Source organism: Chanos chanos, chromosome 10 (genome assembly GCF_902362185.1).
Source record: "Chanos chanos chromosome 10, fChaCha1.1, whole genome shotgun sequence".
In the NCBI taxonomy this organism is placed as follows: Eukaryota; Metazoa; Chordata; class Actinopteri; order Gonorynchiformes; family Chanidae; genus Chanos; species Chanos chanos.
In genome coordinates, this window is record NC_044504.1 from 10,871,136 (window position 1) to 10,943,224 (window position 72,089).

General features: G+C 39.8%; 3 protein-coding genes across 3 annotated transcripts; 1 reads left to right on the forward strand and 2 right to left on the reverse strand.

Annotated features, from left to right (window-relative positions):
* Positions 1 to 6,662: 6,662 nt before the first annotated feature.
* On the reverse strand, positions 6,663 to 14,087 carry LOC115822353 (cytochrome P450 2B4). Its single transcript, XM_030786152.1, has 9 exons — positions 13,828 to 14,087; positions 13,065 to 13,224; positions 11,794 to 11,943; positions 11,312 to 11,472; positions 10,920 to 11,093; positions 9,925 to 10,066; positions 8,544 to 8,731; positions 8,133 to 8,274; positions 6,663 to 6,987 (listed from the first exon to the last, which is right to left on the reverse strand). The coding sequence occupies exons 1-9, from the start codon at positions 14,020 to 14,022 to the stop codon at positions 6,797 to 6,799; spliced, it is 1,503 nt and encodes a 500-aa protein (XP_030642012.1). The 5' UTR covers positions 14,023 to 14,087; the 3' UTR covers positions 6,663 to 6,796.
* Positions 14,088 to 16,659: 2,572 nt separating this feature from the next.
* Positions 16,660 to 39,931, reverse strand: tut4 (terminal uridylyl transferase 4). The gene is made up of 30 exons (XM_030785963.1): positions 39,771 to 39,931; positions 38,060 to 38,594; positions 37,603 to 37,763; positions 36,756 to 36,872; positions 35,236 to 35,413; positions 34,692 to 34,780; positions 33,441 to 33,492; positions 33,059 to 33,128; positions 32,557 to 32,683; positions 32,244 to 32,363; positions 27,801 to 27,980; positions 27,036 to 27,210; positions 26,167 to 26,765; positions 25,368 to 25,518; positions 24,981 to 25,067; positions 24,720 to 24,823; positions 24,399 to 24,456; positions 24,201 to 24,304; positions 23,924 to 24,013; positions 23,599 to 23,712; positions 23,321 to 23,398; positions 22,965 to 23,142; positions 22,624 to 22,671; positions 22,238 to 22,320; positions 21,959 to 22,074; positions 21,590 to 21,744; positions 19,822 to 19,925; positions 19,098 to 19,680; positions 17,803 to 17,973; positions 16,660 to 17,123 (listed from the first exon to the last, which is right to left on the reverse strand). Exons 2-30 carry the CDS (start codon positions 38,499 to 38,501, stop codon positions 17,041 to 17,043), a joined length of 4,617 nt encoding a protein of 1,538 aa, XP_030641823.1. The 5' UTR covers positions 38,502 to 38,594; positions 39,771 to 39,931; the 3' UTR covers positions 16,660 to 17,040.
* Positions 39,932 to 40,650: 719 nt separating this feature from the next.
* Positions 40,651 to 46,684, forward strand: gpx7 (glutathione peroxidase 7). The gene is made up of 3 exons (XM_030787135.1): positions 40,651 to 40,800; positions 45,345 to 45,606; positions 46,521 to 46,684. The coding sequence occupies exons 1-3, from the start codon at positions 40,669 to 40,671 to the stop codon at positions 46,682 to 46,684; spliced, it is 558 nt and encodes a 185-aa protein (XP_030642995.1). The 5' UTR covers positions 40,651 to 40,668.
* The last annotated feature ends 25,405 nt before the right edge of the window (positions 46,685 to 72,089 follow it).

A 72,089-nucleotide genomic window follows, 5' to 3' on the forward strand; every position in this document is an offset into this window, starting at 1 on the left:
TCCTGCTCAGAGACGTGTGTTTGACACTCTGCTATCAGACTTGCCTTTGCCAGATCCTTCCTCTCCTGGTTGTGCAACCAACATAGCCTGAACTTAGGTGGTGTCACAGCAACCAACAGAGCATCTTAACTTTCAAAAACACGTGCAAATCTTGTTTTGATCGCCTGAAATAAATGACACACAACAAGAGTGCAAAAAGCATTATTGCATTATACATTAGAAGCATAGTTGATATGTACACACATACATACATACATACATACACCTCTATACACTCATATGAGTGAAATATTAACAAAAATGCAACTGAGTGATTGAATGAGAGTTTCTTTTGCATTTAACAGCTCTTACCTGAACAATTGCATCTGGTAGACCAACAAGGAATGCAAGACCATCTTTCAGTTCAAGAGTCCAGGACATCAAGAGTCCTTGCACAACCTTGGTTGTGCAAGGTACACAGTGTGGGTAGGAGTGTGCTGTAAAAACGGTGGTCTTTTCCCTGCAGAATGTCCAGTGCCACAGTAAGTGGCTTCATAATAGCACAGTACTCTTTGAGAAACTGATGTTCCCGTTCACTGATACGTTTCAACTGTACTTTGGATGAGATTGTGTTCAACTCAACCATAGGTACCTCAGAAATTCGAGCCAGGGCATCGTAGAACGAGTTCCACCTGGTTGTGCAAGGTACTGGTAGCTTCTTGGCAATAACGTTGTTCACAATCTCCGAGGCCATTGTGGACCGACTTACCTTGTTCCACAGCCCTGCGCATTTTGTTGTAGCTCTTCTGTAAAACTGATTTCGTTTTAAGTTTTGACATCAGCCACTTATCCACATCAGTGCAGGAAATGAAGTTCAATGTATCTGATGCACATCTCTGATGTGGAGGTAAGGAAATCATGTCATCACCATCATTGGCGGCACTATTCAGCACATCCCCAATGTTAGTGAAAGTCGCCTCATCCTCCAACTCAGGTGGCTGGTACATTTGAAAGGCCTTCATGAAATCAGAGCCGATTGTCTGTGACAATTGCAGTGACTTTGAAGGAGAGGCCATAGGATGAGTGAATTATCTATCTCACTTGCAATACTGTCATATGTATGCCGACCCTTGATTCTTTTGCATGCCAGTGCTGCTTTCTGACGTTGCATGTGCAGTTATGCCTAGAAAACTTTTGTTATGCACAGTCCTAATGGTTGTTGTGGTAGAGACATGTTCTAATCCCTCAAATGTCTTTTTGAGCTTGGCCTCCATTTTAGCATATTCTTTGTCCAGGTAGCTTGAAAATGACGGCCCACCCTCTTTATTTGTCACTGGTATTTCGCTAATTAGTTCTCTGAATGCAACTGACTCAGCTGTTGACATATGTTGCATGTCTTTGACAACATACCTGGCAATCAGTCTGTTTAGTTCTGCCTGGCTTACAGACTGTGCAGACAAATTCTTTGGTTTAAAATCAAGCCTTGGCTGTTTGGATGGAGTGGCTCCTTGGTCAGTGGCGCTAGTGACTGGGGTCTTTCGCAATTAGCTTAGCGGTAGAAGCATGTTGTTTTAACAGGTGTTTTAGAAGATTAGAATTACTGTTCTTAGATGTGGATAATGTTCTCACACCTGCACATAAACTACAGCTCACCAATATATTTTTGCAATATATTTTTGATCTCACAGAGGGAAAAATAAAAATAAAGCTTGCATTGCCCGAACTGTCGGCTATTGTGTTGGATAATGCTGATTGATTGACTCACACTCATTCATCTTGCTACCGTAAAATTGGGTGACGTTAGATCATAAACAGGAAACTGGGGGAATAGGCTGCTACTTTGTAACGCGTTACTTCCAGCACTGGATTTAAGTAACCTCAGGCCTAACCTAAAGCCTGAAAAAAAAATCAGTATGTTCAGCTTTTTAGGATGGGCAAAACCATTAACACTGTGCTAATTAACTAATGTCATTTATTTTGTTTGTAGAAAAAATATGCAAATGATATTTGCAAATGTGTTACCTGTTTTTTGGGAGACATTTAGTACGGTCCAAGTGATGTCTACCCGGCTGTTTCAATCAGGAGGAAGTGATTTTATTGTTTATCTGGCTTCATGAGTAAAGAAAATATATGATCTCAAGGCTGCTTTCTGGATCAGTTTACAATGAACGTTCAATGGAGGTTAATCAGCCGTGAAAACATTAGACTTTGCTTCAGCAAGTTGTTTGTTACTCGTAGGTGCAGACAGTGAACTCACAAGTCAACTTCCTGTCTAGAGTGTGTAGATTCCTGATCTTTTCCTTACAAAATCATTCCTTTCAGTTCACTTCTGTCAGCAGCCTTTGATATCTTTCTTCTCAGGCTCATACTGAAACATCAGAGTGACCATATACTGTGTGTCCATAACTTAAAAATTTTATGTCATTAATAAATACACTAGACATTTATGTTGTGAAAGAATGAATGAACCACTTTAAATGAGTATTCAAATAATGCATTCTACATGCTACATACAATTTTTAGATGATTTCTCCCACACAAGTAGGCTCTGATGGGCCAAAAATAAGGGTTTTGACCTCAGAGGTCTCAAGTCTCTGTCACATAAGAGTTTATCCTTTAGGAAATCATACAAGACCCACGGATGGGGTAAGAAGACCCCTCTGATTTTTCCATGTGGTTCCTAAAATAAAGGTTTGGAAAAGTGAGATTATCTTTCACTAATTTTACTGGTTTTTTTGCACATCAGCAGTCAAGGCTATGGCTATTTTGCAAATGTTTATGAGGGAAAATACATCAGTTAAAACATTAGCTGACTGTGTTAAATTCTGTATCTTGATACAAATTTGACGACACAACACTCAGTATATCACTTTTGTTTGATGTCTGAAATAATCTTACCTTAATTAAAAAAAAAAATCTCTTAAATGGGAGGGGATTCCAGGGAGTAGACTTATGCAGTTGTACCTGGATTTGTAGGCTACAAGCCACATCATTTAGCAGCAGTTTAAGTGACTTTTTTTTTTAACCTGCTGTCTCAGTTCACAGTTCACGTCCGGAAAAGTCGGTCCTGTCTCGCTTTTCCATCTATTTATGCCTGGGACCAAACTCTTACTTTTCTGGTCTCTTCGTGCCAAGTTGTCAACAAAAAGTGTGGATCTGGCGGCTCACAAGTCTACTTAAGACAGGTGTATGTGGTAATTTTACTGTGCTTGGCACTGTTTGTTTGGTCTGTCTGTCGGCGAAGAAACTTTCAAATAACTGTCAGCAATGAATTCAGCTTGATTTGTAATATATTGATAAACAGTATGTGTTATCTTATCCTGTCTTCCGTGCTGCGCTGTCAAATTGTTTACAGTTTTAAAACGAAATGACAGCTATTTAACACTCCCAGTTCTGCTCTGTATTTCCATCAATACGTCATGCAGTTCCAGACTTATGAGCGAAGAAGTAAAATAAGCAGACACTCTTACTGACATAGACAAAGGGATGAATGCAGAGAAAGCAGTGACAAAGTCGCTAAAGAAGTGTTCACTCCCTTTCGAAAAAAACGAAACGATCGAATGAAGTTGATTTTTCACAGAACCGAAAGAGGAAGTGGCAGCTGTATCGTATGTTTTGGCTCGATACCGGGGATTACTTCATCCAGGCACGTATAAATATATTCCCATTTTTTTATGAGACCTCTATCAGTTTAAGCGTTGAATATAGAATGTTAGAATACACACTATTAAGAATTAGTAACACACTAACCTAATATTAGCCTTTCAATGCATTGTTGATTCAGCGCTCACAATAGACGGTCAGAAGTGTACATTGCACAAGCTCATGTCGGATTTCACACAGAGAGGAAATTCTACCCGTGTATTTCAGGGTTCTCTTTATTCTACTCTTCATTGTTAAAATGTTTTAGAAGTCTAAAGCAGGATGACAGGTGAGAAAATTCACAGCGGCCGTGATGGAAAGACTTTTAAAGATGCGGTGGCCACTAACCTTCCACCTCACTCAAACAGAGGTAAGTGACATCTATTTTAGTCTATATTAAACATCTTGTATAGAAGTTTAGAAACATAATATTTAATGAAAAGTAAAAGCAGCGGAGTAGGTCATTGTAATGCAGATGCAGTAGTTTTACTGTAGCGATGAACTGAGCTGCTGGGGCATTGCGACAGCAACAGGTTTTGGAATGTCACGGAGTTTTCGTCTCTGAACATTTTATCAAGAAAAGTCTAACCGTTCAGTATAGACCTGTTAACGTCCGGGTGGCCCAATGCATGGAGTTCCAAACACAGAAAAATTTATAGCATAAAGCATGCTTCTTTGTAAGTAAGGCTAAGACCTGTATTGGCGAGTGGTGGAGGTATAAAGAAGTAGGGGATAGTATGCTTCATGGTAACAAGTAAGAAGACTATTTTGATTTCTCTGGACTGAGCAGTAGGTGTCATTGTAGCACCGTTAACTGCAGGTATTGAGACAATGAAGAAGTTTCAATTTCAGAATATTTCCAAATATGATCAGGAACTAAGGGAAAAGGTTAGAGAAGATGGGATTATCGTCTAGAAAACTGATCGTGACAAACTTCAGTAAAACCACAGAGTATGTGCGAATTTGTTTGCATCTTGTAATATTTAAAAGACACCTCTCCTGAAAACTACTTAAGTAAGCATAAAAATCGTAGCTCATTTAGAAGTACTTTTGCATTTTTTAAACACTGTAATTTACATTAATGATACTTTCTATGGCTGTTCAGTCAGAAAGGAAGAGCAAACAAAATGAAATATCTGGACATGTGTCCAGGAGAGGTACTGTACTTAGGGCAGATTTTTGGAAGTAACACTTTCCAGTACTTCTACTTGTGCCCCTTCTAACTCTGTTAAGTAAAATTTGTTCCCTTAAAGCAAATCAGACCAGGCAGAAATACACAGTGAAAATGGTACATTTGGGCAAAACAGAGGGTAAATTCTAGTTGTTTGCATTCACTGACAGGATCAGATCAACAGAACAGAATGCTACTTAGGCTTAAAGAAAACCTGAGAGCCCTCATGGAGAAACACCCAGGTGGACTTTCACTGAGTCAGATACGGAAGTTGTGTCCCCTTCTCCAAGACCCAGAGGTTTTGAAAGAACATGCCTCTGTCAGGCAGCTCCTGGAATCCTTGTCTGATGTTGTGAGGCTGCAAGGGGTGGGGGTCCAGACTCAAATCTGTCCAGTCAATCACTGATTGAGCCAAAACATATTCCAGTAATAACCATTTGGATCAGCACCGAGAAGAACAGTACAGTCCATTTGGTTTTGTTATCCAAAGCTACTGTGATAATTAATGGTGCTGACTGAATTATATATAACATGTTACCAGAGATTCAACTTGGAAATTTTGGATAACTGAAAACATTGTCAGAATCACCATTATCAGCAGGAAGTGTAGAAAGCTGCCCAGAAGCTGAGGAATTTGAATTGACTTGCTGTATGTGAGCCAAGGTTGCATTGTTATCAAAGACTGTGCACAGAGAATGCAATTTATATGAGTATGTGCAAATAAGGGATTATATTTTGGAATTTTTTTACACATCAAACCAAACCTCAGAGACCCTTGTGCAGGTATACCATAGGTATTTTCTACTCAGGAATTCCTTCCTACACAAATCTCACAGAAATCCAGCAGATCATTGACATCAAAGCTGTAAAATGTGTTTTTGTAGTGACCTGTTGTATATCAATACCCAAAGATTACATTATTGTTTAATAGTTAAGGAATGACAAAAATATTATTGCTGTTTTCTCTTTGGTATTTATGTTTGATCTTTCACCCACTCACACAGAGAAGAAGAGCACCTCTCTCTCCCCTTTACACATCTCCTTTGAAAAACTACCATGTTGTGTGCTTTTTGCAATGTTATTTTACCACCCATTAGATGTTCAGAAACCAAGATACTGGATAGTGATTATGTAACTCATAAACACTCAAACAATGCTATATCTGTGCACACATAAGATCAACAAGGTAGCCTTAATTGGGCCTCACATTCCAATTATTGCCTTTATATCTCTGTAGCCTGGAGGCAGGTGTGACAGCAGCCAAGGGAAAGAACAGGAGAGAAGATGTTTTCTGTTTGTGAGGGTCCCTCGATGCTAATGCTAAATTTTATGTGTGTGTGTGTGTGTGTGTGTATGTGTGTGTGTGTGTGTTTTATAGTGATTACCGTAAGAAGTGATTTCTTGGTATAACGGTATGAGTTCATAGTTGATAAAGCACTGTTGACTAAATTAATCACTGGAATAAAGTAGTCAGGACTGCCATAGGTGGTGGACATATGAATGGATTTATTGAGAATTCTGAAAGTGTACAATGTTATGTTTATAACTTTGTAACCTTTGCTTATCTATGCATTCAAGTTGCTATCTGATTATTTGTCTTTGATAGTAAGCAATGTAAGTACATGTGGAAAGTACTGTTTAATGATTTTCTATATGGTTTCTGTAATTATTTTATAAACAATTAAAACTGTCAGCACATAGAATATAACTATTATGAATACTCAGAGATGTCTGTCTATGTCTAAAACTTAATGTTTTAGGGTCAGTGTAAAGATCACAGGATGGAAATGTTCTAAATGAAGATGAGAGCACCGTGTGAATGTATAGGCCCACATAGATGTATCAAAGAAAAAAAAATTTGATGAATGTATAAAAGTATTTAAAGACACACAATATGCTTATGGTCTGTTAATAAGACTTAACTCAAAATGAACCCCTCAGTAATAATATTTGCTTTTTGAAGGATGGGCAAATACTTTGAAAGGTATGGTGGTAAGGTGTTTCTCACAGTTTAACGTCCCTGCTATGGCACATGATTTTAAAAGGCCGAGGTCCACGGACAATGCCTGCAGTGCCTTCCATATCAGGTGGTGGGGATCCATCTGGCCAGGAGAAACGCACACGCTGGAGCAACGACGTAAAGAAAAGGAAGAGCTCCATCCTGGCAAGAGTCTCACCCAGACACACCCTCGGGCCTGAGACAGGACACAATGTGTGGTGTTAGATTAATCTTATACACGCTGGAATTTAATAAACCACTGCAGAAATGTTATGGTGACAGTGACATATTTGTCTGTCATTTTGAAGCTGAACAGTCAACAATATTCAGTCAAGATATTTTGAATTTTTCACAGCCGTCACTGAAGCGATGGTTTCTGACTGAACTTGATTTCAGTTTGACTCTGAACCATACTCAGATCATCCTGAGCCACCCTGTTATGATTAGGACATGCATGCGACAGACATGGTTGGTCCTCTTTTCCCTTTGTGGTTGACTCTTGTTTTTCTGGAGCCAAATCAGATTCTTTTCTCATATTATGGAGCCCTTTCTTGATGGTTTGTTCTTAGTGCCATGTCACCCTGGTTAATAGATATATTATCTTTTTAAAATGCTTACAGTAATGTTATCATTGGTAAATCATGAGAATGCAGACCTTCCCAGGCCCTCTGTGATGTGTCAGCTGGAGCAGGAGTTGGAATAAAGGTGAAATTTCCCTCAGAGAAAACTGTATGTCAGTTGTTCAGTTTGCATGGATGAGTATGCTAGTAGACAATAGGGAGATGCCTCTGTAGGTTCTATTCTCTGCCTTTTCTCACTTTTTGAAGACGGTTACTGTCAAAGGATCCCTAAGCATCCACTTCATCCTTATGTCAGATCCTCAGGAGCAGTGCATAAATGTGTTGCTAGAAGAATGTACACCCCTCCTTTTAGGGTTTTTAGATGCAGAATGGTAAGGACCAAATACTTTGCTTAATCTCAGGCTCTATATGATGTTCTAAATCTCCCTCTGACAAAGACGTTCCACAGATTCAGCTCTTGTAGATTTTTGAGGATCTAACGAATTCCTTAGAATCTTCCGAATCTTTTCCTTAGACGATATTAACTACTTCATGCATCTGTTTTCTGTCCGGCCTTAAAGTGTGGAGAGTTTAGCACAAATCTTCTGTGTGTGTGTACATGCACATGCGTACAAAATCGCGTACATGCACCAGTTGGCGCATACCAGACTAACATCTCACTTCATAACCAATCCTAAAGGAGTCATTAACCTTTGCATCTTTCATTTGCAGTGATGAATTGATAGCTATCAATCATTATTATACAGTGATGCAAACTTACCTAAGGAGAAGGGAAGGAAGGACTCCTGCTTGCAGAATTGTCCTTTCTCATCTAAAAAGTTCTCAGGGTTGAAAGTGTCTGGATACTTCCAGTGGTCTTTGTCAGTAAGAATTGCAGATAAATTGACATTGATCCATGTGCCCTGAGTGGAAAATATAAGACATTTCTACAAGGGTTAAACATTGTAAGTGAACGTAATTGAAATAACACAAGGAACAAATGCTGAAACCAGGTAATTGATTCTGTGCAGATTGCTTTTATGATAAAAGGGACAAAAATGTTTTTCTCTTGATTAAATCAGGTTAGCCAATTAGCAAACATTCTCCATGTATTCATGTGTTTGCACGACAATGAAATAATATTGTCTGTCCTCTTTATATCTGTCCAGCCTCCCATTCATCTATCCCTCACCTTTGGAATGTGATAGCCACGTAGTTGTGTTGGCTGAGTGGTTTCATGCACCACACCTAAAGGAGCAATGTTTCCACAGCGCTGGATTTCATGAATGGTGGCATAGGTGTATGGCAGGACTTCTCTGTCATCCATGGAGGGAGAGCGGTCATAACCCACCACACGCACAATCTCCTTATGACACCTCTCTGCCATTTTGTTTTTCAATACCAAACAGACCACAAAGAAAGAAAGACAGAAAGACAGAAAGAACTTCAGGCATGATTTAAGGACATTCGTAGAACTGGGAACCCTGTGCTGCAGCATACCTGATTTTATCAGTAAGCAATGTGTGCTTCAGGTGAGATAAGGTAAAATATAGAAAAACAGGTATAAAACAGGAAGGGCACAAGCACTAGATTGCAAAACATCTATGTCCGCAACTCTCAAACCACACCTTACCCTACACACACACATACATACTGTATGTATATATATATATATATATATATATATATATGCACACACACACACACATACATGTGTGTGTGTGTGTGGTGCATACGTGTGCTTTAATACAATACTAAAACAATAAAAAGTAACAAATTTCTCGTGTTTGAGACTTTACAACATATTTTTATTGTCAGCGGCCTCCCCTATGATGAAAAACTGAAGCATTTTGCTTTGGTACCCTGCTGCGTAATTATTTCAGGTAGTCTTGCGGCAAATTTTTCCAAGCTTTTGGCAGGTCATAACTCTGTGTCTGCTTTTCTTTTCACTGCTCAAGTGGTCCCACACAGCTTCAGTTATGCTAAGGTGAGAGCTTTGAGGTGGTGAATCTAATACTGTGAGTGTCCTATCTGCGGACCTCTGCTCCAAGCAGATCTTTGTCAAAGTGTGTTTGCTTGAAAATTTGGATTGGTGTGGTATTGCCTAGTTGTTATAAAACTGTGATTCTGTGTCTGTCGAAGTGTATTAGCTTAGCTATTTCCAAACCTCAAGGAACCATGCAGTATAACCATTTATTGTTAAGTTCCACCACTAGCAAACCTCAATCAAGTAAACAAGGTATCAGTTAGGTAAATTAGGTGAGCAAGCGCTGGAATTTAAAAAATACATGGAATGGCTGGAGAGCCTCGAGGAGAGGTTTGGTCACCAAGTTTTTCTAACCACCTCATATGATATCGATAAGTTTTAGTAATAAGTAATTCTTGTTACTTTTTAATTGTATTCATTTTATTTGTGGTTATTCTAAAACAATTGCTTTTATGAGAAAGTAAACACTTACTAGCTAAAAATGAAGTAAAGAATCATATTTTTAATCGAACTCTCCATGATCCTACCTGTTACAAATGAAAAAACAAAACTCAGCAGAATGCGTGTCAACAGGATGTGTGTTTACCCTGGATCTCTGGGTTCTCCATCATGTATATGATACCCCATCTGAGGGTGGTTGAAGTGGTATCTGTCCCAGCAAGGAAAAGGTCAGCTGTGGAAATCACCATATTCTCCTCAAAGAATGTAGAATCCTCTTTTGACTGTTGCTGTTCAACACAAAAAGAACGTTCTGTAAGTAGCAAGGGATGCACAGTATATCACCTGACATCAGTTTACTTAAACGCCTTCCCTGTTGTTGTATCTGTGGAGTATACAGGAGGATTCAAGTCTGGATACACCTCTTTTCACCCAGTGTTTGTCCATGAGAGGTACAATTCATAGGACGTACTTGAGTCGGCACACGTGTCAATTCACACGTGTGTTCTTTTGGATATTCACCTAATTCACAGCATGCTATTCCTTACACAAAACATTCATGCCCAGACTAACAGGCTTTTAGCATGCTTCATTTGTGAGCATTACCATAACCAGTTACACATCCCATTACTGTTGGAGCGCAACTACATGGCAACATGTCTAATGTATTTCATATGCAGAATCAGAAAGACCTAAGCTGCAACTGTAATGTTACTAGAATTTAAAAATGCTGCTTTGTCATTTAGGTTTGCATACTCAGTCAGATTGCACATTACTGAATGTAGATTTGTTCTAAATGTTGGCTGGTATATCTTCACTTGATACAACTTGGTAGCTGAATGCATACATTTGTAATTTTGTTTTGGTTTTGTTTGCCAAATGCATTTTGTTGGGCAAAATAGGCATTTTGGTCAAATTCGTGTGTGTGTGTGTGTGTGTGTGTGTGTATATATATCCACCCACACACCCAGCTGATGAAAAGGCTTGAAAAAGCTTTGATCTGGTGAACTGTGAGCCTATGTGTGTATTTATGACTCCATGCATCAACTACACAACTCACATTGACAGAACAATGTGGAAGGTCTAGTCAAAATTTCGATTATATATCCTTCATAACTAATTATGGCTTGTGTGGTATCTTACCCTTTCTATCTCAACCAGGTAAGCATCGATGAAATCTCGCAGGTGGTCAGGATCCAGAGTTTTCCTGTGCTTGTTGATTTCCTCTTGGATGAAACCTTTAAGCTGGTCTGCATTTTGTTTAATCTTTTGGTGTGGTCCAGGGAAATATTTTAAAAAAGGCATCATGTTGAAAATCTGTTGTGATTTTTGTTTAAAAAAAAAAAATTGAGTGAGCACCAAATTGCCATATAAAACTTATGTATGAGAGGTTCCCGATGTATTTACAACATGATCTGAGCTGACAAAGGACAACTTATTTCTCTGTAGTTTAATGAGGGATTGCAGTTACTGTATATGAAAGCACCTGTGCATATCTACATATGGAATAAGACAATACATAGTTTCATATTTACCTGTCCAAGATAGGATCCAGAGAGGATGATATTTTCATGTAGAATCTCCAAGAGGCAAGTGAAACGTTTGTTATTATACTCAAAGCGGTTTCCAAAGACAACAGAACAGATGATGTTTGAGACTGCATTATGAAGAGCAATTATGGGATCAAACGGCTTTCCTATTGAATCAAAATCATGTATAAATACAGGTATCAAGCTTCGAGAAATAACACCATTCAATTATGACAAATATGTCCCATTCTAGGCAATTACACCTTGACACTGGTAACATTTTGGATATCTGTAACCTATAGGCAGATAACGTTGTTATTGTTTCATGCTCAATTTCTTTTTTTATATTAGTGTGGGAATTTTGTGGATGAGAGGAGTTGTGTGCCAATAAATTTGTTATTTTTGCAGTTTTCCCCATATAAAAAAAAGGTTAACACCCCAGGCCTTGAGTCAATAGTTTTGGGGGCTTCTTTTAGTTTTTGACCTACCGAATTTGAGCATTTCCTCCGTGAGGTAGCGAGCTTCTTCAGCAATACGCTCCTCCACAGACTTCTTGCCCAGACCAAAGTTCCTCAGTGTGTGAAGGGCAAACCTCCGCTGTTGCCTCCAAGAGTGGCCAAATTTTGCCATTACTATCCCTGAGACCAACAGACAGAGAAAAGGAGAGAGGAATAAAGGGAGGGGGAACTTTAGATCAAATGAGCAAAATGACAGGACCTGAGGACTGAGGAAAGTCACTCATATACTCTGTGGGTAATAGCCATGGTATTTACAACTGTATAGTCTTTGTAAAGCAGAAATTCAGTAAAGCAGAAATGTAGTATTCACTATCCAAAACCCAAACAAAGAAATCAACAAAAGAATTCTATTACAGATATAAAAATTATAGACAGTCTATTATGATTATATGAATGCTATGAACAGATATGAATCAAATCCTGTGTCCATAAATAGTGGGTTTACATTGTCCTATTCTCCATTAGGGATTCTGGTTTTTTTTTTTTTAAGTAAATTTCAATACCAAAAAAAAGAAAAGAAAATTCCATTCTTAAGCCCTTTTTTTTTTTTTAGTCATCCTTATTTTTGTCTATTTCCAGCATGTGCCACATAACAATGTATACATACTTACAACAAGAATACCAAGCATAAATGAGAATGGCTTGTCACTCACAGAGGTCCCATCCTGTCATCCTAATGATCACATGTTTCTCATTACACTTTGACATGTGTACAGGCTAGAAGTGACAATGTGAAGAAAAGTGATCAGTAGAACATGTATGGCGTCCCTTTGTTTTTGCTTCTTAAAATGACTTCAGAACTCTTCTGTTGGCTAACACTGAGGAGGATGCTGGAAGCTGAGTAACAGCCTTTCCACATGAATATTATTTAAGGAAATGCTGCATTCTTTGCGAAAGCACTGTAAAAAAAATCTTGTAAATATACAGTGAAATTCTTATAGTCATCTACTGTATTCTTAAAAAAAACTGTAATTTTGTAATGTATTATACAAAATTGTAAATAACATGTTACTTGCAAAACTGTTGCTAGTAAATTACTGAAATTATACAGTACATTTTAGTTGCAGTGTAAATTGAGTTCCAATGGGTCAGTTCCTTGAGTCTATTGATGATTATGTGGGAAAGGAATTCTACAGTTCCCTATGTTAGAGAGAACCTTTTACCCTGAGTTACTTTTACCCTGAGAAAATAAGAAACCAATATTCACTGGAAAAAAAAAACACATTCATTAGGTCACTGACCAAGGCCGTCGGTAATCCAGTCAAGAACAGGTAGAGATGGTCTTCCAGAAAATGTGGCTGAATTCTGAACCAAAGCCTCCTTTGCGACCTTAAATTCATTCAATATTATTGATGGTTGCCTTCCTACATATATGGTACCAATCTCTCCATATTTTGGCATCTGTTTTGAGAAAAGAGATTAATGCTTAGGTGCATTTTCATTGAATGAAAGAAGCACATGACATCAAAATTTAGGAAACACCATTGTCTCAGCAAGACAATGGGCAATTACAACCTGTAGGAACAGCTTTAGTGCATCTTGCCATTTATCGCAGATCATCCTATGTACCAAAAAATTCATTTCATTGAATTTCCTGGTACACAGCTTGCTAATATAGGCGCAGTGCCAATGGTATAGTCAAGTTGCACTTGCTGGTTTACAATGAATAGTGAACAAAACGTCACCTAGCTGTAACAATCAGAATCCAGTAAGCATAGAGTTGATGTGAACAACTCCATAGCTCTGAGCACAGAACCTATAATATATACATATATATATATATATATATATATATATATATATATATATATATATATATATACCTGGATTTTTACTCTCTCATTTAGTAAAATACATAGCCCATCAAGCCATTTTTTCATTGTAACATTTATGTTGACACTGTCCTTTCCTTCTAAAATGATGACTCACTATAATTAATCAATTGCAGCTGCTAACACATTCAAACTGACAGAAAAATCAGTTATTTTTGCAAATGAAACTTACCCCCAAGATTGTCCTCATGGGTGCCCTAAGCAGCTGGGGCAGATTCCCCACAAATGGCCATGGCTTGGGACCAGGCGGGAACTTGTCTCTGAGAGAGGTGAGTCGCACAATCTCATAGAGAACCAGAGATAAAAAGCCTAGCAGAAGGGCCAGGCCAACAGAACTCCAGTTTAGCACCTTCAGAATAGTCTCCATTCTGCTAGAAAGTTTATGTGAGAGAACTAGCAAGGCACTGTTTAGCTCTGCTCTGTCTTAAGTATGCAAGCCAGGACCTGAGTGAGTGGCAGGCTGGGAAGGGGGAGGAGACAGACTAGGACAAAAAAATGAGAGAATGTGTTTGTGTGTGTATGTGTGTTAGAGAGACAGAGATTTCCTTTGGCCTAGATTTGCAAAGAGCAATGACTTTTTTGTGGGGTTAAGTTCACCAGAGGTAAAGACCGGAACAGAAGAAAGCAAACCCTCCCACATGATATAACCCACAAAGGCACAAACAGTAGTTATGTAAGGACAACTGGGTGTTACTGTTTACATTATCTAAGCAAAATAAAGTTACAGGAGAGTGAAAAATCTAGTGGAGGAGACAAATGTTCTGACTTAAATGGTACCTGAACATGGTGTCATGATATTTATATGCTTATAACAGATATATCTGAAGTGTTAGATGATGCTGATGCTTTAAATCTTCTGGTAAAATGCCTTAATAGTACTGGAGGTGAAGAGTTTTCTTCAAGCTTCTGATTTGAGCTTTAAGTCACATCCTTACATTGTCATAGGGACATTGCAATCATTTTCTGTCATGTGGACCACTATTAATATTTTTTTTTTTGCAGATTATCAAAAATACCACAGACAGGATGCAGCGTGTTTAAAAGCGCCAGAAGTCCAAAACACACAACATTATGGAGAACTTCCTCATTGTGCTTGACACTCAAGAGAAAAAAACAATGCTAAATGTTTGAAATGTTATTTGATTTATCAAAATCAAAAAGATGTACAGATTCAAAAAAGGTATTAATTACAAATAAATACAGAACAGACTAAAGAATAAGTCTGAAGAAGGGAAAATGTAATTTGTCTTTAATTGAAATCATTGGATGCATGGATCAATGTGTAAAAACAGAAATAATTAACCCTTCTTTATCTTTGAAGTGAAACATTTTAAGGGTGAAACCACATTTTTACTTCCTATTTTTTTAATGCACTGGTTACTGGTGTTAATAATGGTACATAAATTAACAGGCCAGTATTAAAAATGATCACTGTTTTCTTAAAAATCAAACATCTTATTTATGAAAGTAAACTTAGTTTTTTTGTGACATTTTGCATGTCTCTGCCTCAGAGGATTAACCCCATCCACACGAAGACACATCTATTACGTTTTTCTTGAATTATTGCATGTTATTGTCATTAATATATTAGTTTACTGAAAGAATTATAGTGGCTAAATAAATTATATTAGTGATCTGTTATCGTCAAACACCTCAGAATATCCAATATCCATTCAATATTGGGGATTTTGAATATCTTCAGACCCTTAAAAAATAATTTGTTAAATAAGGACAGTGACGGCGTTTAAGCAAATGGTCTGCTGGCGGGGCTATTCTCTATCTCTAACCAGTCTACTCAGTTTAACCAGCACGGATATCTTGGCCCAAATACATAATACTCAATTGCACTAATGGCAAAGATGTGAAACTCTGTTCCTGAAGGACCTCTGCATCTTCAGACATTTGTACAAAAATGTATTTCACCATCTGATTTGACTAATTAACTTGCGTCTAGATCTGAAGAAGGTAACTCACGACCAGAATCAATCAACAGGTGTAGCATACGGCTGAATCAAATACCTTCAGACAGCATGGCCCATGAGAACTGAAGCACGGCACTCGTGTTAAAGAGGCTATTTCTGTCAATCCTTCCCAAACATTTTGTAGGTCCTCAGTGTATGTGGACATTTCTATGTTAACCTGATAAGTCTACTATTCCTCGAGTGGTAATTAACCTCTAATTATAATGTATCCCTAGAAAGTGTTATCTTACAATTGCATTTATTTTTACAAAAGTCAGTAAACTGGAACTTCTGTGTTACTTTTTATACATGTATAAAACACAGAGATTTTTTTAAGCTATATGTCCCCACCCCCATTAGTTTTCAGTCCCATATGTAAAGATTTAAACTCTTACAAACTTTTCATTCTAGCTCTTCTTAGTAAGCACCAAAAACTTTGCTATCCAGCCCAAAAACCTGTTTAATATGAACAGGCCCTTAACAACGAGAGACAGTAGACACATTCTACGGCTTGGCAGTGTGCTCATGCTGACCTCATCCAAAGCAGATTGCCCACAACTGCTCCTGTTTTTAAAGAAGTTGCGCTTGAATTACACTGAATAACAACCACTTCTTGTCCAAACATGATACAGAGGCAGCAACACACAGATGTGACTGGATAGTGACTGCAGTCAGAAATGTCGAAAGCTTCCTTCCTGTAGCAGTGGACTGGAATTACTTCACGGTTAAATACTGTCTGTGACCAAGCTGAGTTTGGTTTTAGGACAAAGAAAAGAAAAAAAATCACAGTTTATTGCCGTGAGGTGATACACTTCATCGGCTTGTGGTGTTGCTGCAGAAAACTGCACTATATCTCATTTTTTTCATGATAGAGAGATATTTTCTTTTTTCATTTTAATTTGAAAACTCTGCAATATCAAAACATGAGACAAAATGAGAAAATAAAAATAAAAACAAGCACACAAACTCAAACTGGTTGGTCTTTACTTTATTTTTGGAGGGACTTTTTTTCTTGATTTGGTTCTTTTTTTTTTTTTTTTGTCTTAACTAAAGGAAATTTTTGGCACTACATAATTGTTGTGTGGGGTGGTAAGCCTGTTTTTAAAAGAAGTTTTCTATTAAAAGCCTTTTTGTCCTGATGCACGCAAAATATGAATACAGCTAATAAAAATAAAGAGAATAAATTTTAAATCCTTACTTTACACATAAAATAAAAACACTTTTGAACCCCGTAAAAATGGGGGTATTAAAATATTTGACATTTGTATCACAAATCATGTGATGACGCAGAAAACGTAAAAACTGTACAAAATGATAAAATTCATTTTAAAAAGTCTCATGAACAGAGGCAAAGTTACTTTTTTTTGTTTGTTTCATTAAGGACCTTAGGCTGTAATTTCCAAAAAAAAAAACACCTTCAGACTTCATTTTTTCTGCTGGATAAAATTGAGATTGTGGTGCCGTCCAGGTTGAAGGAGAGGAAAATGTTGATTGGTCATAACTGAACCTGGGAGGGAAAAAAAAAGGGAACAGCCATTTAGCATTCCAAAGGACAAAACATGACCAGAGAGCACTGCTGTACAATAAACATACAAACATAGTTTCACAACTCCCTTTCACACATGCAGCTGTATCTGTAAATGTTCCATCAGTTCCAATGAGCAAAGCTTGGGAACTTTTTTAGAAAAGTGCAAATAATGGTGTAAAACTGCCAAACATTTTTCGTGACTTATTTTCCCTGTAACTTATTCATAGCTAGTTAAGCATGGAGATTTAAATCAGCTAGCGATACCAGTGAACCCAGTACTGTGTTTACAGAACAGGTTGTAAATTAATAACTTCGCCAGCGAACTGACACTTTATTGAATTTGTTTGCTTGCCATTTTGTTCAAAACAAAGCATCCTTCACCACGTTATTTAGACTTCTCATCTGCCCCTCCAGCATTGTCGCATGTGAACACGCCTGTCCCAGCAAGTTTCCAAGAATGGTGTACAAGTGTGAAAGGGTGTATCCGTCAGAACTGCCATAAATATTCACCTGACAATGTTCGAGGTCTAGTGTGCGAAAGGGCCTACACACACACACACCTCACACAAAACTGTCCCTTATCTAAGCATGGAGCATTTCAATATTCCCACAAACACACAGACACACACACACAGTGTGGTGGGGGCAATGCACTAACCCTGGGAGATGTAAGGCTTGTTGTGCTGGAAGCCCCCGTTGCCCTGTTGCAGGTAGTTCTGGGGCATGCGATAGGACCATGAGGGTGACAGGGTGTAGTGAGCGTTGTTGCTGTGATCCCAGGAACGAGATCCTTGACTTACACTGCCAAACTGGCCATGAAAACCCGGCTCTGAGAACAGACAGGGGGAAGACACAGGTCATTGGACAATCATCATTTTGTTCATTTAGTTGACACTTTTATCTAGATCAGGGGTGGGCAAATCCGGTCCTGGAGGGCTGGTGTCCTGCTCGGTTTTTGTTTTCACCTCTTAGCTACCTGTTGATTTTCACTTTGAAAAACAGGTGTGCATGCTCTTCAGCCAATCAGAGACTGTATTTAGTTGGTTGACAAGAAAAACAGCAGGACCATGGCCCTCCAGGACCGGATTTGCCCACCCCTGATCTAGAGCAACTTAAACTAATATATCTATGTCAGGTATGACACAGCTTTGGAGAGACCTTGGCCGCTGGCAGTAAGCCTGTATGTCTGAACACACAATTCATTGGTTACTAAGCCACTTCCCTTACCACAGTGCCATTACTCCATAATCAGTGCAAACAATCTTAATGAAGAAATAAACACATGTAAAAGAGTGTTTGAAGAAAATAATACATTTGACTTGAAAAGCTATGTTGGGTGTACTTCTAGGCTCAGTGGACAGGATGAGAAATCACCTTTAAGTCCCGCCTTCATTTGTGACACTTACCTGAGCGCGCGCACACACACACACACACACACACACACACACACCCCTAAAACAACAAACACCATTAAAAATTCCATTAAGATAACCTTTCTTTTCTCATTACCTGTTGATTTAACCTGTTGATTTTATTATTACGTCAATTAATCTTTTCTTGTGCATTTGATATTTTTATATCTTTAAAATAAAAACAACCTTTTGAGTCCTGATAATAATAACTAAAAATGATTGGATTGGATTATTCTCAAAGCTTTAATCCTTTCAAGAGAGTGTTAAATTCACATACAAAAATAAACATCACACATTTACAATCTCACCTTCAAATGTCATAACAAATTATTACCCCATCTGAAAACAGGGCTTTAATGAAACACTAAGTTCACCTGTGTACATCAGCACACTCTAAGTGGGAGTAGTAAATTAGTCATGTGTTCAGTCAGCAGTCTGTCAATCAACTTTCTGATAAAGTGTAAAGCCTGCACACACAAAACAAGTCTCACACACACACACACAGACATAAACACACAATAAGTGATCACCCAAAGTGTACCTGACTTCCCTACTGCACCATTGCCCACCAGTGCCCCAGGGTTGTGCTGATGGTTGTGGTGCCAGTGATGGCCGTCTCTGCCTGGCGCCCGCCCTGCTGCTGCAGGCTGAGCGAAAATGATGCTGGGGTCATTCAGGTTCATGGGTGAGGACTGGCTGACCGAGGAGGAAGGGGAGGAAGAAACGCCTCCTCCTCCTCCGTTGCCACTGGCTGAATGCAGTGGGAACTTAATGCCTGGCGGGGAAGGGTGCTGGGCAGAGGAAGTGACACTGGCACTGGGAGCTTGGAGCACCGGGCCGTGGATTGGCCAGGAGGTGGGTGCCAGCTGGACGCCCTGGGCTTGGGAGGACAGGATACCAAGGGCAGAGAGGCCAGGGTGGGTGTGGGGGTGGTGGTGAGCGTGGGGGAACTGGGTGTGGGGGAAGCCGAAAAGAGGCAGCTGGACCTGGGGCTGTTTGGAGGGTCCGGTGGGGGCTTTGCCCTGAGATGAGGAGGACTGAGATGGGGAGACGGATGACTGTGAGGAGCCCTGACTGAAGGCCACTGGCTGGGGAGAGAAAGGAGGTGTCTGACGAGTATCAGACTGCACAGAGGGAGCAAAGGGGAGGGAGAGAGAAAGGCAGAGAAAGAGGGAGAGAGCGAGAGAGAGAGGGAGAGAAGTGATTAATATAGCTGCACAGCTACGCATCAACAATAAAATGGATATGATCTCATGGACACTTACACATTCAGAAGGCTGCCTGGTTCGCCCTGAGTGCTCCTGGGCCACACCACTCTGAGGGATGGGGATGGATTGGGAGCTCACCATGGCCCGAACCATATGAGGAACTGCAGGAACAGTGGACAAAGAGTCAGAGATAAAATACTGCCCTCTACTGTTCATAATGTAGAAGACCAACTTTGGCAGGCCTGCAGCAGCTGTGCCAAAGAGATGCAGTGATGAACTTTTCCCATGGCCATAAGGGGCAAAACTGTCATTTGTTTCGTATCATATGTCTGAGAACTTCCACAAGATGCCGTAATAGCTGAAAACATCTTAAGCATGTATAACATAGCAACAAGCAAACACACACTTTTGTGAACACACCTTCAAAATCTACTGAGTAGTTCATACACATTTTGGAAATGGAGTCGTGAATAAGTGGAAAAAGATGTGTATGTTCACCTGTGTTTATATGTGATACATGTGATCCACATTGACAGACTTTTGCATATAACTCCATGTGTGACTTCAGCAGAGCTGGGGACATAAGGCGCTTTCGCACCGAACAGTTCTAGGGTGTAATTCGATATGAACTACCCCCTGTGGAGCTTCCCCTAGAACTACATTCGTTCTAGGGCCTTTTTTCTGTTTGCTTTCGCACCGCCAGTAGGAACGCTGAAGTGACGTAAGCCGGCCGACGGTATAGCAGCTAAGAGCTGTTGTTTACGACTAACCAGGATAGCTGCACATTTTGAAGTCCAAATTTAATGACTTTTAAGACCTTTTAAATACCTCCAAAAGGAAAAAAAGAACCATTACTGCGGCAAAAGAAATCGACAAACTAGACTACAGTATACACAATGAGTTTTATTGAATTTGAATGACAGAAATATTGATTGCACATAAGATAACTTATAACTGCCTTCTCATTAACGAAAATAAAACTGTATGGCGATAGACCCAGTCCAATGGAAAAAATAATTTCCCAATGCATTTATGCATTTACCACCGCAGTAGCAGTGAATGACTTGATGGGCATAGTACTTTTCGGGTGCTAGCATAGCGCTTGTGCCTGACCCTTGCTCGCGGCATCGTGTTTTTTTTTTTTTCCTTTTTCCCCGCCGCAGCCCTAAAATCGTAAGCTGGATAAACACATTCTTATTTTAGGTTAAAATGCGGATCACAGCCACACAAGCGGACACACAAGCACCTACCGAAGCGGAGTGTACGCTACCTCTTCAATGTACAAATATACAATGGACGTTGCAAAATGGTCATTGTTGGGGGATATAAAATACCGGTAAAATAAAACAAAAACTATGTGACCCCTCCTACAATTCCAGACATTTTGAGACATGAATATCAAAAGCTAAATGAAATACGTTCTAAAACGTTATATTTTGCACGGATCTTTAAAAATGGCGGTTGCAATCATCGTATACCTGTGTCTGGACCAATGGCTGTACACCTACGTCACAAGGTTCCTACTGCGCTGCGAAAGTACCTACCCTGAAGTAGGAGCTTAAAAAAAACCCCTCAAAACGGCGTTCTAAGAACTATGATCGTTCTAAGTTCCTGCAGTGCGAACACGCGAAAAAGGGGGTACTTTCTCCAACAGTTCTAAGAACTATGGAAAAGTTCCTCCGGTGCGAAAGCGCCTATACAGAATACGGCCTAATGGCTCTGAGCCTACTCTCACACTCTTACACTGTCTTACAGACCGCAGAGACAGAGATGGTGGGTTAGGAATAGGGAGAGAGAGAGAGAGTGTGTGTGTGTGTGTGTGTACCTGGGCAGGCAGAGGCTCTCTGACGGAGGTGGCGGTATTCGGGACAGTCGCGGCGCACGTGGCCAGCATCCCCACATTGGAAACAGCGCCTCTCTCTCGGCTCCCTCTCCTCTTCCTTCACTTCCTCATCCTTTTCATTTTCCTTCTTCTTCATCCTGAGGAAACCCAGAGAACACACAGGCAGACTCAGTCAACAGCACAGACACACTGAACACACACATTCTACGTGTGATGCTGTCCTGACTGGGAGATAGCATGTGCGTGAGTTTGAGTGTTTCTGCGTGTCCGTGCGTGTGCTGTGAGGGCAGAAAGCATTCAGATCACTTCAGATGGAAAGCTGGTATGGGTTTGGCATTTGGAAAGAGTGACCTGCGTCTCTTTGGACAGTCCTTCATATAGTGGCCAATCTTCCCACAGATACGGCAGCACCGGTCGTTGGGGGCCAATTCACCATCAGTCAGCACCTTAGAGTCAAAGAAGTACTCCTACAGAAAGAGAATTAGGGACAATTACATGTTTACTAATTTTGCAAGAAAAAAAGAAATAAAGAGTTATCCTTCTCAATACATTTAAAACACAAGGATTGTTGTACCAAAACCTCCCTCTTTTCCCACTAAAAAACCTGATGTTGTGAATTTGAGTACTCACCGCCTCCAATCCTGGCTGAGGGTAGAAAGGTGTCCCAAAGAGCTTCCTTCCATTAATGAAGGCCTTCATTATGAAATTAGTCACTGTGGGACATGAGGATACAGAGAAAGAGAAAGAGAGAGATTGAGGGAAAGGAGGTGGAATGGATGGATGGAACAGCAAAGGAAGGTGATACAACAAGAGAAAAGAAAGAGAGGAAGAAAAGGAAAGGAGGACAGAATTTTACTATGGCTGGAGTTCGGAAATGATCAAGATCCAAACACCGTTACAAATATTTATTTCAGCCTTATTCACAACTGCTCTTTTAACACTATTTTAAAATAAAATAAAATAAAATAGATATATTAAATGAAAATGACAATATGATGAAGTAGTGAATTGCTTACTTTTTCGTGAAACTCCTGCACCAAGGTTGTGGTTTAAGTCGAACGGATCTGTTGTAAGGGAAGGAGGTAAAAGCATAAAGTACATTTCAGAAGCTTGAAGAAAAATGTATTTCTTACCACTGAAGAGATTTTATTCAAAGCCAGTCTAAAATGAAGTTTTGTATGACCAGACATGCCTTCACTCTAACTGTGCATCTTTGACATTCTTAAAGGGACAACAACAGGTCTTAAACTTTTAACAGCCTTTATCAGTTCATTTTTAAAGACAAACTTCCATTTTTGGTTGATCAGAGGTCTGGTGAAGAAACATGACTTTTAATGAGATTGCAGGAGTGTGTCACCTTCGATGGCGATACACTTGGAGGTCCACTGTTTCTCGAAGGTGGTGAGGCGTTTGCGCTGCCGGATGCTGATCACATGCTCCTTAAAGTCAAACTCCTCAGTATAGAAGCGAAGCAAGCCAAGCCACAACTCCCCAACTGTCTCGTGGTTCTGACAGAGCTCAGGAGATCGGCGTCGCTATGGGGAGAGAGGGGAGGAGAGGGTGTGGGGGCTCCACTATAACTCAAAGTTGTACTGAGCACATGGAAACATAGATTCACTGACTGTACTTGCATTTACATCTCCAAGGTCAAACGAAGGAACTGACTGCTTCATCAGATACAACTCCTCACACCGAAACACTCATTAAACTCACCAACTCGTCAAGGTCATCAAAGAAAAATGCATTCCAGCCATCCACCATCCTCTGTGGAACTGTCTTTCCATCAAATATCTAAAATAGACCAGAACAACAAAACACCTAGCGGAGAGACAGCAACAAAGAAACACCTTCTGCCGAATACAAGGAGATGTGCTTAAATGCCATAAGCATGCTTAGGATGCGCGCGAGAGGGAGAGTGAATTTGTGAGGAAAGGCGAGACGGATCAGCAGTAATATGCGTGTGTGTGTGTGTGTGTGTGATCCAGCAGTACCTCCTGGAGGACAGGGATAACAGGAGGCTGTCTCTGTTGTAGAAAGTACAGCACCATGAGAATGTAGGCGTAGGAGGACAAGCTCCCTCTGGATGCATCGCCGATGTCACAACGCTGTAGAGGACAACACACATACACCACAAGAACTCAATGCCATTCATCTCTCTCTCTCTCTCTCTCGCTCTCTTTCTCTCTCTCCTCAAAAATAACACAGCACTCATTTAATCTGCTTCAATGCTGGTTATGTTTATTTACTAACACAGCTGCTTCTGAACATTCTCAGCAGTGACACGGGAGATCGTGTGTACGTGTGGTTCAGTCTCACCTTAGCAAACACTTTCATGGTATATCCGAGATACTGAACTCGGGGGTCTATAGCAGCATAGGTGGCCAGCATCCTGGTATTGTGTTGAGCCTAATGGGCAATAGACAAAAGTATATTCTGACATGTCAACAGAGTCTCAGACCAAACACAAAAGTGAGACAGAACAAGCATTAGAGAGAGGCCACGCTGAAAAGAAATAGAGAGAGTGAAAGAGAAAAAGTGTGTGACAGAGAGAAAAAGGTAAGGAGAGAGAGGGAGAGGAAAGACTGCATCTTACCAGGGTGTTGTAGAGGCTAATATCTCCTTCTAGTCCACTCTGTTTGTGTTCAAACTTGACAATAGGCACTTTAGCAGTCGTTATAGGCAAAATGTTCCTCAGGCCTGACAGGGAATCAGAGAAACAAATGAAGGGTAAACTGCCTAATCTCTCAACAGTGTTTTGAATGCATTAATGTCCTAATGAGCACGTACATACCCGTGTGTTTCTTCAGTACCTTAGCCAACCCTTCAATGATCTCCTTACAGTTCAGTTTCTGTTATGAGAGAGAACAAGTCAACAAAAACAAATGGAGAGAATGAAAGAAGAATGGAGGTTTGAATGCAGCAAGCTGCCGGAAGAAGCCAACCCTGCATTTTAGGAGATGCCCTTCAAACAAGCCTTCACACTCCAGGCCTGCAACTTAAGTCCTGTTTTCCTTCTGGAGGAGGACAGGTTACACACTGGTATAAGTGAATAGGTTACTGATATAGAGCTAGGAGAGGCTGGACATGGAAAAGATCTCTGTGGCTGTGGTACCTCTGCTGTGTCATGGCCTTCCAGTGTCATGCAGATGTCCAGATCACTGTCACGGAAACCAAAGCCATTCTTGGAGGAGCCAAACAGGCAGAGTTGTGCTTTCTCTGAGGGGTAAGAATGTTTGACCACGTTGTTCAACAAGTGAACTTTTTCCTCATCGAAGCAATATGGACACATGTATGGAATATGAAACGTTGTACGCCAGGTTCATTTATTTATAGTGTGCATGAAACTAGATAGGTTCCTGGACATTTCTCATACCGTTATACTCCTTTCGAATGAACCTTTCCAGCCCAGCCAAGATCTGCTCCCGCTTCTGCTGCTCCATGAGTGATGGAGACAGCTCGTCTACACAGGGAGAGAGAGAGAGAGAGAGAGAGAGGTAGGGAGGAATAATTCTTATAACTTTTGTTCAACAGTTTAAATATAGAACACCTAAACCCTTCTTAATTTTTTTAACTGCCCTTTTGTACAAAGCAGTGACAAGGTAAGTTTACCATCTAAATTTAACAGCTTCTAAATCCCTCTCAGGTCCTGAGATGAATCCTGAAAGCCATGTGCAATTTAACAATGACAGCTTTAAAGACAACCACATTCAAACATACGTTCAAAAATGCACGGCCAGCGGAGGGTTAGTGCGGCACTTACGGTAGCAGAGTTTACATAGGTTGTCAAGGATGTCCCGAAAGCGTTCCGTCATCGGTGGCAGTGGCTTCAACTCAATCTTCTTAAAATCTTCAGGGCACTCGTCTTTCAGGTGACCGTCCCTTTTGCATATACTGCAGACTACAGTAGGAGGCTGTGACGAAAGATAGGATGGAGAGAAATGGATTCAGCGTTAATTGCAGTGGTATGAAGTTAGATGCGTGTTTTGTTTCTTGCGGTACTAAGGTTTCTGTTATAATGCCAAACATTAGCACATCATTGGACGTGTACAAGCTCTGAGTTCCAAATTCCTATGACATCATAAACCTCAGAATTATTTAAATCAAAACCATCAGTAAACTCTGCTAGCTAAAAACTGTTAATTTGAGTTTCCCAAACAATTTAAGCAATGTTTTTTGACTAGCTTGTGTTGGGCACAAACATTTCTCTGATGTTGGCTGACAATACACAAAGCCGTTATGAGGTGATGACACAAAGCAAGCACTGCAGAAAGAGAAGGAACCTCAAAAGTCTTTACAGTATAGCTAAGCAGTCAAAGTCATTTTCCTACTATAGAAAACAAACAGTATTAAGTGTCAGTCGCCCAGCGTCTGCTGACAGCTTGCTGTCGATGTCTATCTAGCTCTGCACACATACTAAAGTTGACTATATTGCATGAGTTAGGGGTCTTAATACTGATAGAGTTGAACATTTTGTCCCTTTGAAGGGCACAAACATGAGGCAGGCACACACATTAAACATGTTGTAAGCTAACTGTATAGCACAGACATGGTGTGCTTACCTTTCCACCTGTGAAAATCATCCTGTCGAAGATATAGTGCAGATCCTCTGGTGCAATATCGCTTTGTACCTCGGGCTCCTGTCCCTCATCATCTTCATCATCATCGTCACCTTCCTCCTCATCTTCACTGTCCAGCAGGCCATTCTGAGGGGAAGCGGGTGCGACGGGTGATGATGCCTCCTGTGAGGTGGTTCCCTCCTGCCCCACATCATGAACAGGATCTACCCCTCTCTCGCCAATCATTAGACTCATGAATCCAGAGCTCAGCTCCTCTTCATCCCCCAGGCCCACATCTATGCCCTCCTCATCCTCACCACTTCCGCCCTCCGTGCCTTCAGCCACGCCCTTGTTCTTGTCCTCCGCACTTCGCCCTCCCTCATTCTTCTGTCCCCCCTCTTGGATTGTCCCCTTCTCCCTTCTGTTGGGTTTGGGCTCACATTGGGTTCTCTTGCAGGGTTTGTTAAGGCAGGAACCTGCTGCCTTCCTGCTCTGTGGACAGGCAAAGTATTTGTAGGCAGTGCGGAAACGCTCCTGGATGTACTCAAAGACCATCTGGCTGTTGAGGCTGCGGGCTACGTTCCTCTTCAGGGCAAAAGGGTCTGTGGACACAGCAAAACCAGCACATGACACAGTGATCAAACTGTTGATTTTGCCTATGTGATAAGATACACTGGGTCACAGCATTAATGCAAAGATATTTTAAACAACTTACTCCATAAAGCAACTTTATGGAGTTCCAAGTTATATGATTGCACCATAAAGGCTTGGATACAATGACCACTGAGAGGCCTGTTGTCATCTAGCCTTATCATATATAGGAAAGCTACCTCGCTTGGTCTCGCTACTTGTTAGAGGTCACTGTCCCTCACCTTCAATGGCCAGTCTGCGGCGTGGCCAGTTTTTAACTTCTCGGGGGAGAAGCTCTCGAAGGCGAATACTTATGATATGCTCTTCCAGAGCAAATTCCAGCGTGTAGAATCGCAGAAGCTCTAACCACAGCTGTCCCAAGGAGGCCTCCCTCCTGTGCTCAAAGGTCAGTCGTGCCTGGCCATACCAGCAGTTGACAACAGCACAGGAAAACATCACAGTTAGACAGTATCAAAGAGAAAAAGCCCTTGAGATCAGCTAGTCGGGGAATGACTGGCTGCCACAATGATCTAAGAGAAAGCAAGGAACCTCATTCTAGAAGAAAAAACATCCAAGGCAAAATTTCACTCAGTGCGAATAAGCCTTTCTCTTTATGGAATATCACAAATGGAGAGTTACAGCGAGATGGGTGAAAAACAAAAGCAACTGTCTACGTTTTTAATGCTCCTTTTCTAAAACTCACAATAATTTTGTGAGAGTGCATTGGACTTTTCTTCTGAGATCAGGACCTTGCTTTCTCTACCCATTTTCATTGTAAATTATTCAAATTAATCAAATTCTGTATATACACTTTCTGTACTTCAGCACAGAAAGTGGAAAAACAAACAAACAAAAAAACATATGAATGCAAGTATTTCAAATGCACTAATATTACAATTTTTGCACAACAGTACCTTTGGTCCTATTCCTATTGTTCTCATGTTTAGTCATCCATATATTTTTTTAATCTAGTCTGCTAAGGTAATGGAGTCAGTGTTAGTTCTCACCCTGCCCTGTGTATTTTTAATCCTGTTCCCCACTGGCATCTTGGGCTCAGGCTTGGCTTTGTTCTCTCCTCCTCGTCCTTCGGATGCACTGGGCAGTCTGTGCTCCCAGCCCACAAAAACATCTGACACCAACCCAGTCAGGTGGTACTCATCCACCTGCTTCACGTCAAAGCCTTCAACCTGTTCAAACAGTTCATTAATGGCTTAATTGAGGATGGGAAATACAAGAAACAAAAATCAAATACAGCAGATCACCTGATGGTAACAATGCAAAATATACAAAGAGAGAAGAATTATATCTATGCATGTATATCGATATGTCCCTACCAACTAATCTATTGCTATAGCTTAATACATTGTGTTAGGTAATTTTGGGTTTAAAAATGTTTAAAAATATTCATGGAAGACAGTGGTTGGTTTACAGTTGGCCAAATGACTTAAAAGTGTACTCTTTTCCTCAGTTTGATGGATTGAAATGGAACTGACCATAACTCTAAATCCGCCCACAGGAAATCAGCATAAACCAACCCACCGCAATTCAGTGTAAAATAACCCACTGTAAATCAGTCTAAACCAGGGGGGCTGTATGAGCCAAAAGTGAGAATGAGTTAAAGGCCAAGGTTAAGTGAAATGGTATACCCACATTGTGATAGGTGTGAGTTCTGTGATTATGAGGGATGTAGAGTAGTATGGGTAAATGGCATAACATATTTTAAGAAGATTAAAATAAATATTGTGATTAGTATGGTGTCTAGAATCAGAGGCATAATTTCTTTATTTATAGTACACATAATTCCCAAAAATTGTATATATCAAATTGTAGCCCAATAAATAACACCAACATGTATCAAACCCATTGTAACTAGTTTTGGTAGCACTGTCCTGAATGTGTGCAGTCCCAAAAAAAGTGCTTGGTTGCATTGACAAGTTAGCTTTCAGGTAATTAGCCTTGCACTTTCACATTTCTCCTAATAGCTTAAATGAGAGTTGGCATATCTGTATTCTGTCAAGGCAGGCACAAATTGCTTGTAGACAAGACAAACTGCTGTTTAAAAAAAAAAAAATTCATTATCTCTTGCAAACTGCACTTATCCGTGCACCAGAGACTTCGAAGGCATCACTCCATTTTTACAATTTCAGACAAGGTCATCATTTTGAACAAAGGACCAATAGAAGTTTGCAGTGCTGGGCGGTATACCGGTTCAGCCCAGTCAGGTAGAATAACGGTCTGTTAACAGCTGGGAGAGGCTCTGTGGCAACGGTAGATTAAAGAACAGAAAACAGAGATGGAGGATGAAGAAAGTCAGACCAGAGATGTACCAGAAAAACTTGTGCCCAAGAGAGGCGCTGTGTCTGCAGTTTTTTTGGTTTTATAAAATCCACCCAGACCAAAAGGCTATATGTTTCAAAGTTTGTCGAGCCACTGTTGCTGCAACTGGTGGTTAACACTAGGAACTTACACCATCGTCTCAGCAGAAAACGTATTGGAATACCAGGAGTGTGTGCAATTACGGTTGTTGAATTTGAGGCCGTCAACTAGTAGCGCCAGTGAAACAGTGAAGGGTCAGACATCGCTTGAAGAGGCATTTTCTTCAGGCACTGCATATAACAGGAAAAGCAAGCAATGGAGAGAACGCAGTAACAATCCACCTATGCAAGGACGTGGTCCTGCTACAGGCAGTCAAGAAAGATGGGTTCAGAGCAATGATTAAAACGCTGGATTCGGGGTATGTTTTACCAGAGCGAAAGTACTTCAGCCAAATTGCTAGCCCAATATTATACCAACAACACCGAAGCAAGCTGGAAGCGGAACAACAGACCTGTGGTCAAGTCGCACAATGGAACCATGCCTCAGCATAAGGGTGACTTTCATCAGTGGTGACTGCGAGTTTCTCAACCACTGTTTGCAAACATTGTATTTCCTGGATGACCACACCGGAGAAATAACTAAACAAGGCTTGAGAGCGGCCCTTGAATCCCGGGGTCTGGGACAGGAGAGACAGGTGGCCCTAACAACTGACAGTGGGACCAACATCGTGAAGGTGGACCAGCTGAATGATTAGAGAACACTCCAATGCTTTGGACATAGGCTTCACCTTGCCATAGGTACATGTGTATATCTGTATTAATTACACAATTTGTTTTTTTGAAGTAATTCTACTATTAATGGTCTAATAGTAATAAATATTTAAGATTGTGATGTTTTCAAAAATGGATGGTGTTTTCATTAATGTTTGAATTAGCAGGCTACAATATTTCTGTAATAGCAAAAAAGTACAAACTGAACATTGTGTTTGTTGTTTTTACAGAGAGATGTGTAAAAGATGCCTGCATAGCATTGGTGCCTTCTCGTACTCCTGGAAAAGGAAGAGGGACCTGGCCATTGCTCAGGCTGAACTGGGCCTGCCAAAGCACCAGCTCACAACAGAGACGCCTACTAGGTGGGGATCGCAACAAAAGATGATCCAAAGAATGACTGAGCAGGAGAGAGCCTTCCGTCAGGTGTTGAAAGCTGACAAGAAAACAAGGCACTTGGTGCCCAGCTGGCAGGACATGGAGGTGCTGGAGGTGTTGAGCCCACTTCAGGAGTTCACAGATGCCTCGTCTGGTGAACGTCATGTTAGCATCTCATACCTCAAGCCAGTATTCCATCTCTTCAATGAAACCGCTCTCAACTGACCCAGGACATGAAGACAACCATTCTATCCTACTTGAATGAAAAAGTACTCAGATCCTGGCACAGATGACCTGCTAGATATGGCTTCCCTTTTTGATCCCTGCTTCAAAACTACCTACATCAAGAATGAAAATGTGGATGACATCAAAGCTAGAGCAGCAGAAGAGATCAAATCACTGCTGACAGAGCAGCAGGCAGACACCACTGGCACTTCATCAGCTCGCTCAAGGGTTCTGGCAGCAGCAGCCGCTGAACCTGAGGTAAAAAGAAAAAAAGACTTTGGCCAGCTTTTAAGCAGGGCAGCAGCAACACAGCCGAGAGCAGAGCAACTCTCTCAGAAGAGAAGACTATTGAAGCGGAGCCGAGAAGCTACCTGCAGACCGTGGAGGTTGACGGTGACACCAACCCTGTGGAGTGGTGGAAATGCCACCAAGTACATTTCCCTCATGTAGCAAAGCTAGCCAGGAAGTATCTGTGTGTTCCTGCCACCAGTGCCCCATGTGAGAGGGTTTTCAGCACCAATGTGAATAGTCACCTGACACAGGTCCACACTGAAACCAGATGCTGTCGACAGGCTGGTTTTCCTGGCTCAAAGTTTGTAATGTCTCGACGAGCTTCAATTACCAAAGCCTGTATTTGTCAGGGTGATTTGTGCTGGTAATGTTCATAATGCGTCCTGCATATGTACAAAGATGTTGGCATCTAAGGATATTATTACTGTGAGTTTAGATGTGGATTTTTTTATTTTTCTAATGGAAAAACCAAGAGCAATATAGCCCTTTTGAACGCTTGAATACTGTACCTTGCAGGATAAGTCATGCACATTAAAATTTGGAATGTTTTATTTGCAAAATGGAGGACCAAGGGAATTGTGACTGATCAACGGCCATTTTAACACTTGAATACCTTGGTACGAAGGATAACGTATTGTGAATTAATATTAAGCTTGTTTCTTACTTGAAAAATGTCTCTGTGAGTACTTAAAAACTGAGCATTTTAGGTCAGTTTATAGTGTTTATAGAACTATCTTAAAATACTTTGTTCTAAAAAGGAAGCAATGTTAAAGTTGTTGGCATATCTATTTACTATTTTAAATTCTGTTCAATTCCACATTGCAGTTTGCACAATAAAAATTGCTTACATTCCGAAACTGTTCCACGCATACCGATTCCTTCATATATTGTATCATTTTGTGGGGCCAAGCAAACCCTATAGCAATCAAAGCATTCTTTACATACTTGATTAAATTAAAATGTTTTAATATTCTCACTACTCCTGGCAGTAGGATAAGCCACTACAAACCTATATAAAGGTCCAGGAATGCAAAAAACCAAACAAACGCCAGAATCTTAAAAAATACCGTGGCACATATTTTAGTCATACCGCCCAGCATTAGACGTTTGGTAAACTTTGCAGTTCACTGTTAAATGTTAAGTGTTAAGCCCCCTTGTGGAGCTGTGGAATACTGCATGGAAAATCCTTACTGTAGGAACACTTGGCTTGTTTAGTGTCTCACTATAACTAGACAGGCCAACTGCAACAGTCTATGGTCTCGGTAGCCAAAATAAAACCCTGCGGATCACAGTTTGGCCAGTCTTGGCCTTAAATGGCCAGAAATATTTACTCTGAACTGACACACAGGAATTCCATCTCAACAAACTCACAGGATATCAATCTAAACGAGGTCACAGGAATTCAGTCTGGACCCCATTTACAGAAATTAGTGTTGGTTTCCACACACAAATCACACAACTCAGTTCACCTACCCAGTGGCCCAGATAAACTGGGAGGATAGACTCTTTCCTCTGCTGCAGGAAGAAGATCACCATCAAAGAGAAGGAATAAGAGGGGATGCCCCCCTCTGCCTGGCAGTCAATGTGGCACAGCTGCAGATACACACACACACACACACACACACACACACACACACACACACACACACACACACAATCATGTAAGAAAACAGTTTAAGGTAATTTATTTTATTTCAATGAACAGCGAGCAGCTAGCTTTCAAACAAGTTTTTCCCCCAAGACTACAAACCACCAACAACTTAAAAAAAAGTGCAGGCAGTCTTACTCTGGCCCAGTAGCGGAAAGCAAGCACCAGGGGAACCAATCGGGGCTCCAATCTGGCCAGTGCTGCAAGGTGATTGGTGGTAAGGCATGCCATTTCATTCCCAGCACTCACTTTACACATCAGTCCACTGTGAAAGGAGGGGAGGTAAACAAGAGAAAGGTGAAGCCAAAGTAAAGGCAAAAAGTTGTATCATGCTCACTGCTGGACATCATCTTTTTTGGTGAAGATACAGATTAGGTCAAAATGGGGCCTTTTTAATTTGGACATCAGACAAACTATGACCATTACATTACAGTCCAGGCATTTCTGAGATTACTGTTACACTAAAGGTATAATGAGTGTAACCCTTATTTCTATCAAACTGACTTCAGTTGGCTTCTGCATTTAAAGCAGAGCTTGAAAAGGGAGTGACCACCACCTGAGGTCACTCAAAACATTCAGCTACCCACAGATTTTCACATGACCGCAAAAAGCCAAAATTCTGCCACAAATTAGCACTGACCTGGCACTGTCTCTGCAAAACACCACTGGGACTTTGGCATGGAAGTCTGACTCGACCTCTGAGAAGTCTTCTGAAATGGAAAAGCATAAAAAAAATCCTTTGAACATCTCTCAAGATACATACTTTCACTTTCTTTGCTTATACAAGAGATCTAGATAAGAAGCTAAATAGACCTCTCAGAAGGGCAAAACTGTCCCTTGTGAGGTTTGGGCAATTTCTGCCTTTAAACACTCAAAACACAAAACACACAAATACACACACCAACAAACACATACAAACACATACACAAAACTCTACATTGATATTTTAACCTCAACAGAAATCTATAACATAAATCTTGATGTTTCAACCACAACATAAATCTATAACTGGCAAAACTAACCGCTGTTTTTCAAGATTTCCAATACTTGTATCAGGACATCTGGTTGAGTCATCTGGAAACACAAAAGCAGTATTATTTAAGTCATGTAAAGCTCATAAGGCTTCAGGCTATTGGGCTGAAGTACACTCATTAACTCACCATCATCCACACATTGGGCATGGATGAAAATGTGTGCATTTAAAACATCTCTGGCATAATAGAAAAATGTAAATACTTGATGAATACTAAGTGTCCAGGGCAGCAAGAGTAAGCATTGCTGGTGCCACTTACATGGCAGAAAAAGACTAATTACTGGTCAGTACAACTTCTCCACAGTGTGGCAGGCATAATGCCATAAACAGAGCTTTTTGGCTACTGTTCAGTAACAGATTTACTGTGTTTTACTTTCTGTTGTTGTGTCACATTCTTAAAAAAAAAAAAAAAAAAAAAAAGGGTCCACTGGTTAGAACAACAGTAAGAAATGAATTTTTTGTATGGGGGGCAGCTACCAAAGGAGACTGGGCAATAGCTAATATTCACACTGATGACATTACTTTTTATGAAATTATATAAGCATTCAAAGCATGCACCTCATTCAAAAATATGAATCTAAGAGCAATCATAAACTTGCTAATACCCCAAAGGCAAAAATAGTACAACAGAAAAAAGCATGAATAGATAAACTTTAAACTCTCAAAGTTGTGACAATTTAGTGAAAGAGCTGCCAGAGTTGCCTACATTCCTGATTCTGTATTTAATGACTTGTAGTCCTTGAAACAAAACAGATAAAAAAAGGAATATAAAGCAATACATATAACCTACTCTATTTTTTCCCCCACTTCTTAGGTTGAAAAAATGATGACAACTAACACTTTTCAATTAAAAACGAACAGTTATGTTTGAGAACACATCAAACTTTACTACAATTCCATTTTCTAAGTAACTGTTGTTCTAAGTAATTTGTTGTATCCGCACTTTGAACGGTTGCTAAGGCCTAGCCACAAATGTATCATAGGTCTAATATAAACTGTCTTAAACAATACTGATTTGTTCACCTAAATTCACTGTAGTGCATACCACTTGCTGCCATTTCCCTCTAGTCTGTAAGGGCCTGCTATCCCTCCCTCTCTCAGAGAATGACAACAACAATAACCTATCACTGTGTCTTGTAAAATGAGGAGCTCTGAAAGGTCCAACCCCCAGCAAATCTACAGAGCAGCTTCGATTCAAACCCTGGATTACTTTGAACAGATTTATGGTGAAAAGACTTACACTGGAGGGGTAGGTGACATCAATGTTTATATCACTCGTCTTAAAGGCAAAACGGGTAAGACATGAGCCATACAGACGGAGAGAGCAGTCTAGTGAGAAAGAGAGAGAAACAGGACAAAAACATCCAAACATCAGCAGACTTTTAAACTATGAATAAGGCTCAGCATTCTTCCCTGAAAACATTCCTCAAGTTTTTAAAGAAGTCGATTCAATTTAAACACACAACAGGTTTTTCAAGAAAATGCAAACAGGTTGTTTGAGAATCGGTTTCTGTCTGGTTCAAATGATGCAGAATGTAACAGGGCACAATGTCACGTGTGAACTGTTAGAGGGAATTAAGAAGTTAGAAGTGTCTAATAACTGTGTCTGTATTCCCAATGGTGTGCAGAGCAGATAGTACAAATCTATTTGGAAGATTATCTGTTCCATCCATCACACAAGCAAGTCCGCCATACAGAATATTTTCTGTTTATTTAAACCCAGTCTCTGTAGAGGTCATTGTAATTGGCACCTTCTATAGTCCTACCAAGTTTACTTGGTTTACCTGGCAGATGTTTTTTGATTATCTTCTCCATACGGAGCACCACTGCCTGTCGCTGCTCAAAGTCCTTGTCTGAAATGCCGTGCTGCTGGGCCGCGTTCAGGACGGCCGCATCCACAGCCCTGAGCTGGGCTGCTGACGGAGCAGGCAGGGCCCTCAGCTCATTCTCCTCCTGCTTCTCCTGCACTCTCACACACACACACACACACACACACACACACACACACAGTCATTACAAACAACTACAAATACATTACTCTTTTTAAGACTCTTCTCCTGAACAATGAGTGGAGGAAATCTAAACATCAGTGTCTTTCAAGGCCCTTCATCAACACAATGACTGCAAACCCTTGAGGACCACACAATGACGACTGGCTGCGCTGACCTTTTTCAGATCGATGCACGGCTACTTCAGCGTAAGAAAAACAAGTTCCCGCTTACAGAAGCCAAGAGCTTAGATCTACTGTATTCATTAATGTGTGTTCATACACTCTAATATAACTTATAATATTTATGGTCTGAGTAATGACAATTATTTAAAATCATTAGTTGGCTAACATTGCTATTAAAGCTGTTGCAATCATCTACACAGTTAAAGCATTCATGTGCTGCATGATCAGCATGATGCATGTACTTTCTCACAGTGAGAAATTAAACGAAAAAGTGTACTGACTTGAACTTATGCCTGACATTACTCTTCATGATTAAAACCAAAAACAGTGTGGAATGCGCTCAAATAATAAAAATATGTACTCCCTGTAACTTGGTGCCACGTTTAGAGGAAAAAAAACAAAACAAAATCACCTACAAGACCTGAGGTGTCATGCATTAAAAAAAAAAAAAAAAAAAAAAATTCACAGTTCACTACACTTACCATGAACTGCACTAAGAACTACAGTTTACTCAGTTTTCGCTTTTGGTGCAAAAACCATCACACGCCTGTGTATCTGGGTTCAATACTATATCAAATATTTTAAATATGATCAGGTCACAATTGCCTAGTATCAGAGAAAACTGGGTTTGGTCATCTCATTTGCAATGCACCTGCCAATCAAATGTTTATTATGGTATGTTTGACTTTTGCTTAGCCTTAAACAAAACTAGAAACCTCTGTAGTAGAATTACATAAGGTGTGTCTTAGGTGTAAGGTTTTGAACTGTTGACTTGTCGAAGGACATATAAAACTGACATTTATATTGCTGTGTTTAACTACAGACATTATGACCTGAACAAGCAGTACAGTTATTCTTAAATTAAAATTGACAGATGTTTCCAAACAGTGAGTGCGAAAAGTTTGCTTAGGGTCTTCTGAAGAGTATTCTCCTTTTTTTTTTTTTTTAAATTATTACAAATTCCTAGTCAGTCACAAAACATACAAGTGCAAACTTCAGTTTTCAAAAAACCATTAACATGACCATTCACAAGTCAGTTTTCCTCTGTCTTGCAATGATTACACTTAATGCTCACCAAGTGTACCTTAAGCTACTGATTTCAACAGACAAATTACACCAGTGCTTTCTCACCATGATGTTTTTCTTGTGACGCTTCTCTTTGATGTGTTTGTGGGCTCCCTGGATGTTCTCCACATGCACCGAGCACAGTTTGCATAGATACTGGAAGTTTGGATATTCTGGAGACTGCTGCTCAATGCACAAAGACAATGTTGAAACATCACTCCATTTAAAGCCTGGACATAAGAACCATGAATATGTAAACAACTGTAAGATATGGACTTATCAGTAGCTGTCCTCAGATACGTTTGCTCTCTTAAGCTCCTGGGGGGTTAGCAGTTACACTTATTCATTAAACAGAAATACCAAATTTACACCCTATCTTATTAATTAATTAGATTTAAGCAACTGAATTAGTTGTTTGCTAAACTGATGAACATCAGTAACCTAAAGTGAGAGGACACATTATTTCTGAGCCTAAACCCTGAGGACTAATCTGCTATTTTGATACCTTGTACACAAAGTCTATAGCATATTTAACCACACTTAATCGAACTGTGCACAGGCTTAACGCTAGCCCCACACAGTGTTGCTCTAGATGAAGTGCTTTTCTTCATGTCCGTTTTCCAAGGCCTTCCTGAAACTGTCCTTGCTAACACTTCCTGGCTTATCCAGAACCATGGCAATATTTTTTGTCTTGAGATATCCAACTGAATTACCTATTATCTACTTAAACACCGGCAAGGAAATCTAGTTATCAGCGAGTTGGGGCAACTGCATTTCTCAACTCAATGATTACAAGGAGCTTGTGTTAAATGTCAGCCAATGAAATTCAAGGGAGAACATCCTCAGGCCTGACAGAGCAGTCATGGTTTGTTGTTAACCTTGGATAGGTTATTTTGATTGACTGAAGTCTTACCTTAACCAGTCTGTGAATGTAGTCTCTTCGCAGCCTCTCCTCTGCCTGTTTTAACCCCAGCTGCTGTTCAGAGGTCAGATCCCCGTCATCAACAGTGATACCACCCTCATCTACAGGCTCTATCCCACAACGCACTGCGTCTGCGCTTGGATCACAACCTCCTGCCATCACATGACAAGCATTCTGGTTACACAAAACTAAGATTAAAAGACCACAACACTGAACCCTGATCATCCAATATAAGCCAAGAGTCAGTTTAACAACAAAAAACTTGCACCTCTAACAAGTCATCATTACTATCAATCCATTATATTCTCAGATGTGACACCATGTCATTTTATATCCTTACATATGTTGTGGCAGAGATCCTTTTCATTAACAAACTGACACAGATATCAGGTATGTACTAAAACTGCAGTCTGTCACGTATAGTTAAGAAAGCAAATACACAACTGACCAGCTAACTTCTCCTTTACTGTAGCTGTCTTGGAAGGCTTGGTCTGCGTTGAGCTGTCCTCTGGTATTCTGGGAACCGCCACTGCTCCATTGTCTCTGGAAGACCCCTGGGCAGTCTGGTTTGTCTCCACCACCTGGTGAGTCTGAGAGTTCCCCTTCCCTTTGCTTCTCTCTCCAGATCTGGCTCTGCCAGTCAGCCTACCTCTGCCTTTACCTCTGCCCTGGTCCAGGGGATTAGCTGTCGGCAGGGTCCTGCCACTGCCGTGACTGCCCTGGTGCTCCTCTTTTGCCCTAGAGATGTTCTCCTTACTTCGGGTAGAGGTCTTGATGCTCTCCTTCATTGGAGAAGCATCTTTTTGGGGCTTTGAGGTTGGAACGGAGCCTCCTCTGACCTCACTGTGAGAAGACTTTACTGACTTAAGAGGACTTTTGGATTCGTCCATGTTTTTTGTGTCTCTTTATCCAAGACTGAAGAATTAGCCAAATGGCTATGCGTTGTGGATTTCCAGGTAGGCTCAAAACAGCCTAGGTGGAACCTAATGGGGGTTAAACATCGTCAGATCATGAAGTGCAGTGAGGAATTAATACTATGCATTAACCAAAGAAACTGAGATTTAAGTAAAACTCTGTATCGGCATGACTAAAAGTAGTGAAAAAGCTGATGAGCGCGAACTTTACGGCTCCTCCGCGGACTTAGGTCCGTTGGCTTGCAGACAAACTCATATGTAGACTTCAGTGGGGCGTGCGCTATGTTTTACATTTCAATGGGTGATTCACATTCAAAGCAAGTCCAATAACAACTGCAAACACAATTCAACTCAATGCAATTAAGGCACGGAGCTAAGCTAACAGCAAACTTTATAGCTCAATTATAACCAGAGAAAGGACAACCGACTCGGAAAGGGTTTAACATGTTGCTGCCTGGTTGAGTCATTATTAATTCCACAAGGCAAATATGTCCAGATAAAGTATACATTACTCTGCTTGAATGCCTAGCACGGGTCTATGCTATCTCTAGGCCCAAACAATAAAACCTCTCTAACACTCTATCGTTGTGGCGGTCCGCAGCATTACAAATATACTGCCAGCTCGTTTCACAACCACTGTTTACAGTAGTTCCAAGCAGTTAAATGTTCTATGCTCTAAATGGGCTTAGCCAAGTGTCAGGTGAATATTCCGCTTATTCGTCAGGAGGGACCACATTCATGCTAAATGAAGTAGCTACCTCACTGAAATGACAACATCACTTGGGCTTCATAAGGCTGACTTATAAGTTGACACATCCACATTCCTTGATTGGTAGCAAAACCCCTAACACACATTTCCTGTTTATGAGCTTAAGTTCGCGAGAGTTTGTGCATTCGATTTTAAAAGTAGCATCACGATACGTTCAGACTGCTGTCTAGCTAGCCAGTTGCATCAAGTCGTCAGCTTGCTTTCCACTGGCTCATAGAGGGCTATGTTAGATAGCCAGCTACAAAGAAGATACGGCTTACAAAATTAGTGCCGCCAAGCGGGGTAGCCGGGGGTTTAAAGCAATCTACTGTGATACATGCACGTGGAAATTTCCTACTGATCTGTAACAATACTGCGATGATGTTTATATTGTAGTTAAACTAAGTTACAGGTTAGCTTTCCGCTCTGCAGTAGCTTGCTATGCTGTAGCACTACGGCTAAAGAAGCCTTTCTCGAAATTATTATTTGTGACTTACCTTGTTTCAGTGCTCTGCCGAAATTATTACTGCCTACCATAAGCAAACATCGTCTCCTTGTAATTTTCAAATGCTGTTTTCGTCCACACAAACGTAATCGCCATCTATCCTCTTCTGATGTTTTTGTTTTGCATATCTACGATCCTGGTCAAAACAGCTACTATAGACGCCATGTTAACTTGCTGTCGCTGAGCATGGTGGGTAGCGCTAGTATTATACAGTAGACGAGTAGTGTAGTATCGTTTTCAAAGCAACTGAAACTCAAAGTATCTAGTTAGTGAAAGCCAATCATAGCAGAAACGAGAAATACTCACTATGAGGTCATACATTCACGAGACTAAGCTGGTTCGCAACCCTTCAGACAAACAGTATGAGTGCTTATAAACGGGGGCCAGCCTTTTTAATAAATATGTTTCCACTCAGAATCATGTTTTGAATACACATTTAATCACATAGGACTATAATGGGAAAAACATAGCATATGAAAAATCAAAGCTAAAAGAAACAAAAGAGAGTTGAAAAAATGAAAGTAAGAAGAAAAATACAGAGAAGATGACAGCTGCAGCTGTGGGCAGGTACGCACATAGCTGTAAACATTTGTCGCTAATTTATTTTGGGAATGTGGTTACTAGCAAATTTACAAATGTAATTTGTATGCAAGTATTTTACGTTAAATGTGGGAATTTGTTTAAGTGTGCCTGCTTCCTACATTTGCAACTTGAATACATTGGAACGCGTCCTGGGGGACGTGAATAACCTACTCTTATAAGTCACACATCAGATGAAACCCTATTTAACTGGTTCCCCATTACGTTCAGAGGGCGGGACTGGGGAGTAAAGCACGGCGTTGGAGGGGATTCGACTGGAGAGAAGACGGACATCATTGAAACTTTTAGAAATGCTCCTAACGGCGTTTACGTTATTACCATTAATATCGCATCTTGTTGAGGCGAAACAGAAAGATTTTTACACATTTAAAGTTGTAAATAGTAGAGGGCGATTAGTGTCTTTGGAAAAATACAGGGGCTCGGTAAGTCTCCAGATTTGAGCGAGCAATATTCTGTTTAACCGGTGTTATGCATGAAGAGAGTTTACAAGCATCCATTGACGAGCGTTTTCTCTATTCTCAGCTGTTTTGCATCCACAAACAGTTTTATTTGGGGTAGTTTGTTACAAGCGGCATGTTCTCATCCTCTCAATAAAATACTAACTATGAGAAACATTCAGCATAGTTTTGCATTGCATGTGTGTATGTGTCTACGTGGCATGGGTGGTTACGGTCATACCTTCAACGTCCACATCTACAAACTTATCGACAAACAAATGTAGGCTATAGCAATTGAGAATTAAAGATGTGATATGTGAATTTTTGTTACCGATCTCAACTAACTGGCAGAAGGTGTTCACTTTTGCATGTTTGCAAAGTTCTTGTGAAAAGCATCAGGCGAACATCGGACTTATTGCTGTGTTTTTGAGCACAGATTACAGTTTGATGCTTGTTTTACCATCGATGCTTTATAACTACTGTTATTCCAAACATGTTTACATGAGGGTTACATACAAACTTTGCCTTTTGTTGGACAATGTTTAACTTAACAAGATAAATTCTGGGATGTCGCGTGTATTTAATGACTGCCACGTAGGCCTACGGTACAACACAACGATACAGTTCAAGTGATTTAATGTTCGTCTACGAAATAGTAAAACGTAGCCTGATTTTCTCGAATGCAGTCATTGTCTCGGTTTGTTTTACATGAGTCGGTTACGTCGCTCTGATGCACAGATCAGTCGCTAGAGTTCGTTGTTGAACAACACTTATTCTATTGTAGGACCTTATCTGGGACGTTAAGGCGAAATGCATAACCTTAGCTTGGTGTTACTTCATAATAATTTTATGCATGATTATGTTCTCTCCGAGCCAGCACGGACTTGCCTAATCAACGGAAAGACAAGTAAACACTTAACACTGAGCCACTGCTCCTTAGATAGCACGCACCAATTAATGTACGCCTCTTACTCTTTACACGTGTTAGATTCACAAGTAGGCCTCGAATTTGGCAGCCTTCGTTCTGGCGTATAATGTCCTGAAAATATTCAACCAGTGGCGGCTGGTGAGCTGGAAACAGAGGAGGAACAAACCTCCCCTTTAAATCTGCAATTAATTTCAACCTGTCTCTGTTAGTCAGTCTTGATGAACAACAAAACTAACGATTCGCAGAATAATTGACACCAATCGCGTAAATAGAGTAAATGATTGTTTCCAGCTCACCAGCCGCCACTGCATTCAACGTAACATTACCAGTTTCGTGCATTTGCTCCGTACTTAGGGAGAAAAAAGCCTGATTGCCTGTTTAACCACCTGATGATTAATATGAAAAGTGTGGGTACTAAAGAGGTTTGAGGAACATTGTTTTAGGCAAAGACTGTGCACTATATCATCGGTATTTTAAAACACTATTCATTAGGCTACTTCATCTTTATCCAACCGGAAGAACCCCTGCATCCGTCACACAAGAGTTAAGCGATTGCGTCTATTGAACCAAGTGTGTTGTTAACGTGTTCAGTGATGAGGGGTCCTAAAGTTCTGGCTCGCGATAACTTTGATAAAGCTCCCGCTCGATATGTTGCAGTTACGACATCACTCCTCATTAATTTAGTTTGTATGTCAAAAATTTAAATTAAACTGGATTTAAAACTGTATGGACTTCATGAAGACAGTCACAAATGTTGTGGAGCGCAGTGCTCAGTTTAGCGACCGGTGAGTCAGATTCGCAGCTCTGGCAGAGGGAATTGATGTTTTCATTCAAGCCATTAGTCGTACGTGGACTTCAAGGATACTCCAGATGCTTCTTTTTAGTCTACATCAATTTAAATTCATATGCACTTCAGTCAAGAAGATAAGCCTTTCCTTTTTTTTAAATGAAAAATTATTCTACACGTACAAGGACAGTCATGCTTGTCTGAGGGCTAAATGTGTTTTTCCAAACATTTACTTGGCAAGACCGTATGAATAAGAGTAACCAAGAATGTATTACATTAATGATATCTCCAGTGGCACTGACTCAACCTGTACTCGTGGTCACTGGAGGGTCACCCTGGAAGGCAGGAAATGTAGGGTGTGGTTTAATATGGCACTGGACTCATAATTGGCTACTACCGGTATTTTCTGCATTTTAACAGATGGGACAATAATAATGACATTGCTGGATAAGTGGCAAGATGATCTCCAAGTTTTTAAGAAGTCAGATAAGTGACAGACGTATTCACCCGGGAGAGTTGGCAGTGCCTGCTTCCCCATTAAAAATTAGTATACATTTCCAAGGGTTCTGGCTAATTGTCCAATATTACTGCTGTTAATAATGGATTCCTTAACTCTTCAGTATTTTGAAGAGTTTGTCCATGAATGAGCCAGTATTATTATGGGTATAATAAAACACACAGCATCACTGAATAAATGCAACACAGAGCTTGCTTCAGATTTGGTAGAAGATTTGAACATTTTGACATCAAACAAACAAGCAAACAAACAAAAAAACTCACATTTCTTATAACAGTGTCTTTTACTGCCCTGTTCTCAGACTTAATACAGTGTTCCCTTGAGATGGTCCACGTCAACTAATATAAAGGTACCACTATGGCAATTGCAATTTGTCCATGAACATATACTGCATCCACTCCTAAGAACCACATGCCAAACTTATTAAGTTATTAACTCATTAATCGAACTCATCACAGATTACATTATATACATGCACCGTAATACACACAGACAATTCATAGAAAAGACAGACCACATCTATTTAAAAGAATAAGACTGAAAGTGTCTGTCAGGAACAAAAAAGACTTTTCTACACCCTTTATTTCGCTGGCCCATTTTCATAAACGTTTATATCAGATGTAATCAGAGACCCGACAGGGATCTGGCAGATCTATACTCCTGCAGGATTTGACTGCCAGAGGTTATCTAATGTACCCAGATTTATTAATAAGACAATTCTTACAACCCTGATTTCCTTTTGCTGTGCTTTGGTTGAGTTGAAGCAAAAGTCCTCATACACTGTAGATGTACAGTGCCAGATCTGCACATATCACGTTTGCTCAGTGAGAGAACAAAACTCCATTGGTCTCCAGTACTTTTTTACTGTACTGCATGTATCTCATAAGTGACTGAAAAGTCTCAGAATACTGGATTCTTACATTTGTTCCATCTTTGGGTCATGTGGTAGAATTTTCCATCCATGGAGGCTGGAACATTCATCAGTTTTCCAAGGTGGTATCATTGGTGTGTGGCAAAAAGAGACTAAGTACTCTGAACAGGCACTATGAAATACATCTTTCCTACAAAGTCTTGGATTCAGTGATGCATTATTCAGAAGCATTCTTTCAGCGCATGCAGACTCAATTTTGTGAGTGGGATTCAAGACGGGTAGCCAATCTGACATTACCCTGCAGATATATTAGGCCGTCTACCCTCTCATACAGTCAGTTTTTTAATGCAGCAACAACCTCCTTTAAAAACCTGATCCTGTCTTCTGAGTTCTAAAACTAAGTTTCTAAAACTAAGTTTGTTTAACTCTGGGAACTCAGATGCCACCTATGTGTCAGTCATGTAAAAACCATTGCAGATTGGGGCTGACAGTCCTGTTGAAGGAAGGGGCTAGGGCAATATACTTTTACCATCTGGAACACAATAAAGCCTTAAATTTCTCAATTTGAAAATGAAGCCATATACAGTTGATAAATATGCTTTATCAGTTTAAGTGAGAGGGCATATTCAAACATGAACTCAACAAAGGGATATTTGTCTTCAAATATCTTATCCAAATGAGCCCCGTTTGGCCTGGCTTTGCAATTAAGCCTTGCTTTGAAGGATGAATAGGTTACATCCCTAGAGCTGTCATGGAGTAGTGATAATATGATGGAGTGTACTTGGCGACTGTCACATTCATTATCACAACTGTAGATGCCAGGAGAAAGAGCTATCATTTTATATATATATATATATATATATATATATATATATATATATATATGTGTGTGTGTGTGTGTGTGTGTGTGGCCAGTTTTGTCAAGACCTGTAAGGAAAAGTATAATCAATGTGAGAACATCATCTTAGATTATATCTGGAATAAACAGATAAGCTAAAACTTTTAGATACTAAAAAATGTATACTTTCAATATATATTTTGTCTATATATGTATTCTCCCCAGCTCAGTTGCTGTATGTAATTTAGTAGTCTTCTATATTGCCTTGTTAATACAATAATTCACTGGTCAGGTCAATTAAACTAAGAGAACCAATACGGACTTGGTTATTGTTATAAATATTGTGAATCTTTGGTCTTTTGCCACACAATATTAACATAACCATGAATCTAATCCTTGATTTTTGAAAATAGGTAAAACAGTAAACATAGAATAACTCTTTCTTATTCTGGTGGTTGTCTCACTGCAGTCTGTATCATCTTCATGAACGCAATGCTGATTTTAGCACACTGAACCTGCATATTCAGTGACACATTGAGAAAAAGGACACTGACACTGTTTTATTTGTGTGTGTGTGTGTGTGTTCAGGTTTCACTGGCGGTGAATGTAGCCAGTGAGTGTGGCTTTACTGAGGAGCATTACAAGGATCTACAGCAGCTGCAGCGGGACTTTGGGCCGTACCATTTCAACGTGCTTGCCTTCCCCTGCAACCAATTCGGACAGCAGGAGCCCGGCAGCGACAAAGAGATTGACAGCTTTGTGCGGCGTGTCTATGGCGTCTCCTTCCCCCTCTTCAGCAAGATCGCTGTGGTTGGTACAGGAGCTAACAATGCATTCAAGTACCTTACTGGTGAGTGTATTTGGGAACCCTATAGTATAGTTTTATAAACCATGATGTGTTACAACCAGTAGTGTGATGCGTTGAGTTTGTGTGGAGGTTAATATGTAATCCACTCTGAGAACACCGTCAAAGGTCCTGAACTGATTTCAATGACATGTGATGTAAGTCTGTATGTAGAGTGTGTGTTGTCAGATGCTTTTATATTGAGTGTGGGAGTCTTTGTATGTTACTATGGTGATGAAAATTCACGTTAGTCCCTAGAGATGATGTCATGCAGGTCATAATAAAGAGGAGGAAAAAGAATGCGTGGCTGATGTATCTGACCATGGCAAAGCATAGGCAGCTACACATTACAGATCTGCAAATGTCAGAAAATATCAATATTTTTTAAATACAGCTGCATATGTTGACATTATTGAAAACTCTTAGTGTTTTAAAGTGAGCTTATTATTATTTTTTTATGACTGGTTCTTTGATATCATAGTATGTAATGTTATATTGTGTTTTTAGTGACACAGCTGTGTTTGATATATTCATTCTGATGGGTCACTTGGCCTGCATTTCAGTTACTGCAACCTCCCACTTTAAAAACAAACCCTTTTTAAAATGTACCTTTAAAGTAAGTATCAAGGAGTGCAATCAGTTCAGAGTGTTGTCAGATTACTTGATCACCCTGGTAGTTCTGCAGACGAATTTTATTATTCTTAACTTATGTTTGACCAGACATATTCCTGAAATGATTGGCTAAGAATCAATAGAAATCGATCTCAAGGACACTGGAAACCACACACTCTGGCCTTTAATGTCTGGCTTGAACAGCATAAACATGCTCTACTTAACTTTTTCTTTGTGTAATCTGAATGTCCTAAGTGAAAAGTACACCATAGCTTATTTAATTTATTCTCTCTTTCTTGAATTTATAGAATCGTCTGGAAAAGAGCCTGATTGGAATTTCTGGAAGTACCTCATCGACGTGAATGGCAAAGTTGTTGATGCTTGGGGTCCGACCGTCTCTGTGAAAGAAATTCGTCCAAAAATAGCTGAACTGATACGGCAGATTATTATCAAAAGAAAAGAGGAGCTTTAGTGAAAACGGTATTACTCATAAATATAAATTTAAAAATCCACTGAAAGAAACCTTTGAACAGAAAACTAAAGCCTGTGAGGAAAAACATGTACTTTGATGCAGAGACAGTTATAGACATAACTTGTTCAATATGATTAAAAAAAAATACAGTTTTGCTTTTGTCCATTTTAAATTTCTCTTATCTAGAAACCATTACTAGTGAATTCAAACAATCATTCCACACAAAACAAAAGAGTAGACTGCACACTGAAAATAATAGGGTGATCCAAACAGTTTGCTTTGATATTTAGAGCTGTAAATCAGTAGTACTGTACAGCTGCAGAGAATTCTCAGAAAAGGTTAACACTACAGTGGAGATTTTTGTGAACACATAACACACCAGAAATAGGACCTGACAATAAAATAAGCGGTTTGTAGTAGAAATATCACATCTTTGCTCATCTATGATTTGACATTAACTTTGCAACTTATCCAGAGTGTTTCATTTTAAACTGATAGGTAGAACGATGCAGACAGTATTTCCTCACCATATAATTTTACAGTGTTAGATGTCATATAAGTCTAAATGTCAAGTCTGGTTTAGTGTGGACCCCTAATTCTCATTCTGCTGTATGCAGAAGTCCTCTAGCCAAAACCACAGAATGCAATGTGCCTTGAGAATAAATGTCTCTGTATTTCTGTCAATCCTAGTGTACTGTTGTAAGAATTCATTAAAAATGTTTTCTAACATCCCTGAGTATATTGTGATTGTCTTCTTGACGTTTTCTTAAACATTGAAAAGTGTTGTAATGTCTTACGTGAGATGCATTTTATTGCCTGCAACAGGGAAATGACTGGATTTTACACCCAATTAAGACAACAGATTTTGGATTGACTGAAACCAATGCTGTTTCTTAGTAACTGGTGCTGTGCTCAGTCTAATCCCAATCGAAGTCTGCTTAACAGTCGTGCAGCCAGCTAGTATCACAAGTGCATTTGAGAGGTGAAAGCGTAGTTGGTAACTGATTTATAATGACATATGATCTTCATAGTCTGATACAGTCTTATTTTATATCTCTCATTTGATGATTGTCTGTGATTTTAATATTCTTATCTAGCACATCTACTACTTTTAACTTTACCCAGAAAAGACATTAACTCTTTTTCAATGGTAATATAAATCAGCACTCGCCACAGCCAATGTAAGCGAGAAAAAGAAAACATTCTCCTTCATGTTATTGCCACACACTGACTCACATTGTTAGTGTTAAAAATATACATTCTGCAACTTCAGTGACTACATTGAAACAATGAAAAGGGAGACACTGTGAACGATTTAATCCACACTCAGTGTCCTTGTGTCTGTAGTGCTGGTATTCATCATTCAAGAAAGCATGTACTGTGCTATTAAAGTTTTCATTTTGATTCGTGCTGAGAAGGTGGTAACCCTGAGTACACAGAAGGAAGTTTTCGTATTGCATTGATATCTCTTTTTGACAAGACCAACCCAGAGGTTATTGGCCTGGTGTCAACAGATTCTGTTGGTTAGTTGTAGGCTGATAGGGGCTTTAAAGGGGGTGTACAGTTTCCTTAGGGAGCAGAGTACACCTATCGATCGCTGGATTTTGTAATGTTATATCACAGATGCTAACCAATCAGTCAATCTGTGTGTTGCATTAAATCAAACAGCTAATCCAATGAAGTTATTTTACACAGTCACCCCTGTATGTATCAAAAGGCCCTTTAGTTTTTAGTTTAGTTTTTTTAGTATCCTTGTTAAGATTTGTGTGTATGTGTGTGTGTGCTCCTAGCTGTCTGGTTCTTCTGAAGATGCAGAGGATTTGACTGGCAGTTACTCTTGTCTCTAGTGGTACCAGTGATATTGCACACTGTAAACCATTTTCTGCTGCTGTGGGGCTCTTAGTTCTCTCTTAGTTCTCAGAGCTCCTTTTCTTAATTTTATGTCATCTCCCCACAAGCTGTAGTCACTGATTCATAGAGAGCAGATTGATTTGTAGATTGTGGGCTGGGTGCTACATTCTGAGAAGAACTTAACAGACTGACCATCCTTTTTATTTTCCTTCCTCAGCTGACTTGGAAAGCACTCATTGACAGAAGGCCCTTTGCAGATCGAGTAGCATTACTTCACAGGCAACTGATGTCCATGTTTAGCTACTTTAAAGTAAATCATTAATTTATCATAATTTAAAGCACTGTCAGTCATTACTCACCTAGGGATTTCTTTTTTGAGCTCCCAAATCACCAGAAGATAATTCTTTTTAATAATTACAATAAAGCAGTAAAGTAAGGCAATGGTTTTGGGACATTACTCAGTATTATATTGTTGAATACTCAAATATCATAGGTAAGTGTTGTTTAGCCAATCAGCAATGACTACAGTTACATACCTAATCATATCCCCCCACTCTGAGCATAGCTATACAGTTAGTCAATATGTCCATCAGCTACTAGGTAGCTAATTCATTTGTGTTACTTAAGCCACTGTTAGGAGATTCCTGTGCTACGACTAAATTTTGGGCAGAAGTAGAAATAGAAATCCCTAATATAAATTGATTTTATGTGCCTTGACAATAATTGATGGGTTCATCCCATAACCATGGTATAAGCAAGGTAACACAGACCCTGTTTACACATGGTTTTAAAATGTTTCTTGGGCAATCGGATCACAAGTGGACAGCAATAAGTACAAGTGTAAATGACCACCAAGACGCATTGTGATCTGATAACTCAAACCATTTGCCGAGGTGGTTCGGGTGTAATGTTTGACCGCAGGGGCAGGCAAATTCTTAATCCAAGAAGAGGCAAAACAGAGGTTCAGCAACAGAGAATAATCCAAGAAACACACAGCACTTACAACAAGGCTTGATCAGGAATTGCACATGGGGTAACAACTCAAGACTGAGCAAAGAACTAAACAGAACAGAAGGCTTAAATAGACAGACAGAACAAGACACAGGTGAAAACAATACACCAATAATGAACTAAACAGGCACAGAACAAAGACTTAGGACCCCACATGGTCAAAAAAAAGAACTACACTCGCCAAAAACATGACACCGGGATGCCTTTGACCACATATTCTTTGTAATGTAAACGCTAATGCGTCCTGATGAGTCCCTGACACAAGTAGGTCTAACTGCGGACACACGGTACTACACGACACGCCGACCACATTGCACACCCACTTCAGTTATGGTTAGGGTTAGGGCTGTGGTTAGGGTTAGGGGCTTGTGACCGTTAGGTTTAGGGAGAGACCCCTACATCTCATACTAATCCAGAAGGTTATCTAAGGGGGTGTGTCGTGTACTGAAGTGGGTGTGTCATGTGTCATGTAGTCTGCAAGACAGCTGATAGACCCTTCTCCCCCGACAAGGACGTAACAGGAAAATACATCATCAATGCAAGACATGGTGGTCGTTTTGCTGACAGCGTGCCAACGCTTGAAAAAATGGAGAGGAGCACTGATGTATGTGGTTGGAGTGCAAGTAAAACCAGATGACTAATAGATTCAGTCCAGAGAAAAGCAGACGAGTCCTACTGTAACTGGGCCGTTTACGAGGATATTGCTAGGAAGATGGAAGAACAGGGCTACAACGGAAGTGATGTAGGCAGTAATGAAATCTGAGGCAGTAACGAAATCTGGTCAGCTGGACACCTTGGAGACACATGATAGACAAAGGTGTAAACAGCAATGTGCCTCAGCTGTCCACTTGTGATCCGATTGCCCAAGATGTATTTTAAAACCAAGTGTAAACAAGGCCATAGTGTGCCAAATGAGACAAGAGGTCGGTTTTAAAGTGCAAAATTTCAAGTACTTGGAAATGGCTACTTGGCTAAATGTCAAAGCTAAACGCCTATTTGAGCTAAAAAAAATATGTGAATTTCTTACATTACTTATTAAGACATTTAAAGCAAAATACAATATTTCATATATGTCATTTTATACGTTTCTGTTTAATAAATATCTGCATTTTCCCATTTTGTAAATGTACAAAAGGTTTTCACATTTAATAAATGTGTGATACTTCCCAATATTTAATAACTGCCTGGAAAACAATCCCACATTTAACAAACATGTGGCCTGTGTTGGACCTGTAGTAGTTGTGTTGGATCAGTATCTGATTATGTGTGCAACATCTCATAGGAAAAAAACAACAACAGACAAAATTACTACATTGCCCATACAAGTCATTACATTACTCATGAGAATAATTTTATATAATGGATAATGTAAGAAGAATCAGACAACAGAGTACTTTATTATGTACACTTATCAGTTTAACATTTGTATTACATTTCCCAACAGTAACTACATTGGTTGTTTTATATTAGAAATGCAAAAGTTACAACATTATGATAATCTATCCTTAGCCAGTGCTGTTATGCTAACTACATTCACTGGTTGTCTTTACAGCATTTTCCAGCTACCAAAAGATTTCCCTTAAATTCAGTCAGCTCTTCCAGTCTGTGGGTGAAACCATTTCCAATAAGTTCCACAGGATTACCCCTCCACTGTTCTCTGGTAGACCAACAAGATAAAGGGAGTAGCCCTCAAATGCAGCCTGGTCTTGCTCTATGTCTTATTGTTGAATTTTCGGCATATTTGCCTCCATTTTCTGTGGTCTGTGCTTTTCCATTGTTGTATCAATTCTAGGGAGCAATTTCTGACCTGTCACTGATTTGACCTGTCGCTAAGTCCCGCCCCCCTTGGTTACTGTTACTACGCCTGTCAAGCTTTTGCACCTGGCAAGTCGATTCATGGCGTTTTCAACGATATTAGTGAGAGATATTCCAAAGAATAATGGCAAATTCATAGTTCTGAAATTTTAGAGAGAAGTAGATAGAAAGGACTACAATGTGCATTGTAAGTCGCTTTGGTAAAAAGCGTCTGCCAAATAACTAAATTGTAAATTGTAAATTGCATTTGAGAGCTACGTTCATATGTTGATGTAGTAGTATTATTATAATAATAATAATAATAGTAATGTGTTATTGTGGTACATGCAAAAGTGCAAAAAGTGAAAATCTCTCTCTCTCTCTGCAGGTTCTCCTGTGCTCCTGGTGAAGCTGGAGTCAGACAAATTGAGTGCAATGACAGGGATGGAGCTGGACAGCAAGACAGTTGTGACCAGAGGTTATCAACACCATAAATCTCACAAGTAAGAGAAGTTATATTGATGTAGTAACACATTCGTAAACATTCTGACTCCTATAAGTGCCAAAAGTTAAAGCTCTCTCTCTCACTCGCTCTTTCTCTCTCTCTCTCTCTGCAAGCTTTCTGGCATTTCATGGCTTTCTGGTTTCTGGTTTAATAAATAAATGATTTGTTTTAGGAATTATTTTGTTTGATGTGTGCATTTTTCCTGGGCAGCCCTCAGTCTTATGCTGACTCCCTAAATTGGCACTCAGTCATCAAAACTTTGAAGACCCCTGGTCTAAAACCTGACATACATTCAGGGCCGTTGGAAATAGCACAACCCCCCCCCCCCCAATATCGGCAGATCCTTCCCCTCCATACCCCCTCCCAAAATAAATAAATAAATAAATAAATAAATAAAGCATATCTTACTATATTATTCTTACTATTTTTCTAGATTTATGCAAATCATAAAATCCTTCAACAATGACAACGTTATGTCAGAGAGTTTCTGGTTATAATTAGATTAAATGTCAAGCCATCATGCAACATGGTTCCCTTCTACAGAATTCCATCCCTCAGATCTCCCATGACTCCTCACACATCTAAAGGTTAAGTAGTTAGATCACAGACAGTCCTCCCATTAAGAGGAGAGACATACGATCATTCTTTGTGGTCAAGAATGTAAGTGTTGTATTGCAGGGTCACACCCGGTAGGCTTTAAGATAATGATCCAAATAATCTTGAAGTACTAGATAGCTTCATAAGACAGATATTCTAAATTAGTGTTCTTGCTCATGGCATAAGTGCCTACCTAACATTAGCTACTAGAAGTGCTAGGGTGTGTGGAGGGAGAGCGCTAGCTGTCCAGTTTAGGTAAGTTATTAAATTTGCTTGGGGCAGTTCTGTTCGCCCAAACCACATTTTGCTGATGTTAATAAATAAACTATTTACAGAATTTATCTCTTGTAGTGCCATTGCTTCGATAATAGTCTTGTTTAGTTTCTTGTTTAGTTGTAGGCTGTAGGCCATGTAGGGTATTCGTTGTGTAATGTTATGATAAAAATACAGCTTTAAAATGACCTAGGTAAAAACAGTAGACCATGCATTTCTGTGGTCCCTTTCGTCTCCTTGAAAGTTGTGCGTTTAACCGCTACAACGGTAAATGCCATTAAAAAATTAATCGGCATTGATGGCCCAACTAAACCATTGCTTACGCGGTTTCAAATTAACGAGAGTATATTCATAAAAAAATATTTGAGTGTAAGCCTACTGTTAATAATCTGTCTGCGCCTGTAGGCCTACCTGCTTTCCAGATCATCTCCTTCTCCTGTCCAAGCAAGCAAAGACATCCCAGTAGGCTATAGCATCACCCCCCCTTCCCTTCCTAGGGAAATTTGGTCTCACCTAACATCAAACTCCTTCCAATGCCACCGTATACATTGTCCAATGTACAGTCTCCCATCATGTCCCTGTGTCAGTCAGCACTGCTGCAGGTAACCACAACATGCTAACTAATATTTAGCAAGCTCTGGGTGGACACTCGATCATAGAATAGAAACATAAGTGCCTGTTTTTATTAAAATGGAATCTATAGAAACTACATATTTATGGAGATATCATCAAGGAAATGGACGTGAAATAATCACGATACAAATTCGACATCCACAATAAACACAGCCCACTTAGTAAGCAACATGAAAGGCAATTCCAGTTACTCACTGTACCCTGGATCCCACATCACATTGCTGTGGATGCATAAAAGGAAAGGTCTGCATAGATGTCAAGATTCTAGGCTTGAACACAACAATTTAGCCACTCTCAGTTAACTGACAGATATTAAAGTTGTTACCTACAGCTACGGTAGATGTATGTGTCAATGCTGCATCAAAATTTTAAATCAAATGTCATTATTATGAGTGATGTTTTTTTTTTCTCTCTCTCTTTTTTGTTTTTTTGTACTTTTTCTTTACTGGTTATCCAAAACACCTATTGGAAAAAAAACAGATGCAACTGAAATTACATATAATAAAAGAACATGTAATAATAAAAAAAAGAGAAAATAGAGCAATATAAGAAAATGAAAACAGAGCCTGTAAATGGGAGAACTTCAGTATTCTGTGTAGGCTTCCATAACTGTTTATGTCTTTATTTGTTTTGTATTGTAGCCACTTTCCCCTGTCTCTTTCAAAGAGTCCTTTTTCCATTTTTAACCCATATGTAAGCTTTTCCATCCCTCGGATCTCTTCAATAATGCCAACCGTTACTTACAGTCTGGAGTGTCTGTTTTAAGCCAATTATTGGTGATGGTCTTTTTACTGGCTGTAAGAAGTATCTTGACCAAATATTGATCTTCTTTAGACACAATTCCTTCCATGTTTCCAAGATATAGGACAATAAACTATTGTGGGATTGTGTAACTCAAAACCTGACACAAAACTGAATATACACCTTCCCAAAAAGGTTGTAGCTTCTTACAACTCCAAAAGATATGTGTATGATTTAGCGCTATGTCTCCACACTGTCTCCAGCATGACTGTTGACTACACAGTTGTCTACTTTTGATTAGGGGTATGATGGTCTGGTGAAATTTCCACATATCATACCACATCTCATCTGGGATCTCCTCTCCCAGTTCTTTTTCCCATTTGGCCTTTACATATAATGTTGTATATTGTCTAAATTCCATCAAACAAGAATACAAGATTGTGATTACTCTTATAACTCTGTTACAAGATCTCTCAAGAACCTTGATAATGTGGTGTGTTTAACCATCCTTATTTTTATTTCTTTTATGTAATAGTCCCTCATCTGCAAATATCTGAATAGATCTCGATTTCTGTAGCCAAACATATCCTTTAAATCTAGAAAGCTTCTAATTTCACCCTCCTGAATAACTGTATTTATTGCTGTTATACCCATGTCCATCCAGTGTTTGAATCTCTTGTCATTCTTTCCCAGAATAAATCATCCATCCACAGCAATCCATTTTAAAAACCCAAGCTCCTTGTCCAGCTTCAGCTGTCTAATTGAATGCCATATATCTAAAGTGAAATATGTCATTGGGTCTATCTGATCTTTGATCTGGAGATGAATTTCCCTTTCTTCTCCAATGTCAGATATAAATAATTCCTATCAAATGCTTTTTCTGTGTCAAGACTAATCAGTGCTGCTGGTAGTTTTTTTTTTTTTTTGTATACTGCCCATAGTATGTAATGCTCTTCTAATATTGTCTTGAGTTTGGCCTCTTACAAAACAAGTTTGGTCCTCATCTATAAGGTCTGATACTCTTGTTTGTAGTTTGTTGGATAAAATGGATGCATGTAGCTTATAATTGACATTTAGAATTGATACTGGCCTAAAATTTTCACAGTATTCCTTATTCTTTTGTGCTTTGGGGATTACTGTGATTATTGCTTCTTTCCATGATGGGGGATGTGACGGATCACCTCTCTGTCACGTATGGACTGTTTGCAGGCACGAACTGTTTATATACATTCACCGCACAAACATACACATGCACCACATAACATGGACTGAGTGCAAGTTAAATATTTATGGATCGTTGTTATTGTGATTTTGTTGTGTGTGTGTCATGTCCAACGTCTTCATTTATTGATCTGACAATAATAGAGAAAAGAGACTAACGTTAGCATTCTATAGTATTCTACCAACCATGTTGGCGGCAGTGACAGTAGCTGCGCAAAACCTCCCCAGGTCCTGAATTTTCCGGTCCACCTGGCCATTGGATTCGGGGTGGTAACTGGAAGTGAGGCTGACCATGACTCCCAGTTTCTCCATGAACGCCTTCCAGACCCGAGAAGTGAATTGGGAGCCACGATCCGAGAGGATGTCCTCCAGAAGGCCAAAACAACAGAAGACGTAATGGAACAGTGCATCCGCAACCTGGAGAGCAGAGGGAAGAGAAGCAAAGGGGATTAAGTGGCATGCTTTAGAAAACCGATCAACCACTACCAAAACTGTGGTGTTTCCATCAGACAAAGGGAGATCGGTAATGAAGTCCAAGGCTATGTGGGACCAGGGTCTCTGCAGAATAGGTAGGGGAAGTAATTTGCCGGCAGGAACTTCGAGCGGTCTTGTAGTGGCACAGATGGAGCAAGATCCCACATACCACCTCACGTCAGAAGCCAAGGTGGACCACCAGTACTTGACTGAAAGGAGATGAATTGTTCGCATGATTCCCGGGTCTACTTCTCTCAGCGAAGTAGATCCTCGGGGACGTGAAGTACCAGTCAGGAGATCTATGGTGCAGTCCTATGGGCGATGAGGAGGGAGACAGGTGTCTCTCTTCTTGCTGAACACTTCGATTAAGCCTTGATAATGATGAGGGATCTCAGGAAGCGTGGCCATGGGGGGAACTCTCCACTGAGGTAGCAGCACTGATGAGACGCAGACATGATGGGGAACAAGCCGTGATTTCTTTTGCTGTCCATGAGATGCTGGGATTATGTTCTTGCAGCCATGGAAGGAGGATGAGTGGGTGATTGGATGATGGAAGAACCAGGAATGCAATGTTCTCTTAATGGAGAGCCCCCACAGTGAACTGAACCGGGTCGGTGGTGTGGGTAATCATCTTGCTGCCCAGAGGACGGCCATCCAGGGAATGAAAGGAGATAGGGAAAGACAGGCGACGCAGAGGTACTCGCAGAGTCTGAGCCATGGCAGATGAAATTTCCTGCTGCCCTCGAGTCTAGCAAGGCTGTGAAGGAAGAGTCACCGAAGTGCACTGTCACAGGAATTAAGAAAGGTTTGGCTGACCCAATGAGAGAAGGAGCGCTTACCTTACTTTGGGGGGTCGTGTCCGCAGCTCAAGATCATGTGACCCACCTCCCTGGAGTAGAGACACAAACCCACAAACGACAGCACTCATTGGTGGTCAGGCAAGTCAGATCAACCTCCATGGGCTCAGGCTCTGGGTCTTAGCAGTTGGTGATTGGCAGTTTGGTGCTTCTGGACAGATGGTGATGTTCTTGTAACCGACGGTCCAGCCGAATGGGCAGCGCAATGAGGGAGTCCAGGCTGAGATCTTCATTCCTCGCCCATAGATGGAACAGAGTGCTGTCTTGTTCTAGCCACTGGCAGCAGCAGCAATGCGGAATGATAGTGAATAATCAGCAGCTGAACGGGTTCCCTGGGTAAGCTGGAGCAATCTCTTTCCTACCTCCCTCCCCTCCTCTGGGTGGTCGAAAACTGCACGTAATAGGCTCTCGAAGTGGGCATAATAAGAGACTTCCTCCCCTCTCCTTTCATAGACCACTGTTGCCCACTCCTAAGGTAGCTATCTTAGTAGAGTCTGTGAGAGATGGGAATTGATCAAAATAACCAGCATTGAGTAATAAAACCATGGCAATCCGAGGGTGAACCATCATAATGTTGAAGCAATTTAACAGAAGAGTCACGGTAATGAAAAGCCTCCATTGACGGTGGAAACGGGGCTTGAAGAGGATGAGGAGGCGCATTAGCCATTCGATCAACATGACGAATTAAATTTCCTAGAGTGTTATGGAGATGGAGTAACTCACACTGCTGATCCACGACCATTTGAGCCAGGGCTGGATCCGGAAAGGACATACCACGGGGTTCTAAATTCCTTTCCGACAGCAGAGGAATCTTCATGTCTTGGACCTTAGGACTCGTCTCGGGAGGCAGAGGAATCTCTGCTACGTCCATTGTTGGCGAAGTCTTCTGTCAGAGAACACCAGAGAGCTGGACACAAATGTGGAGTTTTGCAGATTTAATTCAAGTTAGGTAAATTCAAATTGAAAGACAACAAGGCAGGAGTCCCAAACAAAATGAAACAAACAACCAGAAAAGTAAACACGATATACACAAACGGAAATTCTGACTAGACGACTTGTAGCTGATTGTTACAGACTTAACTAAGGATCAGACTGGAAAACAGACTTGGAAATAACAAATTTTCAGACCAACGGGAGCTCAGAATACACATGGGCAAGTGTAGAATTCGCACTGGATGAAACCAAAGGGTGTAAATACACCTAGAAGTCATGAAGAAACAAGTGAGAACAGGTGAGGAGGAAGATGATTAGTAGACCGGCGACGCCGATATCTGAATGGTAGAATTCAGGGGAGGAGTCGAAGTCATCACAATAGATTATGCATTTATAAGGGTATGCAGAGAGAAGTTGAACAGAGACACTGACGATGCGGTCACTTTTCATGTCAACACCACACAAAGCAGATGAATAATTTTTTTGTCCCTATTGACAGCGGAGGTCCCTAAAAACACTGCGGCCATTGTGCCTAAACAGGCAAAAATGAACAATGCAATTTTACAAAATTAGACAATTACAATTAAAATATGAACAAACCATGTACAAGACATTAACTGAATTGAACTCAGTTGACCAGCTGTAGCCTACCCTGAACTCAAACCTTCCTCCTGGTCCGCATGGACTTAAACTGGGTGCTTGCTTGTGTCGTTGGCTGATAAATGTTATCAGTATTGCTGGCCTGTCCTTCATTGTACATCGCATCAATCACTCTTTTTTTTTAAAGAAACTTGGGATACTCAGCTGCCGTGACATTTTTAAATGATATGTAGTGATATAGCCTACCAATGCTAAAGCCAGCTAGACAACGAGGTCATGCAAGTGAGATCAAAGATGTGCCCTCAGTTTCTAAGGCAATAATATCAAACAGGGATTTGAAGTAGTGTTTATCACTATCAGGAAGTGCATAAACATTAACCAATGTAACCATATTCTGGTCAATTGTCCCTTTTACCATAATATATTGTCAGAAAACCAAAACGAACGCAGGACGCAAGTGCGCAACACAGGATTTTATTCAAACAAAAGGCAGAGGTAAACAAGGAACTGGGAAGTTCGACAAGGTCGGTCTCAAAGTTCATACAAACAGACAAGGGGGGAGGCGAGGTCATTACATATATCGACCCTCTGTATCTCTTATTTCCGTGTGACACTTGAATTTGGTTGAATTAGGAACTAGAATTGCTACTCCTCTTTGGCACATATTAGTATGTGAGCTGTAATATATATTTCTGAATCCAAATCCTTTCAATTTCTCATGCTTTTTTTGTGATAGGTGAGATTCTTGTAAAAAACTGATTTGTGCACTTTCCTTTTTTACTTTGGTGATTACTTTTGCTCTCTTGACTGGGTTTCCTTAACCATTTAAAGACATAAGGCCTCATTCACCAACTGCTCTTACCAAGAAATTGGTTCTTAAAACCCATTTATGCAGTTTTGTGACATTCACGTACCATCAAAGTAGGCCTATTTCTGCACCCTATGCCTACTCACCTATATTTACTGCTGCTTTAGGATGTTGCAGATCGTGCCCTGAGGAGGGAACGCATATTTCAGGGCCATGTAGATCTATTTGCAGAGAGTGATGAGTACCTCTTGGGATGCTTTAGACTGCCAAGAGCTCTCCTTGTGTAGCTTTGCAGTAGTTTGGAGCCAGCACTACAGAGCCATACCAGACGGTCTTACCCTGTACCACCACACATGCAGGTACTCTCCACCTTAAGCTTTTTAGCCAATAGGGCACTTCAGGGGGAGCTAGGAGACAAGGCATATCATAGGCATCCATCAGCCGCGCTCTCCCGCGAGTTGTGGATGGAATAAATCATTACACAATACATAAAATTCCCCAACACAGGAGAAGAACAGGGTGCAGTCAAGAAAGGATTCCATTCTATTGCTAGTCTACCCAACACCTTTGGTGCAATAGATTGCACACATGTGTGCGTTTAGGCACCCTCTCCAGAGCCATTCCCATATCTCAACTACAAGCAAGACCATCAATATACAACTTATCTGCAACTCCCAGAACCACCTTCTAAATGTGGTCTGCTGCTTCCCAGGAAGTGCACATGACTCCTACATTTTACAAAACAGTTCTGTGGGTATGCGCCTTGAACAAGGAGCTGCTGGAGATGTGGGGCTCATTGGTACGTATTTTTGAGTAATAATAAATTTCAGCAACAGCAGGCTTCTATTCCTATGATGACTTGTTTTATTAGGAGATGGAAGATATGCCCTGGCCCCCTGGTTAATGACACCACTCAGCAACCCTCAGACTCACCAGGAGGTGTCCTTCAATTTGCAACACGCTCGTACTCGCTCCACCATCGAGCACACTGTTGGCATATTAAAAGGATGCTGGATGTGTTTGGAAACAGCAAGTGGCAAGCTGCTTTACAAACCAGAGAAGGTGTGTATGAAGAGAACAACTGAGAAATTGTGTTTTATTCTTGCAAAAACATTAGAGCATATCTTCATCATTTTAGGTTTGTAGGATAATCATGGCCTGCTGTGTCTTGCACAACATTGCAATTCTTCTTTGGTTGTCCACCGTGTCTGAGATCATGGGACCTGGGTGCACGCATGGAGGTACTTCATCTGTAAATAAATGAAATCATACCGTTGTAGTGACCTTTTATTTTTGGGAGTTTCAGTTATGAAATTAATGGTCTACACTGCAAAAGTCCGGTGGTCCACCGTCTTTAGATTTTCGTTTTGGCAGTCTTCACTTCTCGCTCAACTTTTTTTTTGCAATTTCTGTCTGTGATTTCTCTGTACACGGCCCTGCACTCTCATGCCCTTTTATGGGGATTGGCAGGCAATTAACTATGCTAATTAGGAACAACTGGCATGCGCTTTCAATTTACGAAGACAATGGGATTCATCATTATGAGAACAAAGGTGCAAACAGTTCTGGGGTTTAAGAACACATCATGAATCTGATGTACACTTTTTCTTTCTCAAGAACAAATTTAAGAAGAAAAACGTAGGAAGACAACAGTCCAACAAATAGCTTAGTTAACCCGGTAGGATCGTCCTAGGCTATAGGCAGTGCTTACTACATCTTGCAAATCCAAACAACAGTAACGAACTGTTGCATAAATGCTACAGACTAAGTCGTGTTCAGTCCTTTTTCCCATTGCGACTCTCCCCTTTAGTTGTCCTGAAATTCCTGTAGCCTTTCTTTAGCCTGTCTGCTTGTCTCTGAGGTTCCACCTCTTTCCATACGATGCCAAGCTGTGATCTTTGATGATTGGAGTCTTTCGAGGAAGGGCAAGCCACCCGTTTCACTCTCTGAGGTTTCCACCTCAAATCCTCTTCTATGCAGATCGTTGGTTGCTTCATCTCCATTACTGTAGGTTTTCACTCCACTAGCCCAATGAATGCGTATCTTAGTAAAAGGTGTCTGGAAGGTGCCTGTGTCCCTCGGGATGCCATAGATATGCAGATTATTCCGTCTAGACCATGATTCCAAGTTGTCTAACTTGTCCTTCATCCTATTCTGTTCTTTTAATATTTCCTGCAATAAATAATTCGCCCCAGAGCTCCACGACTCAACTTCTTTGGTGCGTGTCAGAGTTGCGTCAGTCTTTGCATTTAGCTCTTGTATCTGGTTTTGCCGCCAGTTTCTGGTCAATATCCCCCTTGAATTCTGATAGTTCGTTCCTCTTTTGAATTGTTATTGCGTCTTTGAATGTTTTCAGGTCTGCTTTAAGTTCGCTTTGTAAGGTCTGAATCTGTTTGCCAATTCCTTCCCAACCAGACTGAAGCGAGGCGATTGTATCCTGGTTGCTATCTTTAGACGCTAACATTTTTGTTTCGGACTTCACTTGGTTTGAGTCTTTGTCTAGTTTGTCCAGGTTTCCTTTGAGGGTTTTTTGGAAGTTCTGCTTATTATCCAAAATATAGGGTCGTTCTGTATTCGTACTTCAAGTTTGAAATGTTGGCTTAAGGGAGTTCACCAGTTACACTGCCACGTTCACGCAGGCCATTTCCAGAAGTCCAGTGATGCTTTTTCAAATGATAAAATCTGGTTTAAAAAAATTGAATATATTTACTGAGTGACCTTTGGAACCTCTCCATTTGCTATTTAAACTGCTCCTCTTGAAGAGCTCTGTTCCAACGCAGCATATTGATATTAATTTCAATGCTGCGATATTTTCCTATCTTTATACAGCTCCCACGTGGCTAAGGCTCAAAATTAATATATCCAGTTAATTAATTTGAGTGACATTTGAAATCCTTTTCATGAACAAGAAAATGATGGTACTTTGAACATTAAGAGAAGCTTACGGGTATCTATATTGGCTAAGCTCTTTGAAATTAAGCCTTAAAACTTCATCCTTTCATGCTCTAATTAATTTTATGATCATAAAATAAACAAAATTACTTCAGACACAAGGCTCAGACCTGTTACAGCTCTTAAAACTATTTGAAAAGATTCTACACTGTTGAAACACTGGCCGTGTGTGTGTGTGTGTGTGTGTGTGTGTGTTTGTGAAAATGAAACATGAAAATGCAAATTTCTTGGAATATGCATCGCATATCTAATAGTTGTGTTAAGCCACTGTGGCATATGGGTGCAGAGTTAAGCCTTCAGAGCAAGATAACAGTGTGGGTTTGTTGATCAGCTGGAAAATCGCTAGCAGTTTGTACCTGTGTGCTGTCTCTAAGTATTTTCATCTTCCATGTTATATGTGTAACTTTGTAGCGTCCAGATACATGACGGTAAATTAGATCTGTACTGCATGTTTCAGACCCCTATGCCTGATCTCCATAAAAACAGGGTACATTTCAGTGATGTGCTCATCGTTGTCTCGGTCTCTATATGCTTAATCAAAGTCAGGAAGTACCATAGCCATATTATCCTATTCTGTATGATGTAAAACAGGAATGGTTTCTTTGAACAGGAGGAAGAGAACAGGCAAATAAGTGAAGAGATAAAGACGGGAAAAAAATATTTAAGTGAAATAAAACAGTTTGAAAATACTACCTAAAACAGAGAAAGATGTACAGTTTTCCAGGAATAGATGAAATTGGGCTAAAAGTATCCATTCATAAATAGAAAAAACAGTTACAATTGCATGTGCGTGCGTATAAATAAGACACATTGTTTGTGGTTTAATTTCCCTGGAGGGAGTTTTATTGAAAAATGAGGACGTGAGAGTGCAGGTCTGTGCTCTGTCTCTATTGAAGTGATTACCAGTGTGTTGTGGTGTAAGCCAATACTACTTTGGTTACCCTCATAGGACTGGGGGTGATGACTGGTGAGCGATAGGGTCAGAATGGTGGCAGGTAGCTCTAGATACTGGCAGATCTGGCTCTGACCCTCTGGCTCTGAGGAGAGAAGACCAGAGGAGAGACAAGAATATTATCCATCAGCCTAGTTGGCTCATGTCTTTCCTCCACCGCAGGATAAAATAAGAAACAGAAGGGCTTCCTGAAGGCAACCAGGTGCTGCTGATCTCTGTGAATAAGCAGCTCTAAGTAGTTCTCTGTGTTCAGCTATCAAAGAGGATTTGGCAGCTCAGCACTGTCCATGGTCCTGATCACGTTTGTTTCACATATACATAAGTGTGTGTGAGTAGAAAATCTATAGTAATCCATAATCATGCATATGTAAAGGTTTACTGGTTGTACAGTGCAGCTGGTATTCTGGGGTGAGCCAAGAGAACACCATATTAACACCATTCATTCTTTTTTTTATTAATATTTCCCATATTTCTCCTTCATAACCGATATAATATCACTATAATAGCCCCCATTTAGTTTTCAGCCTCATCAAAACCAGTGATCATCAGCAGAGCTTGCTAAACCCATATCAGGAATGTGCACTCTCTCAGTCTCACAGTTTGAAACAAAACACTGAAAACACTTGATTTTCACATGTATGGAAATACATTATCCCCATATGCACAGCACAAAATACACAAAAGAAACCAAAAACAAAACATGGCTGAATCCCACTGTAGTGTACACATTCAAAGAAGACCTCTGAAAATGTGTATGCATCTGAGATCAAGTACACCAAATACACTGAAGCTCTAAACTCACAAAACTCTTAAGCTCAGAATGACTCTTCTTTGTCAGAGATATAAAGAGACACATTTTTGGCTACTACAGATTCATTCATCACAGTCTAGCCATTGAAAAGGGTAGGCATAAAGTCATGAAAGCAAAACAGGAATTTAGCATTTTTAGTATTCTTAAGCACAATTTTGCTTGTTTTTGAATACTGATAATTCTCTAATGAAAAAAACATTCCAAGACAGACTACATCTACAAGTTCTACATCTATTTGATATTAAGTTTAAAGTTTAACTTTAATTAAGGACAATTCTTTGTATAGATAATAATGTTTGGAAAGTATGCAGTGAATTCCTGGTTTGCCATAGATGCCAGAGAGAAGTAGTAGAAAAACCCCCAAAAAAACCAAAAACAAATTAAAAAGTCTCCTAATCATACACGTATAAAATCACACAAGATATAATGAAATGTTGTATAAGGCAATAAAGGTTTCATACTGTCATGGCCCTAACGTGTTATTAGTGTGTGACTAAGAGCCATTCTAATGGTATGTGGGCAACAATACTAACTCTGCTCAATTTGTGTCTTTTCGTGGAGGGAGACAAGCAAAAAAATTCATAATAGTGAATTGAATCCATCCATCTTTAAGGACAACGTTCGTATCCCTTAGCCTACTGACAACATGCCAGTATACTTATAATACTGAGTTTGATAGTGTCTTTGATCTGTGTGAGTCCAGCATGAGCAGGCCACAGAGCCCCTTGACCAAACACTCTCACAAGCAGGAATCGCAAAGCTATTCTTAACCTATTACCTAGATTAAGAACCTTTTACTTGCGGGTTTCAGTGGATGAATGTGGTCGACATAAATGCGGACTACTACTTATAAAACATAGACAAAGTAATAGATGCATTCATGGCCAAGTGAGCATTAAGAAAGTTATGATCTTTTATCATGTTACCACATGTCATCAGGAAACAACAGATTAACAAAGGACAGAAAATACCAGAACGGGTGCAGGCCATCTTCTTGCCAGGTCGACCAAGTACAGCGTGCGTCCCATCAGAAGAGTGGGTGTAACTACTTTTCTGATTATTTGCAAGCATTGTAACTGCTTTTCTGATTATTTCCTCTGTGTTTTAGTCAGGGCTTCAAACCAGGAGGTAAACTACGCACCAAGTTATTGCAAGCAGAAAATATTTTAATTTGTTGTAATAAATAAAAGAACAAAAAAAACAACGTTATTAACCGGTTACCATCATTTCAAATAAATGTTTCCGTTCCACAACATTAAAAAATATAAAGTTTCTGGTTTTGTTTTTGTTCTTAGTGAAATATCAATTGGTCGGTTGAGCCGGTTCAGAGTCTTGGTTTTAGTTAACATTTTCAGACTCCTTACTGATTTATTTTATTTCAGTAGTTTTTTTCATCTTGCTTCTCTTTTCATTTCCTCACCTGTTCTCTTCCTTTTCAGAAAAACTTCCTGTTTTGCATTGTACCAGGGAAGGTGGTCATAACATGGTTATGACACTTCCAGACTTTGCTTTAACATTAAGATATGGTGGCAGCCATGGTCGCATCACTGAACTTCATTCTGTTTTTATGAGACCAAATAATTCTCACATATACGTGCTACAAAGCCACTCACTTTGAACCAACCTAACATGGAAAATGAAAGGGTTTTAAGAGAGAGCACACATCAAACCACTGGTACGTGACATGCTGAGCACACACACACACACACACACACACACACACACACACACACACACACACACTCACACTCACACACATCCAGGTACACAGATAAGCCATCAGTGGTGATCCAGTTTTGATTTGACTTCACAATCCAGATTTCATGATCCAGTGTTTTCAAATCCAGTCTTCTATTTCTTCCACATAATCTCCCTTACTTAACCTCACTTTTCTCAGCATGATGGCAAAACGTATAGTACATGACTTTACTTGCTATATGTGCGTATTACCATTGTTAGATATAGAACAGTCTGTTAAAGGTGCAAAACTACAGAACTGTCGTGAGTGTGCCCCAGGAAATAGCAGGCAGAAATTCTGTAAGAGATGGTTAGAGATACAGTTTTCCCAGCAGGGTAGTATTGTACTTTTACTGAAAAGTGAAGAGTTGTGCCTTTTTACAACTGTGAGTTTTCTGTATCTATTGTTGAGGTGCTTTTGCAAATGTGCTCAATTCAAATATTATCACAACAAGCTCAGCAGTCTCTGGCGGTGACTCAGTAGTTCCAGTCATACTCTGGCAACTGTGTATTCAGCTCCAGTGTCACTGATCCAGCAGGGAGAGGAGAGGAGAGGAAAGGATGGTCATAGAAAAGATAAGCCAAAGCTTTACATCCTGTTTGCAGTCAGGTCTTGCTTGTCTTCCTTAATCAGTTGCTGTCAGCTGTTACTGTGCTCTCTGTCTTGGGCTGACAGTTCTTCCTTGTTGATGCAGACGTCTTTTATGGTTTGAGGAGGAGGGTCTCAGTTTTCCTGGCACCATAGTGCACACATCTCACAATTTTTAACATACCATTCCCTTTATTTATTTAACTGCAGTATTTTTGGCATTTTGTTGTATTACAATTCCTCTGTCAAAAGTGATGAGTTCTTAATTTAGTGTGCAAGAATGGAAGGGTCTGGAATCAGTTTGGAAGTATAGAGCAGTATACAGCTGAATGACCTTAGATCATTGGTGTTCAATTCTTACTGCTTCTATTGGAATACTCATTTGCATATTGATCTGATATGGTCACTCAGCAATACAAACATTCATTTTATGACGCCGCTTTGAATTAAAATAAAAAGCTTGGCTTCAAAGACAGTTTGGCCTTTGGGCAATAAAATAAAGCCCAGTATCCTGTTACTGAGGAGATTTTATGGAGTTGGGTGACATTACATATATGTTCCCTCCAGCAGTACAACTTTCACTTCAGTGGTGAACAAATTGTGAATTGAACTGGCTTGAAGATAATGACTGGTTCCTGACAGTTTCTACACTTATAAAGTAGAAGAGGAGGAGGATCTTTATGAGAGTGGAAAGGGAACTTTATTACACTGTTATTACAAATATTGCCTCCTTTTCTGGGCCCCTGTTACAATTTCTTCCGTGCCTTTCACTGAAAAGGTTACTCAATCTGGGGGAATCATACTTGCTCCTCTTAAAATCATAGGACGAACATTTTCTTTCTGCTTACTCCTGTGTGTGTGTGTGTGTGTGTGTGTGTGTGTGTGTGTGTGTGCGTGTGTGTGTGTGTGTGTGTGTGTGAGTGAGTGTGTTTGTGTCTAAGTTTGTAAATGTGCATCTGATCTGCATAATTAAAAAAAAAATCTGTCCTGCCTAGAGCAATCCTTAAGCATCCAGTGGTCCAGTAAAGAGGAAAAGACAACATGCAGACAAAGACTTGTAGCACGATCGATCAAAGAAGCCTTTATGGGTTTTGTTTTAAATAACCAGCGTTGGACAATATAAAAAGTGTCTTGAGCATTTCAGTTTTGTTAAGGTAACTTTTGTTTTATGAAATTATTTTCTTGCTTTGTGGTTGTGATTACTTGGTCTGGAAGATAACCCAAGCTTCGATTTACCTTTGTATTTTGGTTTGGTTTTCCTAAGCAGCAAATTCTGTTATCCAACTGTGTGTATAGAACTGTTTGGTGTCATCAAATGTACAGCACTACAAGTACTGTTAAATTTAGTCTGCATTCCATTATTGGTCTATGTTTCAGTATTCATTTCAGTGTGATACCTTTCATGAGTGAACTGTTGTAGTCATTCCTTGGTGAGGGAATCCCACAGACCCAGGCATTTACATTTGTCCACACCAAGGCGATCTACAACTTCATGCAGAGATTAAAGGTATGACAGGACCAACCTTAAACGTACGCAATAATCTGGTACCTCAACGTTTAATTTTACTATGATAATAGCTAATGTAGAATTGAAAAAAAAACCTATTTTATACTATACTGTCGACCTGTAGTTTAATAGTCCAAACAAGGAGGACCGCAAACTGCAAATTACCGCAGTTCTGGTGTACGACATTTCAGGCCCAGTTTGAAATCTGAGTAGAATAAATGGTCTGAAATAATCAAAGTCGTCTGATCCTCCACATTATTCTGTGACAAATTCAGTTAGATAATTGCTGCAAAATGCCTGTAGAGGTACAGCTAATTTATCATGTCTTATCTTCTATTTCAAGCTTTTGCTGGATTCACAGCTCTGATTGGTCAGTGTACTGTAGCTATTTTTGGACAATGACCTTTGAAATGAATCAATTTCAATTGAACAATGAGGTGTTTTGCTAAGCAACCCACAGAACAGAACTAACAACAGTGTTTTTGCCCTAGCAACAGGCATAGTGAAGGTAACAGCCAGAGATTTGGAGTTCAACTATAGGTGGAGCCTAGAAAAAAATACTTTCATGTGATGAATTAAAACATACAGCAAAAGGAAAATAAACCATTTCAAAGTGCTTAAGCGCCCTCGACCTCATGTTGCTGTCACATCATCCTGAATGAACAGTGCTTTCCCCTCCCTCACTAAGCACGGCTGTAGTGACCTTGAGCAAGACACCTAACCCCCAGCTGCTCCCCAGGTGCTGCAGCTGTGGCTGCCCACTGATTCGGCTGGGTGTGTGTGTGTGTGTGTGTGTGTGTGTTTGTGTGTGTGTGTGCTTGCTAACCACTCTTAGGGTGTGTGTGTGTGTGTTTGTGTGTATGTGTATGTGTGTGTGTTCACCACTCCCTCGGATGTGTCAAATTGCAGAGGTCAAATTTCCTCATTGTGTGGATTAATAAAGGGATTAAACTTAAATTAAACTGATCTTAGTCTTGGGCTTAGGTGTAGTATCTGCCTTTCATTCACAACTCAAATTTACATTGTATATTCTACATTAGCTCAGGTTTTAGTACAGATGGCTGACAAATTGCTTTTAGATGTATATGAGCTTTATATGTTCCTAATGCCCATGTCACAGAAAAGTCTGATGACCTTGTAACAGTATACACCAGGACCAAGTCAGCCATCTGGATAGGTGTCTCGCAGTTCCAAAGACTAATACCCAATATTAATAGTGCCACAGATGGATCCATTAAATGAGGCAATTGGCAAACTAAGATAGGCAGGTTTCAGCCGATGTGTTTCACACTCACTGCAAGAACACAAAAAAAACTGAACAGATCACAGATTACTTTACAGGGTTGGATAGAAGGTTGTGCTTGCACATAGCTTTCCTCTTAGCCTTCTCTAAGTGAGCCCTTATAGATAGACTCCCTTGGTTCAAGAGAACAAAGGCAGCAAAGATCAGGATGTGTTATCCAGAATACATTTTTCACCTGATGAGAGTCTTGGGCTTGCAGAGAGGGACAGTAACAGAAGTAGGGTCATTCCAGAATTAGAGGACATTTTCTGTCCCACCCATGAAATATCAAATAATCTAAGCACAAAATACTAAAACAAGCACATGTTGTGTAAGTTATACTTGTCCTGAGACAAAATGTATATAGTTGTGGTTGTATTATTTAACATGCCAAATAGCTTTCCAGCAGCCCCTAAAATGGTATTTTCCTCTTGTCTCACCTTCTTGATGACCAACTTGCATATCAAATATAACTGTTAAAATAAGTTTTAAATCTACCTTTTTGGGTATGATTCTGTTGAGATATGTCCCGTGCAGTTGTTAAAACAATTTGTTTAATCAACAATATATTTTAAATAATAGTAATTATGCAATAAAGTTGTGTCCCACAACATGTGTGCAACCCTGTTACCAAAACCTATTTAGCCTGGCAGAGGAAGAGAAAAAACAGTGAGTTACAAGACACAAACGAAATGTTATCAAGCCATTTGCTAACACCATGGTATGTTCTCTCTTCTATTTTGCATATTTTTCCAGCCTTAATTGAGTGTGTCACTCTAACCAACGCAACACAGTTACTAAAATGATCAAAATAAGATAAATGAATTTCAAAGTTTTCTTTCTTTATTTCTATAACTAAGTTTGTCCTTGACTTTGACAGTAGCATTACATTCTACAGCTAGCATCTATTCCTGAGAAAAAGCTAAAATTAACATTGTTTTGCAACCTTGTTACTTCAACTTTAACTTGCAACCCTGTTACTGTTACCCTTGCAGTCCTGTTGATCCTTCATCGAAAAGATAAATAAATTGTTATTAAACAACATTTCTGTGGTCCTGAGTATTTATTTGTCACGTTTATGTAGCGGTCTACAATCAAAAGTAATTCAACCCTTTTACTCTGTGCAACCCTGTTACTCTAATTTCAACCCTGTTACCATATAATTTTTATTAAAATAATCTTAAATGATTTAATCTATTGTCCTTTTAATAGTTTGAATAATTAGATGCATAATGTATTTGAGCAAATATTTGAAAATAAATACTGAAATTAGTGGAAAACAACAAAACAAAAATGTATTAGCACACAACAAATAAAACGTTTCATAAAAAGTGTTATGCCGACGAATCAAATTATTTGACAGTTTATTACCTGTTTTTCTTAAATGCATAACAGAAAATGATAAAATAAAGGGTAATTTTTCAAAAGTTTGGATGCCTAAATTGTCCTCCAATTCTAGGATGACCCAGTAGCATGTGGACCTGTGTGTGTGTGTGTGTGTTTGTGCACATATACTTTAATTTACAGTATGCATTCTCCATCAGCGTACTATTCAAACTGGCCCAGACAGTGCCAAAGCACCCTGACCTCAATTAAACACTGAGAGTCAGCTCTCTCTGAGTTATGCATCTTAATCTTAATCTTTAATCTTAATCTTTAACCTTATTCCAGAATCAGGAACAGTTTCTTTTCATCCCACATGGATAATAAAGAGAGAAATGAAACTTTAAAGCACCTGTATGAATATCTTACACAACTTTTTTTGACACGACATGTGTTCCTTAAACTTCCCTTAAATATTCATTTGGAATGAATTCACCCACGTAGTCTTCTGCTTCCACGTAAATGTCCCTCAGTTTACAAAAGGAGATGTTGCCAAGGTCCCTCACTGTAAACTACTAAGGGCTCATTTTCAGCTTGACATATCTTTTATTATTACAGATTGCTCAATGAACTAATACACACAATACACTGCCCATTTAAAATTTTGTGTAGCCTTCCATAGTGTGAGTTAATGAATTGTTAGATTAATAGTTGTTCAAGAGGATTACTGGAGCTAAAAAAATGCATTAAAAATGAAAGAGTGATGTCTGGAAAAGTGGATACGTGTCCCTAAGCCTTGTCCCAGGTATTATGTCTGCAAAAAAAAAAACAGCTTCCGCACACTATTAGCAAAAAGAGGAAAATTTCTCCAGTTATTCATAAGTCATACAAAGTAAAATTTTCACAGTGAATGTCTTGCTGTCCATGGTGAGTAAATTATTAGGTAATACTGAAGTTGATATGCATAGTTATATGGTGCGTTCATGCAACAAATTACACTAAAAGTGTGGTCAAACTCATTGGCTCTGAGGGACCACATGCCTCGTTGGTTTGCACCTTATTAAAAACAAAAATTATGATAATTCATAACATGCATGTATAATTGAATTAAAGTTCATACATTTTTCTCCAAACCTTGAAATAACTAATATAAACAATGCTATTCCTCCCTTCATACATTCCATTTCGACAATGCAATCTGTTAGTGATCACAGCACAGGGTATTCTGTTTTCAAGGTTTGTGAAAATGTCACTCTAACTTTAACGGAGGGAATGAAACTACAGTTAAAGTATTCATATTAGATGATTTGCAAGTGAAACTTTATTTTAGTTAACAAGACAGCCTGACTAGTTTGCACAGTTCGAGTTTTTTTTTTGTTTGTTATGTTTTGTTTTGGTAGTGTGTTGATAGCTTTTCACAGCATGTACCCTTTATTGATTTGTATTGATTTGCCATTGATTTGTATTTGCATGACATAGCTGTAGTCTTTTTACGCTATGACTTATCTGTTGAATTTAGTTTCAGCCAGTCTCTGTGCTGGATAAACTACATCATGGCTGCATCACACAGTAGCTGATGTCTGACTAATCATTGTGTATATAAACCTTTAGTAGATGCTGCCAATGGGATGCATCTATTCTTAATTTTTGCCCAATCATGTCAGGGTTGCATTCTGGAGGAACTGGCTGCATTTTCTTTCCACTATATGTCTAATGTTTGTTGGGCCTATTTGAAATTTGACCAAAAATTACAGTCAGATGACAATTTAACCCCTTTCTCAATGAAAGGACCTTCATTGATCATATCAAACAAGAGTGGACATCCTGCATGCAGTTTAATTACACTCCAGAAATATCAGTCTGCAACTTATGGTAAACAGCCAAAGCATAAATGAGGGGTAAGATCATTTCATATGCATCATACAAAAAGACAGCTAAATTAAAAGAAGAAGAA

Bases quoted from the DNA above. Each gene is read 5' to 3' on its own strand.
- LOC115822353 (XM_030786152.1), bottom strand. From the start codon at position 14,022: ATGGAGACTATTCTGAAGGTGCTAAACTGGAGTTCTGTTGGCCTGGCC. The intron at 11,944-13,064 runs GTCAGTGACCTA...TGTTGGTCTCAG, and splicing joins CTGGATTACCGACGGCCTTG to GGATAGTAATGGCAAAATTT. The intron at 8,275-8,543 runs GTGAGGGATAGA...TTTTCCACTCAG, and splicing joins GTGGCTATCACATTCCAAAG to GGCACATGGATCAATGTCAA.
- tut4 (XM_030785963.1), bottom strand. From the start codon at position 38,501: ATGGACGAATCCAAAAGTCCTCTTAAGTCAGTAAAGTCTTCTCACAGT. The intron at 24,824-24,980 runs GTATGAGAAATG...CTTACCCCTCAG, and splicing joins CATTCGAAAGGAGTATAACG to AGAAAGCACAACTCTGCCTG. The intron at 17,124-17,802 runs GTTAGTGCATTG...TTTCCCTCCCAG, and splicing joins CAAGCCTTACATCTCCCAGG to GTTCAGTTATGACCAATCAA.
- gpx7 (XM_030787135.1), top strand. From the start codon at position 40,669: ATGCTCCTAACGGCGTTTACGTTATTACCATTAATATCGCATCTTGTT. The intron at 40,801-45,344 runs GTAAGTCTCCAG...GTGTGTGTTCAG, and splicing joins TGGAAAAATACAGGGGCTCG to GTTTCACTGGCGGTGAATGT. The intron at 45,607-46,520 runs GTGAGTGTATTT...TTGAATTTATAG, and splicing joins TGCATTCAAGTACCTTACTG to AATCGTCTGGAAAAGAGCCT.